The sequence below is a fragment of the Oncorhynchus kisutch genome, linkage group LG13 (genome assembly GCF_002021735.2).
Source record: "Oncorhynchus kisutch isolate 150728-3 linkage group LG13, Okis_V2, whole genome shotgun sequence".
NCBI classification, from domain to species: domain Eukaryota; kingdom Metazoa; phylum Chordata; class Actinopteri; order Salmoniformes; family Salmonidae; genus Oncorhynchus; species Oncorhynchus kisutch.
The window spans coordinates 4,627,602-4,699,690 of NC_034186.2; the positions used below are offsets into that span (position 1 = coordinate 4,627,602).

General features: G+C 43.3%; 4 protein-coding genes across 6 annotated transcripts in view; 2 read left to right on the forward strand and 2 right to left on the reverse strand.

The window, feature by feature from the left end:
• zgc:103559 overlaps positions 1–848 on the forward strand; it is a 38,820-nt gene extending 37,972 nt beyond the window's left edge. The window contains exons 10-11 of the mRNA XM_031838200.1: positions 104–136; positions 345–848. Coding sequence (XP_031694060.1) covers positions 104–136; positions 345–533 — 222 coding nt within the window. The 3' untranslated portion in view covers positions 534–848. The remainder of the gene's footprint in view (positions 1–103; positions 137–344) is intronic.
• Positions 849–25,410: 24,562 nt separating this feature from the next.
• dtymk (deoxythymidylate kinase (thymidylate kinase)) lies at positions 25,411–37,120 on the forward strand. The gene is made up of 5 exons (XM_020499600.2): positions 25,411–25,652; positions 25,893–26,001; positions 32,021–32,111; positions 36,036–36,233; positions 36,796–37,120. The coding sequence occupies exons 1-5, from the start codon at positions 25,523–25,525 to the stop codon at positions 36,949–36,951; spliced, it is 684 nt and encodes a 227-aa protein (XP_020355189.1). The 5' UTR covers positions 25,411–25,522; the 3' UTR covers positions 36,952–37,120.
• atg4b (autophagy related 4B, cysteine peptidase) lies at positions 37,099–47,682 on the reverse strand. 2 transcript variants are annotated; one of them, XM_031838202.1, is made up of 13 exons: positions 47,308–47,682; positions 45,939–46,040; positions 44,240–44,311; positions 43,483–43,581; positions 43,154–43,255; positions 42,799–42,871; positions 42,487–42,566; positions 39,895–40,097; positions 39,603–39,681; positions 38,837–38,982; positions 38,522–38,578; positions 38,144–38,240; positions 37,099–37,796 (listed from the first exon to the last, which is right to left on the reverse strand). In XM_031838202.1, exons 1-13 carry the CDS (start codon positions 47,315–47,317, stop codon positions 37,723–37,725), a joined length of 1,194 nt encoding a protein of 397 aa, XP_031694062.1. In that variant the 5' UTR covers positions 47,318–47,682; the 3' UTR covers positions 37,099–37,722. The 2 variants fall into 2 exon arrangements, with proteins under 2 accessions (XP_031694062.1, XP_031694061.1); XM_031838201.1 differs by lacking the exon at positions 47,308–47,682 and having other exon boundaries at positions 45,939–46,074.
• Positions 47,683–62,773: 15,091 nt separating this feature from the next.
• Positions 62,774–72,089, reverse strand: part of boka (BCL2 family apoptosis regulator BOK a) — a 13,401-nt gene continuing 4,085 nt past the window's right edge. For both annotated transcript variants that reach the window (XM_020499597.2, XM_020499598.2), the window contains 2 exons: positions 69,761–69,924; positions 62,774–64,241 (listed from right to left, as the gene is read on the reverse strand). In XM_020499597.2, coding sequence (XP_020355186.1) covers positions 64,116–64,241; positions 69,761–69,924 — 290 coding nt within the window. In that variant the 3' untranslated portion in view covers positions 62,774–64,115. The remainder of the gene's footprint in view (positions 64,242–69,760; positions 69,925–72,089) is intronic.

A 72,089-nucleotide genomic window follows, 5' to 3' on the forward strand; every position in this document is an offset into this window, starting at 1 on the left:
CACTAAGACGAAGAACACACAGTCTTTCATTGTATCACTACTGTTCATTTGTTGGTTTTGTGCTCAGCTGTTATTTTATATTTCCATTGATGCCTTTCCACAGGTGAAAGACGCAAGTATACATCACAAAAATAAGGTGAGATAACATAAACCATGGGTACAATACCCTACACAATATTAAACTATGAACGATAACATAAACCATGGGTACAATACCCTACACAATATAAAACTATGTGTAGTATCAGTCCAGACTGTACATATAAAGCCTTCACAATCTACTGAAGGCAATGATCCTGGTTGACGATACACCCCCACCCCCCACCCCCCGTCTCTCTCTCCAGCTAACTCCCTACCTGGGCCTGACGTTGCTTGGGGAGGTGAGTGTCACCATCGTCCGAGGCAGAGTGGTGTACAAGCAGGGTTCCTTCTCTCCTACGCCCCTGGGGAAGCATCTCCTCCTCCCCCAGGGGACGACCCAGGTCTCCCTGTGTGATGGAGAGAAGACCGAGGGGACCCAGGCCTCACGGTGATGGAGAGAAGACCGAGGGGACCCAGGCCTCACGGTGATGGAGAGAAGACCGAGTGGACCCAGGCCTCACGGTGATGGAGAGAAGACCGAGGGGACCCAGGCCTCACGGTGATGGAGAGAAGACAGAGGGGACCCAGGCCTCACGGTGACTCCCTGGAAAACAGTGGCAAGACATGTTACCGAGGGGACAATCCTGGCTAAATAAATACAATACAATTAAATAAATGGACCATGGGGGGGGGGGGGGGGGGGGACAGTTCAGATGCTTGACTGTTGTTTTAAGATGTTTTAATAAACAAAGTAATCTCTTTCAAAAGGAGATTTGTGTCTACATTACATTACTCCCTCCACCTAAATCGAGTAGATTCCACAGTACAACAGTTAAGGAACTAGAGGAGAGTGGTGGTGGTGGGGGGGGGGGGTTAATCTCCTGTGCCTGGCCCCTGCCTCTCCGTGTCACTGAGTAATCTCTGACCAAACAGACACTGTCAGAAATCTAGGAAGCATATCAGCTCATAAACACCCTGAATCAAGGACGACAGGACAGAATCCCAGGATCACACAAACACATGTTTTACTAGGATATCAAGATCATCATTTTTACCATTAGGTTTTAGGACTGAATGGAAAAGTCAGTATCTGCTGAATATGACCTACAGTATAAGATATGACCTACAGTATAAGATATGGCCTACAGTATAAGATATGACCTACAGTATAAGATATGACCTACAGTATAAGATATGGCCTACAGTATAAGATATGACCTACAGTATAAGATATGGCCTACAGTATAAGATATGGCCTACAGTGTAAGATATGGCCTACAGTATAAGATATGGCCTACAGTATAAGATATGGCCTACAGTATAAGATATGACCTACAGTATTAGATATGGCCTACAGTATAAGATATGGCCTACAGTATTAGATATGGCCTACAGTATAAGATATGGCCTACAGTATAAGATATGACCTACAGTATAAGATATGACCTACAGTATTAGATATGGCCTACAGTATAAGATATGACCTACAGTATAAGATATGACCTACAGTCAGTCAGTACAGTCAGGGGAGGGGGTTCTCACTGCAGTACAGTCAGGGGAGGGGGTTCTCACTGCAGTACAGTCAGGGGAGGGGGTTCTCACTGCAGTACAGCCAGGGGAGGGGGTTCTCACTGCAGTAGAGTCAGGGGAGGGGGTTCTCACTGCAGTACAGCTAGGGGAGGGGGTTCTCACTGCAGTAGAGTCGGGGGGGGGGGGTTCTCACTGCAGTCGAGTCAGGGGAGGGGAGGGGGTTCTCACTGCAGTAGAGTAAGGGGAGGGGGGGGGGTTCTCACTGCAGTACAACCAGGGGAGGGGGTTCTCACTGCAGTCAATGGGATCTGGGGATAAAAGGCAGCGGAGATGACAGAGAGGATAGGCACTTGATTAGCATGTGGGGAGGGGGATTAATAGTAATAGTTCTGACCAGGGCCCTGTTCCCTATGTAGAGTAATATTTCATACCAGGGCCCTGTTCCCTATGTAGAGTAATAGTTCTGACCAGGGCCCTGTTCCCTATGTAGAGTAATAGTTCTGACCAGGGCCCTGTTCCCTATGTAGAGTAATAGTTCTGACCAGGGCCCTGTCCCCTATGTAGAGTAATAGCTCTGACCAGGGCCCTGTTCCCTATGTAGAGTAATAGTTCTGACCAGGGCCCTGTCCCCTATGTAGAGTAATAGCTCTGACCAGGGCCAATCTCTTTCTGTGCATCAAGACTGGTATTTTTGTTCTGTCGTGTCACTGTTTCTCCCCCGGCCCTTGGCCAAAGACAAGCCTGTGCTGTTCTTCCCACGGAGAATCCTCCACTGTAGTAGTTCATCCGCTAGATGGTAGTGGAGACATACAGTGCCTTGCGAAAGTATTCGGCCCGCTTGAAATTTGCGACCTTTTGCCACATTTCAGGCTTCAAACATAAAGATATAAAACTGTATTTTTTTGTGAAGAATCAACAACAAGTGGGACACAATCATGAAGTGGAATGACATTTATTGGATATTTCAAACTTTTTTAACAAATCAAAAACTGAAAAATTGGGCGTACAAAATTATTCAGCCCCTTTACTTTCAGTGCAGCAAACTCTCTCCAGAAGTTCAGTGAGGATCTCTGAATGATCCTTTCGCAAGGCACTGTATTACACAAATTAGAGCCCCTTAATCCACCTCTGCAGCTTCCATTTCAATGTAAATGGTTATAAAGCACAAGACCTTATACAGCGGAAAGCTACAGCATATTACATAAAGTAGTGCCTCTATTTTCTTTCTACAAAACTGTCTGTCTCTCGTTGACTGTGTGGCTTCAATGGGAGGGTGTGGTGGTGAAATGGCAAGAGAATGTAGTTCCATTGAATGGAATGTGGTTCCTTAGGTTCATCGCGTAAGGCGTCGTAAATCTACTGTCAGTGTTAAATCTCAGAAGCTCCTCTCAGTTCACACAGACACAATAGAGTTCTGAGAACCCTTCATTCTGTTGCATAAAACAACCATTTGATGCATTTACCGTATTATAACATCATCTTGTAATTTCGCCACCATAAAATCAAAATCAAATCAAATGTATTTATAAAGCCCTTCTTGCACTTTTGATATCTCAAAGTCCTGTACAGAAACCCAGTCTAAAACCCCAAACAGCAAGTAATGCAGGTGTAGAAGCACGGTGGCTAGGAAAAACTCCCTAGAAAGGCCAATACCTAGGAAGAAACCTAGAGAGGAACCAGGCTATGTGGGGTGGCTAGGAAAAACTCCCTAGAAAGGCCAATACCTAGGAAGAAACCTAGAGAGGAACCAGGCTATGTGGGGTGGCTAGGAAAAACTCCCTAGAAAGGCCAATACCTAGGAAGAAACCTAGAGAGGAACCAGGCTATGTGGGGTGGCTAGGAAAAACTCCCTAGAAAGGCCAATACCTAGGAAGAAACCTAGAGAGGAACCAGGCTATGTGGGGTGGCTAGGAAAAACTCCCTAGAAAGGCCAATACCTAGGAAGAAACCTAGAGAGGAACCAGGCTATGTGGGGTGGCTAGGAAAAACTCCCTAGAAAGGCCAATACCTAGGAAGAAACCTAGAGAGGAACCAGGCTATGTGGGGTGGCTAGGAAAAACTCCCTAGAAAGGCCAATACCTAGGAAGAAACCTAGAGAGGAACCAGGCTATGTGGGGTGGCTAGGAAAAACTCCCTAGAAAGGCCAATACCTAGGAAGTTTGCTTTTTATAGCCGACCATTCAGAGTATCTTTACCGCTCCTGCCAGGTAGTCCTACAGGCCTATTGGTATCATTAAGGACAGTTACCTGTACAGGTCTATTGGTATCATTAAGGACAGTTACCTGTGCAGGCCTATTGGTATCATTAAGGACAGTTACCTGTACAGGCCTATTGGTATCATTAAGGACAGTTACCTGTACAGGCCTATTGGCATCATTAAGGACAGTTACCTGTACAGACCTATTGGTATCATTAAGGACAGTTACCTGTACAGGCCTATTGGTATCATTAAGGACAGTTACCTGTACAGGCCTATTGGTATCATTAAGGACAGTTACCTGTACAGGCCTATTGGTATCATTAAGGACAGTTACCTGTACAGGCCTATTGGTATCATTAAGGACAGTTACCTGTACAGGCCTATTGGTATCATTAAGGACAGTTACCTGTACAGGCCTATTGGTATCATTAAGGACAGTTACCTGTACAGGTCTATTGGTATCATTAAGGACAGTTACCTGTGCAGGCCTATTGGTATCATTAAGGACAGTTACCTGTGCAGGCCTATTGGTATCATTAAGGACAGTTACCTGTGCAGGCCTATTGGTATCATTAAGGACAGTTACCTGTGCAGGCCTATTGGTATCATTAAGGACAGTTACCTGTACAGGTCTATTGGTATCATTAAGGACAGTTACCTGTACAGGCCTATTGGTATCATTAAGGACAGTTACCTGTGCAGGCCTATTGGTATCATTAAGGACAGTTACCTGTACAGGCCTATTGGTATCATTAAGGACAGTTACCTGTGCAGGCCTATTGGTATCATTAAGGACAGTTACCTGTACAGGTCTATTGGTATCATTAAGGACAGTTACCTGTACAGACCTATTGGTATCATTAAGGACAGTTACCTGTACAGACCTATTGGTATCATTAAGGACAGTTACCTGTACAGGCCTATTGGTATCATTAAGGACAGTTACCTGTGCAGGCCTATTGGTATCATTAAGGACAGTTACCTGTACAGACCTATTGGTATCATTAAGGACAGTTACCTGTACAGGCCTATTGGTATCATTAAGGACAGTTACCTGTACAGGTCTATTGGTATCATTAAGGACAGTTACCTGTGCAGGCCTATTGGTATCATTAAGGACAGTTACCTGTACAGACCTATTGGTATCATTAAGGACAGTTACCTGTACAGGCCTATTGGTATCATTAAGGACAGTTACCTGTACAGGTCTATTGGTATCATTAAGGACAGTTACCTGTACAGACCTATTGGCATCATTAAGGACAGTTACCTGTACAGACCTATTGGCATCATTAAGGACAGTTACCTGTACAGGCCTATTGGTATCATTAAGGACAGTTACCTGTACAGACCTATTGGTATCATTAAGGACAGTTACCTGTACAGGTCTATTGGTATCATTAAGGACAGTTACCTGTACAGACCTATTGGTATCATTAAGGACAGTTACCTGTACAGACCTATTGGTATCATTAAGGACAGTTACCTGTACAGACCTATTGGTATCATTAAGGACAGTTACCTGTACAGACCTATTGGTATCATTAAGGACAGTTACCTGTGCAGGCCTATTGGTATCATTAAGGACAGTTACCTGTACAGACCTATTGGTATCATTAAGGACAGTTACCTGTACAGACCTATTGGTATCATTAAGGACAGTTACCTGTACAGACCTATTGGTATCATTAAGGACAGTTACCTGTACAGACCTATTGGTATCATTAAGGACAGTTACCTGTACAGACCTATTGGTATCATTAAGGACAGTTACCTGTGCAGGCCTATTGGTATCATTAAGGACAGTTACCTGTACAGACCTATTGGTATCATTAAGGACAGTTACCTGTACAGGTCTATTGGTATCATTAAGGACAGTTACCTGTGCAGGCCTATTGGTATCATTAAGGACAGTTACCTGTACAGGTCTATTGGTATCATTAAGGACAGTTACCTGTGCAGGTCTATTGGTATCATTAAGGACAGTTACCTGTACAGGCCTATTGGTATCATTAAGGACAGTTACCTGTACAGGTCTATTGGCATCATTAAGGACAGTTACCTGTACAGACCTATTGGCATCATTAAGGACAGTTACCTGTACAGACCTATTGGCATCATTAAGGACAGTTACCTGTACAGACCTATTGGCATCATTAAGGACAGTTACCTGTGCAGGTCTATTGGTATCATTAAGGACAGTTACCTGTACAGACCTATTGGCATCATTAAGGACAGTTACCTGTACAGACCTATTGGCATCATTAAGGACAGTTACCTGTGCAGGCCTATTGGTATCATTAAGGACAGTTACCTGTACAGGTCTATTGGCATCATTAAGGACAGTTACCTGTACAGACCTATTGGCATCATTAAGGACAGTTACCTGTACAGACCTATTGGTATCATTAAGGACAGTTACCTGTACAGGTCTATTGGCATCATTAAGGACAGTTACCTGTACAGACCTATTGGCATCATTAAGGACAGTTACCTGTACAGGTCTATTGGCATCATTAAGGACAGTTACCTGTACAGACCTATTGGCATCATTAAGGACAGTTACCTGTACAGACCTATTGGCATCATTAAGGACAGTTACCTGTACAGGTCTATTGGCATCATTAAGGACAGTTACCTGTACAGGTCTATTGGTATCATTAAGGACAGTTACCTGTACAGGTCTATTGGTATCATTAAGGACAGTTACCTGTGCAGGCCTATTGGTATCATTAAGGACAGTTACCTGTACAGGCCTATTGGTATCATTAAGGACAGTTACCTGTACAGGCCTATTGGCATCATTAAGGACAGTTACCTGTACAGACCTATTGGTATCATTAAGGACAGTTACCTGTACAGGCCTATTGGTATCATTAAGGACAGTTACCTGTACAGGCCTATTGGTATCATTAAGGACAGTTACCTGTACAGGTCTATTGGTATCATTAAGGACAGTTACCTGTGCAGGCCTATTGGTATCATTAAGGACAGTTACCTGTGCAGGCCTATTGGTATCATTAAGGACAGTTACCTGTGCAGGCCTATTGGTATCATTAAGGACAGTTACCTGTGCAGGCCTATTGGTATCATTAAGGACAGTTACCTGTACAGGTCTATTGGTATCATTAAGGACAGTTACCTGTACAGGCCTATTGGTATCATTAAGGACAGTTACCTGTGCAGGCCTATTGGTATCATTAAGGACAGTTACCTGTACAGGCCTATTGGTATCATTAAGGACAGTTACCTGTGCAGGCCTATTGGTATCATTAAGGACAGTTACCTGTACAGGTCTATTGGTATCATTAAGGACAGTTACCTGTACAGACCTATTGGTATCATTAAGGACAGTTACCTGTACAGACCTATTGGTATCATTAAGGACAGTTACCTGTACAGGCCTATTGGTATCATTAAGGACAGTTACCTGTGCAGGCCTATTGGTATCATTAAGGACAGTTACCTGTACAGACCTATTGGTATCATTAAGGACAGTTACCTGTACAGACCTATTGGTATCATTAAGGACAGTTACCTGTACAGGCCTATTGGTATCATTAAGGACAGTTACCTGTGCAGGCCTATTGGTATCATTAAGGACAGTTACCTGTACAGGTCTATTGGTATCATTAAGGACAGTTACCTGTACAGGTCTATTGGTATCATTAAGGACAGTTACCTGTACAGGTCTATTGGTATCATTAAGGACAGTTACCTGTACAGGTCTATTGGTATCATTAAGGACAGTTACCTGTGCAGGCCTATTGGTATCATTAAGGACAGTTACCTGTACAGGTCTATTGGTATCATTAAGGACAGTTACCTGTGCAGGCCTATTGGTATCATTAAGGACAGTTACCTGTACAGGTCTATTGGTATCATTAAGGACAGTTACCTGTACAGGTCTATTGGTATCATTAAGGACAGTTACCTGTACAGACCTATTGGTATCATTAAGGACAGTTACCTGTACAGGTCTATTGGTATCATTAAGGACAGTTACCTGTACAGGTCTATTGGTATCATTAAGGACAGTTACCTGTACAGGTCTATTGGTATCATTAAGGACAGTTACCTGTACAGGTCTATTGGTATCATTAAGGACAGTTACCTGTGCAGGCCTATTGGTATCATTAAGGACAGTTACCTGTACAGACCTATTGGTATCATTAAGGACAGTTACCTGTACAGGCCTATTGGTATCATTAAGGACAGTTACCTGTACAGACCTATTGGTATCATTAAGGACAGTTACCTGTACAGGTCTATTGGTATGATTAAGGACAGTTACCTGTACAGACCTATTGGCATCATTAAGGACAGTTACCTGTACAGGCCTATTGGTATCATTAAGGACAGTTACCTGTACAGACCTATTGGTATCATTAAGGACAGTTACCTGTACAGGCCTATTGGTATCATTAAGGACAGTTACCTGTACAGACCTATTGGTATCATTAAGGACAGTTACCTGTACAGGCCTATTGGTATCATTAAGGACAGTTACCTGTACAGACCTATTGGTATCATTAAGGACAGTTACCTGTACAGACCTATTGGTATCATTAAGGACAGTTACCTGTACAGACCTATTGGTATCATTAAGGACAGTTACCTGTACAGACCTATTGGTATCATTAAGGACAGTTACCTGTACAGGTCTATTGGTATGATTAAGGACAGTTACCTGTACAGACCTATTGGCATCATTAAGGACAGTTACCTGTACAGGCCTATTGGTATCATTAAGGACAGTTACCTGTACAGACCTATTGGTATCATTAAGGACAGTTACCTGTACAGGCCTATTGGTATCATTAAGGACAGTTACCTGTACAGACCTATTGGTATCATTAAGGACAGTTACCTGTACAGGCCTATTGGTATCATTAAGGACAGTTACCTGTACAGGTCTATTGGTATCATTAAGGACAGTTACCTGTACAGACCTATTGGCATCATTAAGGACAGTTACCTGTACAGACCTATTGGCATCATTAAGGACAGTTACCTGTACAGGCCTATTGGTATCATTAAGGACAGTTACCTGTACAGACCTATTGGTATCATTAAGGACAGTTACCTGTACAGGTCTATTGGTATCATTAAGGACAGTTACCTGTACAGACCTATTGGTATCATTAAGGACAGTTACCTGTACAGACCTATTGGTATCATTAAGGACAGTTACCTGTACAGACCTATTGGTATCATTAAGGACAGTTACCTGTACAGACCTATTGGTATCATTAAGGACAGTTACCTGTACAGACCTATTGGTATCATTAAGGACAGTTACCTGTGCAGGCCTATTGGTATCATTAAGGACAGTTACCTGTACAGACCTATTGGTATCATTAAGGACAGTTACCTGTACAGACCTATTGGTATCATTAAGGACAGTTACCTGTACAGACCTATTGGTATCATTAAGGACAGTTACCTGTGCAGGCCTATTGGTATCATTAAGGACAGTTACCTGTACAGGTCTATTGGTATCATTAAGGACAGTTACCTGTACAGACCTATTGGCATCATTAAGGACAGTTACCTGTACAGGCCTATTGGTATCATTAAGGACAGTTACCTGTACAGACCTATTGGTATCATTAAGGACAGTTACCTGTACAGGTCTATTGGTATCATTAAGGACAGTTACCTGTACAGACCTATTGGTATCATTAAGGACAGTTACCTGTACAGACCTATTGGTATCATTAAGGACAGTTACCTGTACAGACCTATTGGTATCATTAAGGACAGTTACCTGTACAGACCTATTGGTATCATTAAGGACAGTTACCTGTGCAGGCCTATTGGTATCATTAAGGACAGTTACCTGTACAGACCTATTGGTATCATTAAGGACAGTTACCTGTACAGACCTATTGGTATCATTAAGGACAGTTACCTGTACAGACCTATTGGTATCATTAAGGACAGTTACCTGTACAGACCTATTGGTATCATTAAGGACAGTTACCTGTACAGACCTATTGGTATCATTAAGGACAGTTACCTGTGCAGGCCTATTGGTATCATTAAGGACAGTTACCTGTACAGACCTATTGGTATCATTAAGGACAGTTACCTGTACAGGTCTATTGGTATCATTAAGGACAGTTACCTGTGCAGGCCTATTGGTATCATTAAGGACAGTTACCTGTACAGGTCTATTGGTATCATTAAGGACAGTTACCTGTGCAGGTCTATTGGTATCATTAAGGACAGTTACCTGTACAGGCCTATTGGTATCATTAAGGACAGTTACCTGTACAGGTCTATTGGCATCATTAAGGACAGTTACCTGTACAGACCTATTGGCATCATTAAGGACAGTTACCTGTACAGACCTATTGGCATCATTAAGGACAGTTACCTGTACAGACCTATTGGCATCATTAAGGACAGTTACCTGTGCAGGTCTATTGGTATCATTAAGGACAGTTACCTGTACAGACCTATTGGCATCATTAAGGACAGTTACCTGTGCAGGCCTATTGGTATCATTAAGGACAGTTACCTGTACAGGTCTATTGGCATCATTAAGGACAGTTACCTGTACAGACCTATTGGCATCATTAAGGACAGTTACCTGTACAGACCTATTGGTATCATTAAGGACAGTTACCTGTACAGGTCTATTGGCATCATTAAGGACAGTTACCTGTACAGACCTATTGGCATCATTAAGGACAGTTACCTGTACAGGTCTATTGGCATCATTAAGGACAGTTACCTGTACAGACCTATTGGCATCATTAAGGACAGTTACCTGTACAGACCTATTGGCATCATTAAGGACAGTTACCTGTACAGGTCTATTGGCATCATTAAGGACAGTTACCTGTACAGGTCTATTGGTATCATTAAGGACAGTTACCTGTACAGGTCTATTGGTATCATTAAGGACAGTTACCTGTGCAGGCCTATTGGTATCATTAAGGACAGTTACCTGTACAGGCCTATTGGTATCATTAAGGACAGTTACCTGTACAGGCCTATTGGCATCATTAAGGACAGTTACCTGTACAGACCTATTGGTATCATTAAGGACAGTTACCTGTACAGGCCTATTGGTATCATTAAGGACAGTTACCTGTACAGGCCTATTGGTATCATTAAGGACAGTTACCTGTACAGGTCTATTGGTATCATTAAGGACAGTTACCTGTGCAGGCCTATTGGTATCATTAAGGACAGTTACCTGTGCAGGCCTATTGGTATCATTAAGGACAGTTACCTGTGCAGGCCTATTGGTATCATTAAGGACAGTTACCTGTGCAGGCCTATTGGTATCATTAAGGACAGTTACCTGTACAGGTCTATTGGTATCATTAAGGACAGTTACCTGTACAGGCCTATTGGTATCATTAAGGACAGTTACCTGTGCAGGCCTATTGGTATCATTAAGGACAGTTACCTGTACAGGCCTATTGGTATCATTAAGGACAGTTACCTGTGCAGGCCTATTGGTATCATTAAGGACAGTTACCTGTACAGGTCTATTGGTATCATTAAGGACAGTTACCTGTACAGACCTATTGGTATCATTAAGGACAGTTACCTGTACAGACCTATTGGTATCATTAAGGACAGTTACCTGTACAGGCCTATTGGTATCATTAAGGACAGTTACCTGTGCAGGCCTATTGGTATCATTAAGGACAGTTACCTGTACAGACCTATTGGTATCATTAAGGACAGTTACCTGTACAGACCTATTGGTATCATTAAGGACAGTTACCTGTACAGGCCTATTGGTATCATTAAGGACAGTTACCTGTGCAGGCCTATTGGTATCATTAAGGACAGTTACCTGTACAGGTCTATTGGTATCATTAAGGACAGTTACCTGTACAGGTCTATTGGTATCATTAAGGACAGTTACCTGTACAGGTCTATTGGTATCATTAAGGACAGTTACCTGTACAGGTCTATTGGTATCATTAAGGACAGTTACCTGTGCAGGCCTATTGGTATCATTAAGGACAGTTACCTGTACAGGTCTATTGGTATCATTAAGGACAGTTACCTGTGCAGGCCTATTGGTATCATTAAGGACAGTTACCTGTACAGGTCTATTGGTATCATTAAGGACAGTTACCTGTACAGGTCTATTGGTATCATTAAGGACAGTTACCTGTACAGACCTATTGGTATCATTAAGGACAGTTACCTGTACAGGTCTATTGGTATCATTAAGGACAGTTACCTGTACAGGTCTATTGGTATCATTAAGGACAGTTACCTGTACAGGTCTATTGGTATCATTAAGGACAGTTACCTGTACAGGTCTATTGGTATCATTAAGGACAGTTACCTGTGCAGGCCTATTGGTATCATTAAGGACAGTTACCTGTACAGACCTATTGGTATCATTAAGGACAGTTACCTGTACAGGCCTATTGGTATCATTAAGGACAGTTACCTGTACAGACCTATTGGTATCATTAAGGACAGTTACCTGTACAGACCTATTGGTATCATTAAGGACAGTTACCTGTACAGGTCTATTGGTATGATTAAGGACAGTTACCTGTACAGACCTATTGGCATCATTAAGGACAGTTACCTGTACAGGCCTATTGGTATCATTAAGGACAGTTACCTGTACAGACCTATTGGTATCATTAAGGACAGTTACCTGTACAGGCCTATTGGTATCATTAAGGACAGTTACCTGTACAGACCTATTGGTATCATTAAGGACAGTTACCTGTACAGGCCTATTGGTATCATTAAGGACAGTTACCTGTACAGACCTATTGGTATCATTAAGGACAGTTACCTGTACAGACCTATTGGTATCATTAAGGACAGTTACCTGTACAGACCTATTGGTATCATTAAGGACAGTTACCTGTACAGACCTATTGGTATCATTAAGGACAGTTACCTGTACAGGTCTATTGGTATGATTAAGGACAGTTACCTGTACAGACCTATTGGCATCATTAAGGACAGTTACCTGTACAGGCCTATTGGTATCATTAAGGACAGTTACCTGTACAGACCTATTGGTATCATTAAGGACAGTTACCTGTACAGGCCTATTGGTATCATTAAGGACAGTTACCTGTACAGACCTATTGGTATCATTAAGGACAGTTACCTGTACAGGCCTATTGGTATCATTAAGGACAGTTACCTGTACAGGTCTATTGGTATCATTAAGGACAGTTACCTGTACAGACCTATTGGCATCATTAAGGACAGTTACCTGTACAGACCTATTGGCATCATTAAGGACAGTTACCTGTACAGGCCTATTGGTATCATTAAGGACAGTTACCTGTACAGACCTATTGGTATCATTAAGGACAGTTACCTGTACAGGTCTATTGGTATCATTAAGGACAGTTACCTGTACAGACCTATTGGTATCATTAAGGACAGTTACCTGTACAGACCTATTGGTATCATTAAGGACAGTTACCTGTACAGACCTATTGGTATCATTAAGGACAGTTACCTGTACAGACCTATTGGTATCATTAAGGACAGTTACCTGTACAGACCTATTGGTATCATTAAGGACAGTTACCTGTACAGACCTATTGGTATCATTAAGGACAGTTACCTGTGCAGGCCTATTGGTATCATTAAGGACAGTTACCTGTACAGACCTATTGGTATCATTAAGGACAGTTACCTGTACAGACCTATTGGTATCATTAAGGACAGTTACCTGTACAGACCTATTGGTATCATTAAGGACAGTTACCTGTGCAGGCCTATTGGTATCATTAAGGACAGTTACCTGTACAGGTCTATTGGTATCATTAAGGACAGTTACCTGTACAGGTCTATTGGTATCATTAAGGACAGTTACCTGTACAGGTCTATTGGTATCATTAAGGACAGTTACCTGTACAGGTCTATTGGTATCATTAAGGACAGTTACCTGTGCAGGCCTATTGGTATCATTAAGGACAGTTACCTGTACAGGTCTATTGTATCATTAAGGACAGTTACCTGTGCAGGCCTATTGGTATCATTAAGGACAGTTACCTGTACAGGTCTATTGGTATCATTAAGGACAGTTACCTGTACAGGTCTATTGGTATCATTAAGGACAGTTACCTGTACAGACCTATTGGTATCATTAAGGACAGTTACCTGTACAGGTCTATTGGTATCATTAAGGACAGTTACCTGTACAGGTCTATTGGTATCATTAAGGACAGTTACCTGTACAGGTCTATTGGTATCATTAAGGACAGTTGCCTGTACAGGTCTATTGGTATCATTAAGGACAGTTACCTGTGCAGGCCTATTGGTATCATTAAGGACAGTTACCTGTACAGACCTATTGGTATCATTAAGGACAGTTACCTGTACAGGCCTATTGGTATCATTAAGGACAGTTACCTGTACAGACCTATTGGTATCATTAAGGACAGTTACCTGTACAGACCTATTGGTATCATTAAGGACAGTTACCTGTACAGACCTATTGGTATCATTAAGGACAGTTACCTGTACAGACCTATTGGTATCATTAAGGACAGTTACCTGTACAGGTCTATTGGTATGATTAAGGACAGTTACCTGTACAGACCTATTGGCATCATTAAGGACAGTTACCTGTACAGGCCTATTGGTATCATTAAGGACAGTTACCTGTACAGACCTATTGGTATCATTAAGGACAGTTACCTGTACAGGCCTATTGGTATCATTAAGGACAGTTACCTGTACAGACCTATTGGTATCATTAAGGACAGTTACCTGTACAGGCCTATTGGTATCATTAAGGACAGTTACCTGTACAGGTCTATTGGTATCATTAAGGACAGTTACCTGTACAGACCTATTGGCATCATTAAGGACAGTTACCTGTACAGACCTATTGGCATCATTAAGGACAGTTACCTGTACAGGCCTATTGGTATCATTAAGGACAGTTACCTGTACAGACCTATTGGTATCATTAAGGACAGTTACCTGTACAGGTCTATTGGTATCATTAAGGACAGTTACCTGTACAGACCTATTGGTATCATTAAGGACAGTTACCTGTACAGACCTATTGGTATCATTAAGGACAGTTACCTGTACAGACCTATTGGTATCATTAAGGACAGTTACCTGTACAGACCTATTGGTATCATTAAGGACAGTTACCTGTACAGACCTATTGGTATCATTAAGGACAGTTACCTGTACAGACCTATTGGTATCATTAAGGACAGTTACCTGTGCAGGCCTATTGGTATCATTAAGGACAGTTACCTGTACAGACCTATTGGTATCATTAAGGACAGTTACCTGTACAGACCTATTGGTATCATTAAGGACAGTTACCTGTACAGACCTATTGGTATCATTAAGGACAGTTACCTGTACAGACCTATTGGTATCATTAAGGACAGTTACCTGTACAGACCTATTGGTATCATTAAGGACAGTTACCTGTACAGACCTATTGGTATCATTAAGGACAGTTACCTGTGCAGGCCTATTGGTATCATTAAGGACAGTTACCTGTACAGGTCTATTGGTATCATTAAGGACAGTTACCTGTACAGGTCTATTGGTATCATTAAGGACAGTTACCTGTGCAGGCCTATTGGTATCATTAAGGACAGTTACCTGTACAGGTCTATTGGTATCATTAAGGACAGTTACCTGTGCAGGTCTATTGGTATCATTAAGGACAGTTACCTGTACAGGCCTATTGGTATCATTAAGGACAGTTACCTGTACAGGTCTATTGGCATCATTAAGGACAGTTACCTGTACAGACCTATTGGCATCATTAAGGACAGTTACCTGTACAGACCTATTGGCATCATTAAGGACAGTTACCTGTACAGACCTATTGGCATCATTAAGGACAGTTACCTGTGCAGGTCTATTGGTATCATTAAGGACAGTTACCTGTACAGACCTATTGGCATCATTAAGGACAGTTACCTGTGCAGGCCTATTGGTATCATTAAGGACAGTTACCTGTACAGGTCTATTGGCATCATTAAGGACAGTTACCTGTACAGACCTATTGGCATCATTAAGGACAGTTACCTGTACAGACCTATTGGTATCATTAAGGACAGTTACCTGTACAGGTCTATTGGCATCATTAAGGACAGTTACCTGTACAGACCTATTGGCATCATTAAGGACAGTTACCTGTACAGGTCTATTGGCATCATTAAGGACAGTTACCTGTACAGACCTATTGGCATCATTAAGGACAGTTACCTGTACAGACCTATTGGCATCATTAAGGACAGTTACCTGTACAGGTCTATTGGCATCATTAAGGACAGTTACCTGTACAGGTCTATTGGTATCATTAAGGACAGTTACCTGTACAGGTCTATTGGCATCATTAAGGACAGTTACCTGTACAGGTCTATTGGTATTATTAAGGACAGTTACCTGTACAGGTCTATTGGCATCATTAAGGACAGTTACCTGTACAGGTCTATTGGCATCATTAAGGACAGTTACCTGTACAGGTCTATTGGCATCATTAAGGACAGTTACCTGTACAGGTCTATTGGTATCATTAAGGACAGTTACCTGTACAGGTCTATTGGTATCATTAAGGACAGTTACCTGTACAGGTCTATTGGCATCATTAAGGACAGTTACCTGTACAGGTCTATTGGTATCATTAAGGACAGTTACCTGTACAGGTCTATTGGCATCATTAAGGACAGTTACCTGTACAGGTCTATTGGTATCATTAAGGACAGTTACCTGTACAGGTCTATTGGCATCATTAAGGACAGTTACCTGTACAGGTCTATTGGTATCATTAAGGACAGTTACCTGTACAGGTCTATTGGCATCATTAAGGACAGTTACCTGTACAGGTCTATTGGTATCATTAAGGACAGTTACCTGTACAGGTCTATTGGCATCATTAAGGACAGTTACCTGTACAGGTCTATTGGCATCATTAAGGACAGTTACCTGTACAGACCTATTGGTATCATTAAGGACAGTTACCTGTACAGACCTATTGGTATCATTAAGGACAGTTACCTGTACAGGCCTATTGGTATCATTAAGGACAGTTACCTGTGCAGGCCTATTGGTATCATTAAGGACAGTTACCTGTACAGACCTATTGGTATCATTAAGGACAGTTACCTGTACAGACCTATTGGTATCATTAAGGACAGTTACCTGTACAGGCCTATTGGTATCATTAAGGACAGTTACCTGTGCAGGCCTATTGGTATCATTAAGGACAGTTACCTGTACAGGTCTATTGGTATCATTAAGGACAGTTACCTGTACAGGTCTATTGGTATCATTAAGGACAGTTACCTGTACAGGTCTATTGGTATCATTAAGGACAGTTACCTGTACAGGTCTATTGGTATCATTAAGGACAGTTACCTGTGCAGGCCTATTGGTATCATTAAGGACAGTTACCTGTACAGGTCTATTGGTATCATTAAGGACAGTTACCTGTGCAGGCCTATTGGTATCATTAAGGACAGTTACCTGTACAGGTCTATTGGTATCATTAAGGACAGTTACCTGTACAGGTCTATTGGTATCATTAAGGACAGTTACCTGTACAGACCTATTGGTATCATTAAGGACAGTTACCTGTACAGGTCTATTGGTATCATTAAGGACAGTTACCTGTACAGGTCTATTGGTATCATTAAGGACAGTTACCTGTACAGGTCTATTGGTATCATTAAGGACAGTTACCTGTACAGGTCTATTGGTATCATTAAGGACAGTTACCTGTGCAGGCCTATTGGTATCATTAAGGACAGTTACCTGTACAGACCTATTGGTATCATTAAGGACAGTTACCTGTACAGGCCTATTGGTATCATTAAGGACAGTTACCTGTACAGACCTATTGGTATCATTAAGGACAGTTACCTGTACAGACCTATTGGTATCATTAAGGACAGTTACCTGTACAGACCTATTGGTATCATTAAGGACAGTTACCTGTACAGACCTATTGGTATCATTAAGGACAGTTACCTGTACAGGTCTATTGGTATCATTAAGGACAGTTACCTGTACAGACCTATTGGCATCATTAAGGACAGTTACCTGTACAGGCCTATTGGTATCATTAAGGACAGTTACCTGTACAGACCTATTGGTATCATTAAGGACAGTTACCTGTACAGGCCTATTGGTATCATTAAGGACAGTTACCTGTACAGACCTATTGGTATCATTAAGGACAGTTACCTGTACAGGCCTATTGGTATCATTAAGGACAGTTACCTGTACAGGTCTATTGGTATCATTAAGGACAGTTACCTGTACAGACCTATTGGCATCATTAAGGACAGTTACCTGTACAGACCTATTGGCATCATTAAGGACAGTTACCTGTACAGGCCTATTGGTATCATTAAGGACAGTTACCTGTACAGACCTATTGGTATCATTAAGGACAGTTACCTGTACAGGTCTATTGGTATCATTAAGGACAGTTACCTGTACAGACCTATTGGTATCATTAAGGACAGTTACCTGTACAGACCTATTGGTATCATTAAGGACAGTTACCTGTACAGACCTATTGGTATCATTAAGGACAGTTACCTGTACAGACCTATTGGTATCATTAAGGACAGTTACCTGTGCAGGCCTATTGGTATCATTAAGGACAGTTACCTGTACAGACCTATTGGTATCATTAAGGACAGTTACCTGTACAGACCTATTGGTATCATTAAGGACAGTTACCTGTACAGACCTATTGGTATCATTAAGGACAGTTACCTGTACAGACCTATTGGTATCATTAAGGACAGTTACCTGTACAGACCTATTGGTATCATTAAGGACAGTTACCTGTACAGACCTATTGGTATCATTAAGGACAGTTACCTGTGCAGGCCTATTGGTATCATTAAGGACAGTTACCTGTACAGACCTATTGGTATCATTAAGGACAGTTACCTGTACAGGTCTATTGGTATCATTAAGGACAGTTACCTGTGCAGGCCTATTGGTATCATTAAGGACAGTTACCTGTACAGGTCTATTGGTATCATTAAGGACAGTTACCTGTGCAGGTCTATTGGTATCATTAAGGACAGTTACCTGTACAGGCCTATTGGTATCATTAAGGACAGTTACCTGTACAGGTCTATTGGCATCATTAAGGACAGTTACCTGTACAGACCTATTGGCATCATTAAGGACAGTTACCTGTACAGACCTATTGGCATCATTAAGGACAGTTACCTGTACAGACCTATTGGCATCATTAAGGACAGTTACCTGTGCAGGTCTATTGGTATCATTAAGGACAGTTACCTGTACAGACCTATTGGCATCATTAAGGACAGTTACCTGTGCAGGCCTATTGGTATCATTAAGGACAGTTACCTGTACAGGTCTATTGGCATCATTAAGGACAGTTACCTGTACAGACCTATTGGCATCATTAAGGACAGTTACCTGTACAGACCTATTGGTATCATTAAGGACAGTTACCTGTACAGACCTATTGGCATCATTAAGGACAGTTACCTGTACAGACCTATTGGCATCATTAAGGACAGTTACCTGTACAGACCTATTGGCATCATTAAGGACAGTTACCTGTACAGACCTATTGGCATCATTAAGGACAGTTACCTGTACAGGTCTATTGGCATCATTAAGGACAGTTACCTGTACAGGTCTATTGGTATCATTAAGGACAGTTACCTGTACAGGTCTATTGGCATCATTAAGGACAGTTACCTGTACAGGTCTATTGGTATTATTAAGGACAGTTACCTGTACAGGTCTATTGGCATCATTAAGGACAGTTACCTGTACAGGTCTATTGGCATCATTAAGGACAGTTACCTGTACAGGTCTATTGGCATCATTAAGGACAGTTACCTGTACAGGTCTATTGGTATCATTAAGGACAGTTACCTGTACAGGTCTATTGGTATCATTAAGGACAGTTACCTGTACAGGTCTATTGGCATCATTAAGGACAGTTACCTGTACAGGTCTATTGGTATCATTAAGGACAGTTACCTGTACAGGTCTATTGGCATCATTAAGGACAGTTACCTGTACAGGTCTATTGGCATCATTAAGGACAGTTACCTGTACAGGTCTATTGGCATCATTAAGGACAGTTACCTGTACAGGTCTATTGGTATCATTAAGGACAGTTACCTGTACAGGTCTATTGGCATCATTAAGGACAGTTACCTGTACAGGTCTATTGGCATCATTAAGGACAGTTACCTGTACAGGTCTATTGGTATCATTAAGGACAGTTACCTGTACAGGTCTATTGGCATCATTAAGGACAGTTACCTGTACAGGTCTATTGGTATCATTAAGGACAGTTACCTGTACAGGTCTATTGGCATCATTAAGGACAGTTACCTGTACAGACCTATTGGCATCATTAAGGACAGTTACCTGTACAGGTCTATTGGCATCATTAAGGACAGTTACCTGTACAGACCTATTGGCATCATTAAGGACAGTTACCTGTTTTTTTTATTTAACCTTTATTTAACGATTTTCAATGACAGCCTAGGAACAGTGGGTTAACTGCTTGTTCAGGGGCAGAACAACAGATTTATACCTTGTCAGCTCGGGGGTTTGAACTTGAAACCTTTCGGTTACTAGTCCAACGCTCTAACCACTAGGCTACCCTGCCGCCCCTGTATAGGCTGGAATGATGATGGAATGATACCAATAGACCTGTACAGGTAACTGTCCTTCATGATGCCAATAGGCCAAGTATACCTTGCTTTGTGCAACTGGCTCACTGACCTGTCATGTGACTCTCTCCCCAGGTGCTGCGTGTGGGACTGATGGGGTGTCACGGCAACAAAGCCAATGTTGACATGGTGCTGGAGGCCTTGACAGATGCTCTCAAAACACTGCCATAAGAGCAAGGCCAAAGTCTGTATCAACATTGTAAACCTCCTCTGACAGGCTAAAACATGTACTGTCATCAGAGTAAGGCCAAAGTCTGTATCAACATTGTAAACCTCCTCTGACAGGCTAAAACATGTACTGTCATCAGAGTATAAGGTATAACATGGCTGTCTCGAAGTCCGTTTAAGTTGTCCACACTGACTTGTGGGGTGGATGGAGAAAATTCATTCACTTCATCCATGCTACTGTTCTTTGATTTAGTCTCTCTCCCTTCTCATATAAAGTTAGGATTCATGAGATACCCTGTAAGAGCTTTTGTGCACAATCCCCTTCAGTGTCATAAATGTTGAGTATTTGGTTATGTTTCAAGTGTGTGCAGAAGGGAAGAATATCGTTTTCCAGATGAAGGGAAATACTGCAACTGTGGAGGTGAACACGCACCTGAATTCTTGGAGTGCCCTGATAGGGTGAAGGAGAATGAGGTGGCAAGGGTAAGGAGTGCCCTGATAGGGTGAAGGAGAATGAGGTGTCAAGGGTAAGGAGTGCCCAGCGTGTCTCCTATCTGGAGGCGGTGAGAAAATTGGAAGGAACGAGTGTCGGGAAGAAACAATGGTATTAGATCCACCACGACCAGGGAAGGTTTCAAAGCAAATTGTATTGGTCACATACACATGGTAAGCAGGTGTTAATGCAAGTGTAGCAGGTGTTAATGCAAGTGTGCTTCTAGTTCTAGTTCTAGTTCCGACCATGCAGTAATATCTAACAAGTAATCTAACATATTCACAACAACTACCTAATACACACAAATGTAAAGAGAAGAATATGTACATGTAAATATATGAATGAGCGATGGCCGTGCGGCATAGGCAAGATGCAGTAGATGGTATGGAATACAGTATATTCATATGAGTAATGTAGGCAGTGTTGCCAACTCATTTTCAGGGGAAGTTGCTAGAGGCAGGTCGATTTGTGGAATAAAGTTGCAAGATTACGTTGTGACGTCATCGCGTAAAATTGCGTCATTACGTAGAATACACAATAACGTTACTCAAACATCTCGGCAAAAAAAAATACGATTTGGGGGCCTCCCGGGTGGCGCAGTCTGTACCACCAGAGACCCTAGGTTCGCGCCCATTGGCTCTGTCGCAGCCGGCCGCGACCGGGAGGTCGGTGGCGCGACGCACAATTGGCCTAGCGAAAAAAAGAGGGTAAAAAATATATATATATATGATTTGTTATTTTATATTTGTTTGTTTATCACATCTTTATTTTTAAAACTAATATAAACACAACACATTTTATATGATCAGATAATTTTATTTTTTTAAACACAACACATTGAACATTTTATTTATTTTATTTTTAACTAATAAACTTACACATTCTGAACAATTATAGTTTTAAGCAGTGTATTGGTAGTTAGTTAACATGCTACCCAACTGATCAACAATTATAGGTTCAAGCCAATAACAAGGTATATATGCTATCTTATTGAACAAATATCTTCAAATAATGATGTGTGCGCTAGGCATCTCTCTCCAGGTTGTTGTGCTTTAAAAAATTTTTTTTTTTAAAAATCAATACATAAAGCACATGAGGGAACACAAGCATACATAGATTACAAACAATGGACAATCGCGCTAGGGGCGGGGCTAGGGGAGGGGCTGGGGGCGGGGCCAGGGGGGTACAATATCACATTACAATTACACAAGGACCTTAAGGGACATGCATATACTTACAATTCTAACAGCTTTTTTGTTAGTAGAGCATTTAACCGTCTTAAAATACAGTTCAATTTCTTTTTGTAGGGTACGAAAATGTTGTTTTCTGTTTGTAAATTTACATTTGTGTATATGAAATTTGGCCAAAAGAATAATGAAATGAATTACATAAAAATTATTCCGCTTATTTCTATTGTATGTAAAGAATCCAAACAGTACATCTCTCCACAATAGTGTAACATCTTCATAAATGTGTTCAATTATCAACCTACTGATGTCTTGCCACAGTTTTCTTACATGCATACAATGCCAAAAAAGATGCACAACTGTTTCTGGGTGGTCATTACAAAAGGAGCAATTTGAGTTGATGTTTTCCTTAAACTTCTTCATATAGTGGTTGGCAGGATAATATTTATGAATAATTTTAAAGGAAACTTCCTTAATTTTGTTAACAAGTAGGTATGTGTGTGGCAACATCCAAACTTTTTTCCAACAGACATTATCAATAAATCCATTCCAATAAGGCATGACATAAGGTATAGATACAACATCCTTCCAGGTTGTTGTGCTGCTTGGCTGGCTAGCTGCTCAATCCTTTCCTCCAGATATGAAGGCCTAGAGAACAAGGGACTCAAACTGTGAAAGACAAGGTCAGTTTCAAGGGCCTTACTATTTACTGTAGGTCTATTGATTTATCACAAAGCACATTCAATCATTTCAACCTTGAACTACACATACACTGAGTTTATATGACACAGACTGACCAGGTGAAGCTATGATTCCTTATTGATGTCACCTGTTAAATCCACTCCAGACAGGTTATAGGATCATTTTTAAACCTTGAGACATGGATTGTGTATGTGTGCCATTCAGAGGGTGAATAGGCAAGACAAAAGACTGAAGTGAACGAGGTATGGGAGTAGGTTTCAGGCACACTGGTTTGTATCAAGAACTGCAACGCTGCTGGGTTTATCACACTCAACAGCTTCCTGTGTGTATCAAGAATGGTCCACCACCCAGAGGACATGCCAGAGACCATGCCCCAACCATATAGCTCAGTGTTCAATATAACCATTTAGCTCAGTGTTCAATATAACCATTTAGCTAAGTGTTCAGTAGAGCCATACAGCTCAGTGTTCAATATAACCATTTAGCTCAGTGTTCAATATAACCATTTAGCTCAGTGTTCAGTAGAGCCATACAGCTCAGTGTTCAATATAACCATTTAGCTCAGTGTTCAATTGAGCCATACAGCTCAGTAACCATATAACTCAGTGTTCAGTAGAACCATATAACACAGTATTCAGTATAACCATATTACACACAAATACACACAAATGTAAAGGGATGAATAGAAGATGTACATATAAATATATGGATGAGCGATGGCCGTGCGGCATAGGCAAGATGCAGTTGATTGCATAGAGTACAGTATATACATATGAGATGAGTAATGTAGGGTATGTAAACATTATATAAAATGGCTTTATTTATTTATTTAAAGTGACTAGTGATACCTTTATTAAGTCAATGTATTTAGTGGCCAGAGATTTGAGTCTGTTTGTTGGCAGCAACCTCTCCATGTTAGTGATGGCTGTTTAACAGTCCACTACCCACAGGACATCCCAGATGGCCTTGAGATAGAAGCTGTTTTTCAGTCTCTCGGTCCCAGCTTTGATGCACCTGTACTGGCCTTGCCTTCTGGATGGTAATGGGGTGAACAGACATTCTAAACTCAGCAACAACAAAAAAACATCTTCTCACTGTCAACTGCTTTTATTTTCAGCAAACTTAACATGTGTAAATATTTGTATGAACATAACAAGATTCAACAACTGAGACATAAATTGAACAAGTTCCACAGACATGTGACTAACAGAAATGGAATAATGTGTCCCTGAACAAAGGGGGGGGGGGGGGTCAAAATCAAAAGTAACAGTCAGTATCTGGTGTGGCCACCAGCTGCATTAAGTACTGCAGTGCATCTCCTCCTCATGGACTGCACCAGATTTGCCAGTTCTTGCTGTGAGATGTTACCCCACTCTTCCTCCAAGGCACCTGCAAGTTCCCGGACAGATTGCCTGCAATGACAACAAGCTCAGTCCGATGATGCTGTGACACACCGCCCCAGACCATGACGGACCCTCCACCTCCAAATCGATCCCGCTCCAGAGTACAGGCTTCGGTATAATGCTCATTCCTTCAACGATAAATGTGAATCCGACCATCACCCCTGGTGAGACAGAACTGCGACTCGTCAGAGATGAGCACTTTTTGCCAGTCCTGTCTGGTCCAGCGACGGTGGGTTTGTGCCCATAGGCAACATTTTTGCCAGTGATGTCTGGTGAGGACTTGCCTTACAAAAGGCCGACAAGCCCTCCGTCCAGCCTCTCTCAGCCTATTGCGGACAGTCTGAGCACTGATGGAGGGATTGTGCGTTCCTGGTGTAACTCGGGCAATTGTTGTTACCTGTCCCGTAGGTGTGATGTTTGGATGTACCAATCCTGTGCAGGTGTTGTTACACGTGGTCTGCCACTGCGAGGACGATCAGCTGTCCGTCCTATCTCCCTGTAGCCCTGTCTGAGGCGTCTCACAGTACCGACATTGCAGTTTATTGCCCTGGCCACATCTGCGGCCCTCACGCCTCCTTGCAGCATGCCTAAGGCACGTTCACGCAGATCAGCAGAGAACCTGGGCATCTTTCTTTTGGTGTTTTTCAGAGTCAGTCCAAGGCCTCTTTAGTGTCCTAAGTTTTCATAACTGTGACCTTAGTTAACTACCTTCTGTAAGCTGTTAGTGTCTTAATGACCGTTCCACAGGTGCTTGTTCATTAATTGTTTATGGTTCATTGAACATGCATGGAAAACAGTGTTTAAACCCTTTACAATCAAGATCTGTGCAGTTATTTGGATTTTTACGAATTATATTTGAAAGACAGGGTCCTGAAAAAGAGACGTTTCTGTTTACTTACTTTACAGAGTAGCATTAAAAAGTTTGCGTTTTGACCACGTGCTTTAAGACCCTAACGGCGTTCCATAGTCTACGCGGGTGAGCTTCTCAATTCCTGTTTCTGGTCAACGCGCCTGTAATTTTATGTTTTGTGAGTTCCGTTATTCATAATCGCTATTCATAATGACTTGCCGAAGAGGGGCTCTCATTGTGCTCGAAGGAGTGGACAAGGCAGGAAAAACAACACAATGTAACAAGCTTGTCCAAGCACTGCAGGATAGCGGGCGGCAAACTGAAATGATGAAATTTCCGGGTAAATTAACTTTATTATCCGTGGCTGCTAATTCATCAAAATGAAATGTATTTTTCTCATAATTGTGTTGTTTGAATCCGCTTTGATTGCAAATTTACCTAGACGAAAATATATGGGATTATACAAACTAATTTTGCCTTGCCCGGTTCCCCCGGCTGGGTGGAGTTTGGTCCACATGGCGATGCAAAATTCATTCGTCTTCGACTACATTCTCTTTCTGTATTACTCTTGTTTGTTCAGAAAGAACTACAAAGATCGGCCAGCTGATCAACTCCTATCTGGAGAACAAAAGCAACCTGGAGGACCATACAGTGCACCTGCTGTTCTCTGCCAACCGATGGGAACTCGTGTAATACTCTAATATACAGAGGCATTGATCATTAAATAAGATACATGCTTGCATATTTGAGCCTGCCAAAAGTTTGGACACACCTACTCATTCAAGGGCTTTTCTTTATTTTTTACTATTTTCTACATTGTAGAATAATAGTGAAGACATCAAAACTATGAAATAACGCATATGGAATCATCTAGTAACCAAAATAATGATAAAACAGATCAAAACATATTTTGGATTTGTCAAAGTAGCCACCCTTTGCCTTGATGACAGCTTTACACACTCTTGGCATTCTCTCAACCAGCTTCACCTGGAATGCTTTTCCAACAGTCTTCAAAGAGTTCCCACATATGCTGAGCACTTGTTGGCTGCTTTTCCTTCACTCTGCGGTCCAACTCATCCCAAACCATCTCAATTGGTTTGAGGTTGGGTGATTGTGGAGGCCAGATCAGCACTCCATCACTCTCCTTCTTGGTCAAATAGCCCTTACACAGCCTGGTGGTAGGTTGGGTCATTGTCCGGTTGAAAAACAAATGAATGAGTAGGCGTGTCCCAACTTTTGACTGGTATAGTGCATTTGTAAAGTATTCAAACCCCTTGACTATTTCAACATTTTGTTACAGCCTTATTCTAAAATTAATTAAATTGTTAATTTTCCTCATCAATATACACACAATACCCCATAATGACATCACAATACCCCATAATGACATCACAATACCCCATAATGACAAAGCAAAAGCAGCTTTTTTAGAATTTGTATTTAAAAAACTGAAATAAGGAAAGGGGGATACCAATTGTACAACTGAATGCCTTCGACTGAAATGGGTCTTCCACATATCAAATCTGCTAAAGTTAAATCTAGACTTGGTTTCCTCTATTGTAATCACTCTTCTTTCACCCCAGCTGCCAAACTAACCCTGATTCAGATGACCATCCTACCCATGCTAGATTACGGAGACATTACTAGATTGGCAGGTAAGGGTGCTCTCGAGCAGCTCGATGTCCTTTACCATTCGGCCATTAGATTTGCCACCAATGCTCCTTATAGGACACATCACTGCACTCTATACTCCTCTGTAAACTGGTCATCTCTGTGTACCCGTTACAAGACCCACTGGTCGATGCTTATTTAGAAAACCCTCTTAGGCCTCACTACCCCTGAGATATCTACTGCAGCCCTCATCCCCCACATACAACACCCGTTCTGCCAGTCACATTCTGTTAAAGGTCCCCAAAGCACACACATCCCGGGATCGCTCCTCTTTTCAGTTCGCTGCAGCTAGTGAGTGGAACGAGCTGCAACAAACACTCAAACTGGACAGTTTTATCTCAATCTCTTCATTCAAGGACTCAATCATGGACACTCTTACTGACAGTTGTGGCTGCTTTGCGTGATGTATTGTTGTCTTTACCTTCTTGCCCTTTGTGTTGTTGTCAGTGCCCAATAATGTTTGTACCATGTTTTGTGTTGCTACCATGTTGTGTTGCTACCATGCTGTGCTGCTACCATGTTTTGTTGCTAACATGCTGTGTTGTCATGTGCTGCTGCCATGTTGTGTTGCTGCCATGTTTTTGTCATGCTGTGCTGCTACCATGTTGTGTTGCTAGCATGCTGTGTTGTTACCATGTTGTGTTGCTAGCATGCTGTGTTATGTGTAGCTGCCTTATGTTGTTGTCTTAGGTCTCTCTTTATGTAGTGTTGTTACCATGTTGTGTTGTTACCATGCTGTGCTGCTACCATGTGTTGCTAGCATGCTGTGTTATGTGTAGCTGCCTTATGTTGTTGTCTTAGGTCTCTCTTTATGTAGTGTTGTTACCATGTTGTGTTGTTACCATGTTGTGTTGTTACCATGTTGTGTTGTTACCATGCTGTGCTGCTACCATGTTGTGTTGCTAGCATGCTGTGTTGTCATGTGTAGCTGCCTTATGTTGTCTTAGGTCTCTCTTTATGTAGTGTTGTGTTGTTACCATGTTGTGTTGTTACCATGCTGTGCTGCTACCATGTTGTGTTGCTAGCATGCTGTGTTGTCATGTGTAGCTGCCTTATGTTGTTGTCTTAGGTCTCTCTTTGTGTAGTGTTGTGTTGTCTCGTCGTGATGTGTGTTTTGTCCTGTATTTATATATATATTTGTTATTTTTAATCCCAGTCCCCGCAGGAGGCCTTTTGGTAGGCCGTCATTGTAAATAAGAATTTGTTCTTAACTGACTTGCCTAGTTAAATAAAAAATTATCCTCATTTAACCCAACCCCTCTGAATCAGAGAGGTGCGGAGGGGGCTGCCTTAAATCGGCATCTACGGCGCCCGGGGAACAGTGGGTTAACTGCCTTGTTCAGGGGCAGATTTTTACATAATCTGCTCTGGGATTCGATCCAGTCCAACCAACACTCTAACCACTAGGCTACCTGCATGACATTTACATAAGTATTTACTCAGTACTTTGTTGAAGCACCTTTGGCAGCGATTGCAACCTTGATTCTTCTTGGGTATGGCCCTACAAGCTTGGCACATGTGTATTTGGGGAGTTTCTCCCATTCTTTTCTGCAGATCCCCTCAAGCTCTGTCAGGTTGTTGTCCTGTTGGAAGGTGAACCTTCACCCCAGTCTGAGGTCCTGAGCGCTCTGGGGCAGGTTTTCATCAAGGAGCTCTCTGTACTTTGCTCTGTTTTTAGGTGCCTTTTGGCAAACTCCAAGCGGGCTGTCGTGCCTTTTACTGAGGAGTGGCTTCTGTCTGGCCACTCTACCATAATGGCCTGATTGGTGGAGTGCTGCAGAGATGCTTGTCCTTCTGGAAGGTTCTCTTTCAGACTGACCAGCTCTTTCTTGCTCAACTCTCTGACCAAGGCCCTTCTCCCCCGATTGTTCAATTTAGGAAGAGTCTTGGTGGTTCCAAACTTCTTCCATCTAAGAATGATGGAGGCCACTGTGTTCTTGGGGATCACAATGCTGCAGAAATCTTTGCTACCCTTCCCCAGATCTGTGCCTCGACACAATCCTGTCTTGGAGCTCTACGGACAATTCCTTTGACCCCATGGCTTGGTTTTTGCTCTGACATGCACTGTCAACTGTGGGACCTTATATAGACAGGTGTGTGCCTTCCAAGTCATGTCCAATCAATTTAATTTACCACAGAAGTTGTAGGAACATTTCAAGGATGATCGATGGAAACAGGATGCACCTGATTTCAATTTCAAGTCCCTTTCAAGGGTCTGAATACTAATATAAAATATGTCTTATTTATTGTACCTTTATTTAACTAGGCAAGTCAGTTAAGAACAAATTCTTATTTTCAATGACGGCCTAGGAACAGTGGGTTAACTACTTAATAAATTAGCTAAATTTTCTAAACCTGTTTTTGCTTTGTCATTATGGGGGTATTGTGTGTAGATTTATAAAAAAAAATTGAATCCATTTTTAAAATAAGGCTGTAACGTAACAAAATGTTGAAAATGTCAAAGGGTCTGATTACTTTCCGAAGGTATATTCTGCCATTGAGCTAAGAAAGAATTTTGCCATTTTAATTCCAATTTCCTGCATTCTGCTATGGCTAATGCTGTGTTCTTTTCAGTCAACATAGTACTAATAATGTACTCTTTAATTCATTGTTTTTTGGAATGTTCAAGTCTTTCTGAGTGGTTAGTATACAATTGGCGACACATTTTCATGCAAAATAAAAAATCTGCATCAAGAAAATATGCACCTTTTCCCATCAGTTGTTTCCACCAAACGGACTTGTATTTTATCTTGGTAATTTTTTGTTTATAAGAGGTTATATTATTTAAAAAAAATATATATATATACAGTGCCTACAGAAATGATTCAAACCCCTTGACTTTTTCCCACATGATGTTGTGTTATGGCCTGAATTTGAAATGGATTAACACTTTTTATGAATTTTAATTAAAAATGAAATGTATTTAATCCCTTTTATGGCAAGCCTAAATCATTTCAGGAGTAAAAATTGTTGCATGGACTCTTGTGTGCAAAGATACAGGCGTCCTGACTAATTCAGTTTACCGCTCAGGGATTTCACCATGAAATCAGAGTTTAATGGCTGTGATGGGAGAAAACTGAAGATGGCTCAACATTGTAGTTAATCCACAATACTAACCTAATTGACAGTGAAAAGAAGGAAGCCTGTACAGAATAAAAAATAGTCCAAAACATGCATCCTGTTTGCAACAGGGTGCTCAAGTAATACTGCAAAGCCTGTGAGTCCTGAATACAAAGTGTTATGTTTGGGGCAAATCCAATACAACACATTACTGAGTACCGCTCTCCATATTTTCAAGCATAGTGGTGGCTGCATCATGTTATGGGTGTGCTTGTAATCATTAAGGACTGGGGAGTTTTTCAGGATAAAAAAAAAATCTATGGAATGGAGCTAAACACAGGCAAAACCCTAGAGAAAAAAACTGTTTCAATCTGCTTTCTACTAGACACTGGGAGATTAATTCACTTTTTAGCAAGACAATAACTGAAAACACAAGGCCAAAATCTACACCGGAGTTGCTCATCAAGAAGACCGTGAATGTTCCTGAGTGGCTGAGTTAGTTTGGACTTAAATCTATTTTTGAAAATCTATGGCAATGGCAATACTTAAATGGCTGTCTAGCAATGATCAACAACCAAATTGAGCTTGAAGAATTTTTAATATAATAATGGGCCAATATTTTACATCCATGGTGTGCAAAGGTCTTAGATTTACCCAGAAAGACTCACAGCTGTAATCGCAGCCAAAGGTGATTCTAAACATATTAACTCGGGTGTGAATAATTATGTAAATGAGAGATTTAATTTTCAATAAATTAGCAACAAAAATATGTTAAAACGTGTTTTCACCTTGTCATAGGGTATTGTGGGTAGGGGGGTGAGAATGATTGTTTTCACCTTGTCATAGGGTATTGTGGGTAGGGGGGTGAGAATGATTGTTTTCACCTTGTCATAGGGTATTGTGGGTAGGGGGATGAGAATGATTGTTTTCACCTTGTCATAGGGTATTGTGGGTAGGGGGGTGAGAATGATTGTTTTCACCTTGTCATAGGGTATTGTGGGTAGGGGGGTGAGAATGATTGTTTTCACCTTGTCATAGGGTATTGTGGGTAGGGGGGTGAGAATGATTGTTTTCACCTTGTCATAGGGTATTGTGGGTAGGGGGGTGAGAATGATTGTTTTCACCTTGTCATAGGGTATTGTGGGTAGGGGGGTGAGAATGATTGTTTTCACCTTGTCATAGGGTATTGTGGGTAGGGGGGTGAGAATGATTGTTTTCACCTTGTCATAGGGTATTGTGGGTAGGGGGGTGAGAATGATTCTTTTCACCTTGTCATAGGGTATTGTGGGTAGGGGGGTGAGAATGATTGTTTTCACCTTGTCATAGGGTATTGTGGGTAGGGGGGTGAGAATTATTGTTTTCACCTTGTCATAGGGTATTGTGGGTAGGGGGGTGAGAATGATTCTTTTCACCTTGTCATAGGGTATTGTGGGTAGGGGGGTGAGAATGATTCTTTTCACCTTGTCATAGGGTATTGTGGGTAGGGGGGTGAGAATGATTGTTTTCACCTTGTCATAGGGTATTGTGGGTAGGGGGGTGAGAATGATTGTTTTCACCTTGTCATAGGGTATTGTGGGTAGGGGGGTGAGAATGATTGTTTTTTTTATCCATTTTGAATTCTGGCTGTAACAACAATGTGAAATAAGACAAGGGGTATTTATACATAAGGTACTGTATAGGTTCATTATCTTTTCTACATAATTTATATTTAGTTTGTCATTTAAGTTTACAATGGAAGAGTTTTTTACATCCTGAAAAAACATTCAAATATATATTTATCTTTAAAACAAAACAATGTACAGCTTGGATTTAGGAGAACTGGGGGAAAAATGCATAGATGGCCTGCCCAAGGGTTAAAATGGCAACAACATTTAGATGGTGTGTTATTAGATGTGGTTGAGCTGCCATACTGTCTTAAGGAGTAGGACATGATGTGTTATTAGCTGTGGTTGTATGTCTGGGTCCTTTTCCCTCCAGGCCTCTGATGAAGGAGAAGTTGGAGCAGGGCATCAATCTGGTGGTGGATAGATACGCCTTCTCTGGAGTGGCCTTCACCAGCGCCAAGCCTGTGAGTTCATTAAGACATTACACACACACCTCTCACCAGAGCCAAGCCTGTGAGTTCATTAAGACATTACACATACCTCTCACCAGCTCCAAGCCTGTGAGTTCATTAAGACATTACATACACACCTCTCACCAGAGCCAAGCCTGTGAGTTCATTAAGACATTACACACACAGCTCTCACCAGAGCCAAGCCTGTGAGTTCATTAAGACATTACACACACCAGAGCCAAGCCTGTGAGTTCATTAAGACATTACACACACCAGCGCCAAGCCTGTGAGTTCATTAAGACATTACACACACCAGAGCCAAGCCTGTGAGTTCATTAAGACATTACACACACCAGAGCCAAGCCTGTGAGTTCATTAAGACATTACACACACCTCTCACCAGAGCCAAGCCTGTGAGTTCATTAAGACATTACACACACCTCTCACCAGAGCCAAGCCTGTGAGTTCATTAAGACATTACACACACCTCTCACCAGAGCCAAGCCTGTGAGTTCATTAAGACATTACACACACCTCTCACCAGAGCCAAGCCTGTGAGTTCATTAAGACATTACACACACCTCTCACCAGAGCCAAGCCTGTGAGTTCATTAAGACATTACACACACCTCTCACCAGAGCCAAGCCTGTGAGTTCATTAAGACATTACACACACCTCTCACCAGAGCCAAGCCTGTGAGTTCATTAGGACAATACACACAGCTCTCACCAGGGCCAAGCCTGTGAGTTCATTAGGACAATACACACAGCTCTCACCAGTGCCAAGACTGTTCTGTATGTACTGTCTGTGGTTACCCCAATCGCATTCTGCTCTGCCTGAAGTACCCCCTCTTGCAGTGTTGTCGTACTCCAGTCCACACATTGAGTGTGTCGGTCTTGTCTCAGTCTGGAATACATTTGTACTCTGTCTTGACTTGGTCTCGGACAGTGAGGACTCAACGTTTCTTCCCAAGACCAGCGGCGTAAATCAAACTCATTATCAGCTTCCAATCAGTCGGCACATAGAAGCGCTTCACCAGGCCAAATATATGCACTCCTTTCTTGAAATATATCTTATCGCCTATTAAAACCTGGGGTTTCTACTTTCTTTTACTTTCATTGATAAGTAGCCTCAAACTTTGGCTGAATTTGTTTGACTCGCTGTTGGGGAAGATGGGGGAAATTGTAGCAGTCGTTATCTATTATAGACATGTTTGTGCAGTGGCAAACCTATTGAACCTAGGCCTGCAGTGGAGAACCTATTGGACCTAGGCATGCAGTGGAGAACCTATTGGACCTAGGCCTTCAGTGGAGAACCTATTGGACCTAGGCCTTCAGTGGAGAACCTATTGGACCTAGGCCTGCAGTGGTGAACCTATTGGACCTAGGTCTGCAGTGGTGAACCTATTGGACCTAGGCCTTCAGTGGTGAACCTATTGGACCTAGGCCTGCAGTGGTGAACCTACTGGACCTAGGCCTTCAGTGGTGAACCTATTGAACCTAGGCCCGCAGTGTGTGAACCTATTGAACCTAGGCCTGCAGTGGTGAACCTATTGGACCTAGGCCTGCAGTGGAGAACCTATTGGACCTAGGCCTGCAGTGGAGAACCTATTGGACCTAGGCCTGCAGTGGAGAACCTATTGAACCTAGGCCTGCAGTGGAGAACCTATTGGACCTAGGCCTGCAGTGGGGAACCTATTGGACCTAGGCCTGCAGTGGTGAACCTATTGAACCTAGGCCTGCAGTGAAGAACCTATTGAACCTAGGCCTGCAGTGGTGAACCTATTGGACCTAGGCCTGCAGTGGTGAACCTATTGGACCTAGGCCTTCAGTGGTGAACCTATTGGACCTAGGCCTTCAGTGGTGAACCTATTGGACCTAGGCCTGCAGTGGAGAACCTATTGGACCTAGGCCTGCAGTGGAGAACCTATTGGACCTAGGCCTGCAGTGGAGAACCTATTGGACCTAGGCCTGCAGTGGAGAACCTATTGGACCTAGGCCTGCAGTGGAGAACCTATTGGACCTAGGCCGGCAGTGGTGAACCTATTGGACCTAGGCCTGCAGTGGAGAACCTATTGGACCTAGGCCTGCAGTGGAGAACCTATTGGACCTAGGCCTGCAGTGGAGAACCTATTGGACAAGAGGAATACCTATGTGAGAATGCTGTTCATCGACTACAGCTCGGCATTCAACACCATAGTACCCTCCAAGCTCGTCATCAAGCTCGAGGCCCTGGGTCTTGACCCCACCCTGTGCAACTGGGTACTGGACTTCCTGACGGGCCGCCCCCAGGTGGTGAGGGTAGGCAACAACATCTCCACCCCGCTGATCCTCAACACTGGGGCCCCACAAGGGTGTGTTCTGAGCCCTCTCCTGTACTCCCTGTTCACCCACGACTGCGTGGCCACGCACGCCTCCAACTCAATCATCAAGTTTGCGGACGACACAACAGTGGTAGGCTTGATTACCAACAACGACGAGACGGCCTACAGGGAGGAGGTGAGGGCCCTCGGAGTGTGGTGTCAGGAAAATAACCTCACACTCAACGTCAACAAAACTAAGGAGATGATTGTGGACTTCAGGAAACAGCAGAGGGAACACCCCCCTATCCACATCGATGGAACAGTAGTGGAGAGGGTAGTACGTTTTTTAAGTTCCTCGGCATACACATCACAGACAAACTGAATTGGTCCACTCACACAGACAGCATCGTGAAGAAGGCGCAGCAGCGCCTCTTCAACCTCAGGAGGCTGAAGAAATTCGGCTTGTCACCAAAAGCACTCACAAACTTCTACAGATGCACAATCGAGAGCATCCTGGCGCGCTGTATCACCGCCAGGTACGGCAACTGCTCCGCCCACAACCGTAAGACTCTCCAGAGGGTAGTGAGGTCTGCACAACGCATCACCGGGGGCAAACTACCTGCCCTCCAGGACACCTACACCACCCGATGTTACAGGAAGGCCATAAAGATCATCAAGGACAACAACCACCCGAGCCACTGCCTGTTCACCCCGCTATCATCCAGAAGGCGAGGTCAGTACAGGTGCATCAAAGCTGGGACCGAGAGACTGAAAAACAGCTTCTATCTCAAGGCCATCAGACTGTTAAACAGCCACCACTAACATTGAGTGGCTGCTGCCAACACACTGACTCAACTCCAGCCACTTTAATAATGGGAATTGATGGGAAATTATGTAAAATATATCACTAGCCACTTTAAACAATGCTACCTAATATAATGTTTATATACCCTACGTTATTCATCTCATATGTATACGTATATACTGTACTCTATACCATCTACTGCATCTTGCCTATGCTGCTCTGTACCATCACTCATTCATATATCTTTATGTACATATTCTTTATCCCCTTACACTTGTGTGTATAAGGTAGTAGTTTTGGAATTGTTAGATTACTTGTTGGTTATTACTGCATTGTCGGAACTAGAAGCACAAGCATTTCGCTACACTCCCATTAACATCTGCTAACCATGTGTATGTGACAAATACAATTTGATTTGGGTTAGTTTGCTATTTGCGATGCTCAATCCAGTCATCATTCACTGTTTGGATGAATAAAGGCTTTAACAAAAAAACTTTCACAATTAAATGTTGACTTTAATGTTAGCTTACCTGACAAAACTATTTAATGCTGAGCTGCGTCAATGGGGAGGACATTTTGTTTTGCTCCATTGAATTAAAGGGCAACTACACTCTCCAAAAATATAACATTTTTTATTCATCCCAGACCTGAAAAATAGTCTCCTGACAGTTTAACGATTGTTGTGGACTTAGAACATTTGTCTTTTTTTGTCAGAATCTGAAAAAAATCTATAGGAAAACAGGATGCCTTCACCAGGCCCCACTGCATAGAGCCGATGGAAAGACAGTCCATTGACTCTGACGCAAGTTCATGTTTGTCTGCCGAGCAGGGTTTCAGTCTGGACTGGTGTATGAATCCTGACATGGGGCTGCCCAAGCCAGACCTTGTGATGTTCCTGCAGCTCAGCCCGACTGAGGCCGCCCAGCGGGGTCAGTTTGGGACAGAGAGATATGAGACCACCGTCTTCCAGAAGGCCGTTCAGCAGAAGTTTGAACTTCTGATGAAGGACCCCTCTGTCAAGTGGCAGGTAAGAAGCTGTGTCCTGATTCTCCACACTTCCTATGTTTGTACTTTCACACTCCCCATTTTTTTTATGTTTATCTTTTTTAACTAGGCAAGTCAGTTAAGAACAAATTATTATTTTCAATGACGGCCTAGGAACAGTGGGTTAACTGCCTTGTTCAGGGGCAGAACGACAGATTTGTACCTTGTCAGCTCAGGGGTTTGAACTTGCAACCTTCCGGTTACTAGTCCCAACGCTCTAACCACTAGGCTACCCTGCCGCCTCTACACTCTAACCACTAGGCTACCCTGCCGCCTCTACACTCTAACCACTAGGCTACCCTGCCGCCTCTACACTCTAACCACTAGGCTACCCTGCCGCCTCTACACTCTAACCACTAGGCTACCCTGCCGCCTCTACACTCTAACCACTAGGCTACCCTGCCACCCCTATTAATGGGAGTGGGCAAGTGCACACTGGTAGAAGTGGTAGAATGTGGAGATTTGGCCATTGGTTTGTCCAAACATGATGTTACATTGTGGTCTTCAATGGGAAATTCACCCAAGATATTGTTGTCATCTCCTAGGTGATTGATGCAGCCAGGAACATTGAAGATGTGCACGCTGACATTAAGAACCACAGTGTTGATGCCATCAATGCAGCCGAGAATGAGCCAATCGGAGAGCTGTGGAAGGAGCCTGGACGAGGAGACCCAATTTATCCTCTGTTAGATTCCTCCTAACAGTGCCTAGTACACAAGGAGAAGTCAGAGGGGGTAAAAGACTTGAATATATGAAACTGCGAACTGTATGTTACGATATTTAAGTGGGTATAGTCAACTCTTTCAAATCATTATTTCACAACAACAACAAACACAAACAAGTAAATAAAATAAATGTCCAAGCTGTAAATGTATTTATTATTTTGTCCTTATTAACATTTCAAATGGTCTGTTCATCATTCATCTTCGTGAATTGAGGAAAATCAATGAGCCAGTGTTTTGCACAGAGAGAATTAACGTGACAACGATACTCTGAATGAACAAGATAATCTATTTGGATCTGCGAATTTCACTCAACCAAATGGTGTTCATCCGTTAATACAGAGACTTCAGATATCAGTGACCTAAAGCAATAAGTATAGTAGTAAACCGTTATGGATTAAACACTAGTCAACTGTGTTATGGAAACTCAGCTTTTTATGGGGAGGGGGCGGGGTCAAGGCACCATATCACTAGAAATATTTCCTTTTTAAGTGTTAAGACTTAATGGAGACATGTGAAGATGTCCTGAAAGCTCCCACTACCCTTGTATCACCACCTCCTAGCAAGGAGTCTCCTCATTGGACACAGGGCAGTCAGTGGCTGTTCAGAAGACAACTGTATTGACACATCACTACGCCATCGTTGCCAGGCTGGCTAGTGATGTTGTTATCTCCTGTCCCCTATGGCTTCCCTTCTGATACAGAGCAGAATCGTTGGGGTTCTGCCGGGACATATGACTGTATTCGATCATCACAGGGACAGAATTTCAAACTCTTCATCCTCAGAATCAAAGAACCGCTCCAACCTATCAGAGTCTGAGAAATCTAGGAGGGGGAGAAATAATGGATTGATCAACAGTATCACGTCTGTAAAGAGAAATGAATCACCTCAGACAACACATTAAATCACTTCATTGTCCTATCCAGATTTAGGCGAGGATTTGATCAAAGGCGTGGTGTAGAGGAGCACACAGCGCTTGGCATTTAAAGGTCATTCACACTTGACCTGACGTCTGCAGGGATAATTGCCTTTAAAAGGCGCTTGTTGACAACGCACCTCTGACTGAATCCCAGCCTCAATCTGTAAAGAGAACTAAATCACAATATCCCTTCCTCAACACCCCCCCCCCGTACAGGTCAAGAGAATATAGGTCAAGTGTTTTGATGTTTACCAGGGTTGAGGTTGAGTACATCTACAGAACAGGCGAAGTGAGATGGTTGACAGTCTATCAGTTCAAACATGGGCAGGCCTGCTCTAGTGTGGGACAACTGAAGACAGACAGGGCAGAGAAATAATGATTAGTTCACCCTGGGAGAATTGCGAGGAGTCAATGCTCGCAGGACCTGACACACTGAACCACAACAAAACCACTGCCCCGATGAAGTAACAGTTATTTAACCAGGTTGACCCATTTCAGGTTAAAAATAACATTGTTTTTTTTTCAGCGGGGACAACTGACACCCCTAACGGTTCTGAAAAGAGGTTTAGTGCTGAGGTGATTTGAAAACCTCCTATAGTTGTATCCCTTTGATGAAACATCGTACAGTACCTTTCGGAAGCGCAAACACCAGTCATCAAAGTCGTCCTCCGTTCTGCAGAAGAAACCCTGGGGTCAGAAAAAAAAGGACAAACATCTGATTTACTGTGTCAACAAAATAAAACACTAATGTCTAGAACTGAAATCACGCCTAACCACAACGTAGAGAGGCAACGTTTAGTCAATTCACTTCAAATAGTTGTCAGCAAAACAATATTTAGCTAAATGCTATCTTTAAGATATACCTGCTGCTTGGGAAAAGTGTAAGCAAGCTTAAGTATTGCTCTACCTTTTACCTCATAGCCCTAAAGTCTCTGGTTCTCTTACCACTGCGATGGAGGGGTCTATTTCACAGATGTGCATGCGGCACGGCGGGTGCTGACAGTGGTAAGTGTCGTCTGGGACCTGGCTGTCCTCACAGGGCTCTACCGCAGGCTGGGTGGTGTGGGGGTCCAGGTAGATCAGCTCTTCTCCTGGGGGGCCAGATGCAGGACAACAAGCTCCACTTAGCAGAACGAGACCATTCAACAGAGCCATTGAAGCTCGACTTTTAGCTCCTAGTGAGCAGAGGGTCGCAATAGTGCAAAGCATGAAGTATCTATTTTAACTGGAGGAGACCATAGACTGGATATAAATAACTAGAGACCATAGACTGGATATAAATAACTAGAGACCATAGACTGGATATAAATAACTAGAGACCATAGACTGGATATAAATAACTAGAGACCATAGACTGGATATAAATAACTAGAGGAGACCACAGACTGGATATAAATAACTAGAGACCATAGACTGGATATAAATAACTAGAGGAGACCACAGACTGGATATAAATAACTAGAGACCATAGACTGGATATAAATAACTAGAGGAGACCACAGACTGGATATAAATAACTAGAGACCATAGACTGGATATAAATAACTAGAGGAGACTACAGACTGGATATAAATAACTAGAGGAGACTATAGACTGGATATAAATAACTAGAGACCATAGACTGGATATAAATAACTAGAGACCATAGACTGGATAGTGTACAGGACATACCAACATAGCCTATGAAGTAATATTAGTGTACAGGACATACCAACATAGCCTATGAAGTAATGGGCACTGTTGGGTTTCCCTCCGATGACACCCAGGGACTGGGGCAGCTGGAAGCACTGCTGTGAACAAGAGACACAGAAAGAGGGGACAGAATTTGACCTGGCTGTATACACGTAAAAAATATCATTACACTTTAGTTTCATTGGTGAATATTAGCCTGGACCCAGATACGTTTGTGTTATATAGCCAACTGTCATGGCACGACAACAACCGAAGGAGTTGGTAAGACAACGCAAACAGATCTGGGACCAAGCTCTTTCTCTCTGGCCCACCTTCAGGGTCTCGATGTAGGCCTCGTTGATATCGCTTAGGCCCAGCCTGAGAGGAATGAGGAGGAGCAGGGGATTCCAGAGAGCTGTCTCCTCCTCAGCCAGGGCGCAGGCCCCCTCCAGGCAGCCGTTACGCTCTGACATACCCCCCTGGAGATCCACACACGCTGCTCCACCATAGTCCAGCCAGGGCATACACAACCGCTCTGAGGAGAACAGCAACGTTACAAACAGTGCCTTCGGGAAAGTATTCAGACCCCTTGACTTTTTCCACATTTTGTTACATTACAGCCTTATTATAAGATGGATTACATATATGTTTTTCCCCTCATCAATCTACACACAATACCCCAATGAAAAAGCAAAAACAGTTTTTTCTTCTTCCCCCAGGCTAATTTATTTAAAATAAACTGAAAAATCACATTTACATAAGTATTCAGACCCTTTACTCAGTAGTTTGTTGAAGCACCTTTGGCAGCGATTACAGCCTTGAGTTTTCTTGGGTATGGCGCTACAAGCTTGTTACACATGTATTTGGGGAGTTTCTCCCATTCTTCTCTGCAGATCCTCTCAAGCTCTGTCAGGTTGGATGGTGAGTATCTCTACACAGCTATTTTCAGGTCTCCAGAGATGTTAGATCGGGGTCCGGGCTATGGCTGGGCCACTCAAGGACATTCATAGACTTGTCCCGAAGCCACTCCTGCATTGTCTTGGCTGTGTGCTTAGGGTCGTTGTCCTGCTGGAACTTGAACCTTCGCCCCAGTCTGAGGTTCTGAGCGCTTTATAGTAGGTTTTCATCAAGGATCTTTCTGTACTTTGCTCCATTCACCTTTGCCTCGATCCTGACTAGTCTCCCAGTCCCTGTCGCTGAAAAACATCCTCATAGCATGATGCCTCCACCATGTTTCACCAAAGTGATGGTGCCAAGTTTCCTCCAGACATGACGCTTGGCATTCAGGCCAAAGAGTTCAATCTTGGTTTCATCAAACCAGAGAATCTTGTTTCTCATGGTCAGAGTCCTTTAGGTGCCTTTTTGCACAAACTCCAAGCGGGTTGTCATGTGCCTTTTACTGAGGAGTGGCTTCCGTCTGGCCACTCTACAATGAAGGCCTGATTGGTGGAGTGCTGCAGAGATGGGAGAACCTCGAACAAGGACAACCATCTCCACAGAGGAACTCAGGAGCTCTGTCAGAGTGACCATCGGGGTTGTTGGTCACTGTTTGTTTTATATACACTTTATCATTATGGGATATTGTGTGTTGATTGATGAGGGAAATAAAAAAATATATTCGATCAATTTTAGAATAAGGCTGTAATGTAAAACAAAACGAGGAATACTTTCCGAAGAGATCCTTGTACACGTCTATACATACACAACCACTCTGGGGAACAGGACAGGTCAGCTTGAATTACAGTCTAGCTCACTCATCTCAATAGCCTGTTCCCATCTACTATTATGGCAGAGATTGGTCCATAAAAGCCCTTGGCTTGGGTATTCTGGACTACACGCAATACAGAACTGGATGAATGCTAACATGAGTAGGACTAACAGTTGTTGGCCCCTCTTTATCCATGTATGAGTGGGACTAACAGTTGATGGCCCCCTCCTCTTTATCCATGTATGAGTGGGACTAACAGTTGATGGCCCCTCCTCCTCTTTAACCATGTATGAGTAGGACTAACAGTTGATGGCCCCCTCCTCTTTATCCATGTATGAGTAGGACTAACAGTTGATGACCCCCTCCTCTTTATCCATGTATGAGTGGGACTAACAGTTGATGGCCCCTCCTCCTCTTTAACCATGTATGAGTGGGACTAACAGTTGATGGCCCCTCCTCCTCTTTAACCATGTATGAGTGGGACTAACAGTTGATGGCCCCTCCTCCTCTTTAACCATGTATGAGTAGGACTAACAGTTGATGGCCCCCTCCTCTTTATCCATGTATGAGTAGGACTAACAGTTGATGGCCCCCTCCTCTTTATCCATGTATGAGTGGGACTAACAGTTGATGGCCCCTCCTCCTCTTTAACCATGTATGAGTGGGACTAACAGTTGATGGCCCCTCCTCCTCTTTAACCATGTATGAGTAGGACTAACAGTTTATGGCCCCCTCCTCTTTATCCATGTATGAGTAGGACTAACAGTTGATGGCCCCCTCCTCTTTATCCATGTATGAGTAGGACTAACAGTTGATGGCCCCCTCCTCTTTATCCATGTATGAGTAGGACTAACAGTTGATGGCCCCCTCCTCTTTATCCATGTATGAGTGGGACTAACAGTTGATGGCCCCTCCTCTTTATCCATGTATGAGTAGGACTAACAGTTGATGGCCCCCTCCTCTTTATCCATGTATGAGTGGGACTAACAGTTGATGGCCCCTCCTCTTTAACCATGTATGAGTGGGACTAACAGTTGATGGCCCCTCCTCTTTAACCATGTATGAGTAGGGCTAACAGTTGATGGCCCCCTCCTCTTTCACCATGTATGAGTAGGACTAACAGTTGATGGCCCCTCCTCTTTAACCATGTATGAGTATGACTAAAAGGCCCCTCCTGTGTTAATCCTGTTGTACCATGACTGTGTTCACTACTCACTGATCTCTTCGATCACCACAGTGTTGTCCATAGCGACGTGTACAGCCAGGCGACTCCACGAGTCAAACACAGCTAGTTTCCTGAGGGGCAAGACCGGCGATATTCAACACAGTGTAACAGTCATCATCTGTATCACACACTGTGCAGCCATAGCCTGAGTGTCAGTCTGTTTGTGCTAATGCCAATGTCTGGCTTGACAATGACAGCAATGGATATTGGCAAGAGCACACACAGAGATCTGGGACCAGGCTAGGTGCAGTCATCATCTGTACCACAGAGTCGGTCATTATCTAGACTGGAGACTGTACTTACTTCAGTACCTGTGCCACTGTGTTCGGTCCGTACCACTGGCCTATAGACTTCCCCTCCCCGACTCCCATCTGGGCTGCAGTACACAGATAACTGATGTTAGTGCCATCCTAATAATGATGTCATCTGGGCTGCAGTACACAGATGTTTTATCCTAATCAAGACGTCATCATAGGCTGCAGTACACAGATGTAATTATCCTAATAAAGATAGATGTTGTTATGCCACTGATGTCATCATAGTAAATATAGTGTAATGCTATTGGTGTCAGAAATACTACCCATTCCTTTCTGAATATATAAGGTATGACTGTCTCAAGACGTGCATCGCCGTATAAGATTTACAAGTCAGTATTCACCGATTTGATGTAAAGAATAGTAGCCGTCTTTCTTGTCAAGGAAGGCGTTGAGGATACCGATGTAGTCTTCTCTCTGAGACTGGCTCCTCACCCATCTCCAGTCTGCTTAACAAACACACCATTATCAATGGCTGGTTGAAACCTCTTTGTACAGAACACATAGTACAAGTGCAATAAGAGATTTATATCACAACAGCGGCGGAGATTATTTGGTGAAGTACATTTGATAACTTGAATAACAGAAGTTAAATGTTGAAGGGTACACACAATAAAACGATGCTTCAGGGAACAGATTACGGCACAGGATTTAGAAAAGCGGTCATTCATACCTCGGCCTAGATGCCTGCGGACCAGGGCCTCGCCTAGGATCATCTGTCCACATCGCAGCATGCAGCCCCAGCCTGTGTCGGACGTAGGCCCTGTCCCTCCTGGAACACATTGAAACAATCTGCACCTCATAGGCTAATCTTATTGGCGTATACAATCAAAGTGCTATGGTACTGTAGGCGTATCAGTAATGTCCTAGGGTTTATTCTGTGGCCTGCTACAGTAGGTATGGTACTGTAGGTGTATCAGTAATGTCCTAGGGTTTACTCTGTGGCCTGCTACAGTAGGTATGGTACTGTAGGTGTATCAGTAATGTCCTAGGGTTTATTCTGTGGCCTGCTACAGTAGGTATGGTACTGTAGGTGTATCAGTAATGTCCTAGGGTTTATTCTGTGGCCTGCTACAGTAGGTATGGTACTGTAGGCGTATCAGTAATGTCCTAGGGTTTATTCTGTGGCCTGCTACAGTAGGTTTAGGCTACTCACCAATCTGCACCTCATAGTGCTATGGTACTGTAGGCGTATCAGTAATGTCCTAGGGTTTATTCTCTGGCCTGCTACAGTAGGTATGGTAGGTATGGCCTGCTACAGTAGGTATGGTAGGTGTGGCCTGCTACAGTAGGTATGGTAGGTGTGGCCTGCTACAGTAGGTTTAGGCTACTCACCAATCTGCACCTCATAGTGCTATGGTACTGTAGGCGTATCAGTAATGTCCTAGGGTTTATTCTCTGGCCTGCTACAGTAGGTTTAGGCTACTCACCAATGGGCGGGAAGTTTTTTCTGTAGGTGAACCATAGTCGTGAAGTGACATGTGAAAGAATGTCATCCTTTTCTGGATAAGCAAAGACAATGAGTTAGCTAAGAAGCATGCCTTCTGCTGCAGTCTACTGTCACCATTACAGATTACAGTAGGTCTTTATATACAGTCTGCTGCTTACAGTAGGTCTTTATATACAGTCTGCTGCTTTACAGTAGGTCTTTATATACAGTCTGCTGCTTACAGTAGGTCTTTATATACAGTCTGCTTACTGTAGGTCTTTATATACAGTCTGCTGCTTACAGTAGGTCATTATATACAGTCTGCTTACAGTAGGTCTTTATATACAGTCTGCTGCTTACAGTAGGTCTTTATATACAGTCTGCTGCTTACAGTAGGTCTTTATATACAGTCTGCTTACAGTAGGTCTTTATATACAGTCTGCTGCTTACAGTAGGTCTTTATATACAGCCTGCTTACAGTAGGCCTTTATATACAGTCTCCTGCTTACAGTAGGCCTTTATATACAGTCTGCTGCTTACAGTAGGTCTTTATATACAGTCTGCTTACAGTAGGTCTTTATATACAGTCTGCTTACAGTAGGTCTTTATATACAGTCTGCTGCTTACAGTAGGTCTTTATATACAGTCTGCTGCTTACAGTAGGTCTTTATATACAGTCTGCTTACAGTAGGTCTTTATATACAGTCTGCTGCTTACAGTAGGTCTTTATATACAGTCTGCTGCTTACAGTAGGTCTTTATATACAGTCTGCTTACTGTAGGTCTTTATATACAGTCTGCTGCTTACAGTAGGTCATTATATACAGTCTGCTTACAGTAGGTCTTTATATACAGTCTGCTGCTTACAGTAGGTCTTTATATACAGTCTGCTGCTTACAGTAGGTCTTTATATACAGTCTGCTTACAGTAGGTCTTTATATACAGTCTGCTGCTTACAGTAGGTCTTTATATACAGCCTGCTTACAGTAGGCCTTTATATACAGTCTCCTGCTTACAGTAGGCCTTTATATACAGTCTGCTGCTTACAGTAGGTCTTTATATACAGTCTGCTTACAGTAGGTCTTTATATACAGTCTGCTTACAGTAGGTCTTTATATACAGTCTGCTTACAGTAGGTCTTTATATACAGTCTGCTGCTTACAGTAGGTCTTTATATACAGTCTGCTTACAGTAGGCCTTTATATACAGTCTGCTTACAGTAGGCCTTTATATACAGTCTGCTTACAGTAGGTCTTTATATACAGTCTGCTGCTTACAGTAGGTCTTTATATACAGTCTGCTTACAGTAGGCCTTTATATACAGTCTGCTTACAGTAGGTCTTTATATACAGTCTGCTTACAGTAGGCCTTTATATACAGTCTCCTGCTTACAGTAGGTCTTTATATACAGTCTGCTGCTTACAGTAGGTCATTATATACAGTCTGCTGCATACAGTAGGTCTTTATATACAGTCTACTGTCACCATCGTCGACATCTCTAACACACATATACTGGGGCAGTCTACTATCACCATCGTCGACATCTCTAACACACATATACTGAGGCAGTCTACTGTCACCATCGTCGACATCTCTAACACACATATACTGAGGCAGTCTACTGTCACCATCGTCGACATCTCTAACACACATATACTGGGGCAACAGTACACCCGTTTTATGATCCCATGTCTTCAGTACCTGTGAGTGCATTGAATTCTTTCCCCAAGATCCACACTGGCTCTGAGGTCTCTGGAAAATCGTCAAACTCTCCAAAGCCAAGTGTGTCGTATGTGAGAGTAGCTGAAATATAAAAGTGCATCTGATTCAGAACACCTTGTTTACATGGCTCTCACACACACACTTGAACAAGGAATCATTAATGAACACATTCCTAATATTGAGTTGCACCACTCCCTTTTGCCCTCAGAACAGCCTCAATTCGTCTTGGCGTGGACTCTACAAGGTGTCGAAAGCGTTCCACAGGGATGCTGGCCCATATTGACTCCAACGCTTCCCACAGTTGTGTCAAGTTGGCTGGATGTCCTTTGGGTGGTGGACCATTCTTGATACACACAGGAAACTGTTGAGCGTGAAAAACCCAGCAGCGTTGCAGTTCTTGACACAAACCGGTGAACCTGGCACGTACTAACATACCCCTTTCGAAGGCTCTTAAATCTTTTGTCTTGCCCGTTCACCCTCTGAATGTCACACATACACAATCTCAATTGTTTCAAGGGTTAAAAATCCTTCCTTAACATGTCTCCTGCCCTTCATGTACACTGATTGAAGTGGATTTAACAAGTTACATCAATAAGGGATCATAGCTTTCGCCTGTCAGGCTATGTCATAGAATGAGCATGTTGTACACTCAGTGTATATTTATTTCAGTAACAGGACTAGTAGATAGCTAGCTTCCAAGCACTGCAAAACATACTCAATGCAGATTGACAGTTGAGCTTGCTGGCTAGCTAGCCAAAGATGGGATTGCGACAGAGAATGACATTGCAAATACAGATTTGGCTTGCTAGCTACGTGACCATCCTTTCAGCAGTTGTTGGTAGGTAGCTAGTTAGTTTGCTAGTGACACTGGACAATAACGTTATGTTACATGGGTATAGACGACAAAAGATGATTTGTCTTGGGAGGCAGGGACCCAATTATGCTAACGTTAAACTGATGTCAAGGACAGAACATAGCAGCAGCTAAACATGGGGTTTATTTCACCTTAGTTTCGTCGTTTTCAGTCAAAAATATAATGATTGCTAGGTTAGCTAGCTAGTTCACCAGCAAAATGGTGAATATAATAATATATATATAATATATATAATAATCTACCAAACTGACATCTGCTGATTTTAGCCTGTCTGTCTGTTAGCTAGTAACAGTATCTGCCTAACAGACAAGCTAAGACTATTTTGATTCACATTCAAAATAGAAGTAAACCTCAACTGATGTACAAATTGGAATACATTATGGAATAGCTAAATATGCCGTGCCTTTGTTCAGAGTGACTCTAAAACACAAAAGTGTTAAATCATTGTTTCCTTAATTAAGAAATCTTTCCTACCTGCATCCATCCTGACAGTTCTTCACCCTATCTTGTTGTTGTTGTTGGCCCGTCCAGCAGTGTGAAATATCATACGGCCAATGAGAATTCAATACTGCCGAAATCGCCTTGCAGTATCGAATAGGATTTCCTGTTTTGGGCGGGGCAACTATTTCGTCCAATAAGAAGCCGCCGGACTCATTTTAAGCGGAACATTTTCGCAGATCTGTTGGTGTTGATTAGGGTGCAAGGAAAGCAATTTCAACGCGCTTTCTTTGCCACTTATAGTATGAAGATCAGCGAAACTTGGCAAACTGACCGCCTTGCCAGCCAAGAACAACTAAAGTAAACAGGAAAGTCAGAGAAGAAAGGAATTTGTCCAACGTGTCCGTCCCGTGATCACTTGTTTATAGTCATGGCTAGTTGGTATATAGATTATGTCACACTGACGTCAAAAATGTATTTTTGTTATTGTATTTTAGCTAACTCTAACCATATTCCTAACCTTAATCTAATTTCTCATAACCTGCTGCGTAAATTCTCCTAACCTGCTACGAAAAGACAATTCTGTCAAATATTGACATAAACTGTATCCCTTCTAGACAAAATCATTGTTTACCTCGTTCCCTTCAGTTTTCAACTCACCTGTAATGGTTGTATTATTATTTTATTATTATTATTTATTATTAATATTTATTGATTTGTGTTGAGCCAATAAATAACGACTCATTATTATTTGAATATCAGTCAGTTCTTCACAATTTACCCATGATCCATCACGGTTTTGATGCTCTCGAACACGGTCGTCACTAGTTAACACAGCCACAAAGTCCTAAACCCCACCTATTTCTGAAATGTATCTTCTTAAAATGTGATTTTAAACCTAACCTTAACCCTAACCACACTGCTAATCTTATTTATAATTTTAACCTTGAATTAAGACCAAAGTTATATTTTTTGAATTTTTTGTTTTCATGATTTAAATGTTTAGCCAATTGTGTTCAAAGATTCCTCCTATAACATTGAAGAGTACCACATCAGTCATCGGCCAGAATTCATGGATCTACAGGCAACATCTGCACTGAGCTAAAGGCTAGAGCTGCCGTTTTCAAGGAGTGGGACACTAATCCGGAAGCTTATAAGAAATCCTGTTAAACCGACGAGCCATCAAACAGTCAAAAAGTCAATACAGGACTAAGATCGAATCCTACTATGCCAGCTCTGATGCTTGTCGGCTGTGACAGGGCTTGCAAACTATCACGAATTACAAAGGTTAACCCATCCGCATGCTGCCCAGTGACGCAAGCCTACCAGAGGAGCTCAAATTATTCTAACACTGAACCACGCATGAGAGCACCAGCTGTTCCGGACGACTGTGTGATCTCGCTTTCCATAGTTGATGTGAGTGAGACCTTTAAACAGGTCAACATTCACAAGTCCGCAGGGCCAGATGGATTACTAGGACGTGTACTCAGAGCATGCGCTGACAAGAGTCTTCACCATTTCTTAAATTGTAAATAGGGAGGTGCCGGGGGAAAAAAAGTGAACTAGGGGTCTCTGAGGCACTGGAATGAAAAAAAAAATCAAATTTAGAATAAAGCAGTGCATGCATATCATCACATTTGCAAAGTAGCATGGAGCAGTAGAGAAGACAGAAACAGTTGTACTTGGGTCTGGGAAGAATTTCATGCACTTTTCAGACTTTAGTAGTATTTTTTAATACCACACAAATGATGGAAAAGACAGGTGACTTTGACACTGACAAACTGAGAAACTGAGATCAATAAATGGACAAAATGGCCGATACTCTCATGCCAAAAGCGTATCTCTCTTGTATTACTTCGTAAAACAATGTTCGCTCCATAGGCCTATTTGGAAGTTGATAAAATATTTTGGTAGCCTAAAGTCTTTGTAATTGTTTCACTTTTAAGCAGGAGTATTTGAAATATTGCAAGAGGCTTGTTCTGGCTGCATGTGGTTTACTGACAGATTTGCTGTGCATTCTCAAGCTACATTATATGCCTTGTGATTGGTCGACAGTAACACAATCCACAGCAGTGGTGTTTCTAGCTTGTATGGCTCCGTGGGCGAACCCCCCCATTCAGCCCCCCCCCCCCAACCCACCACAAAAAAAAAGCACCATTCTGCATTAACTGTCATTTTTATTTCAACATTTGGAACACAAATAAATAATCCTAACATTTAAAACTATATAAATATAAAAAATATATACAAAAATAAGACTAATTTATATAAAAAAGAAGTAACAAAGACAAATAGAAACAAATTTGTGTTGATTTGGCACTCGAGCATCAATACATTACCCATCCCCCAACACTGTCAACCAAGAGTCAAGACTACATTACCCATCCCCCAACACTGTCAACCAAGAGTCAAGACTACATTACCCATCCCCCAACACTGTCAACCAAGAGTCAAGACTACATTACCCATCCCCCAACACTGTCAACCAAGAGTCAAGACTACATTACCCATCCCCCCCAACACTATCAACCAAGAGTCGAGACTACATTACCCATCCCCCAACACTGTTAACCAAGAGTCAAGACTACATTACCCATCCCCCAACACTGTCAACCAAGAGTCAAGACTACATTACCCATCCCCCAACACTGTCAACCAAGAGTCAAGACTACATTACCCATCCCCCAACACTGTCAACCAAGAGTCAAGACTACATTACCCATCCCCCAACACTGTCAACCAAGAGTCAAGACTACATTACCCATCCCCCCAACACTGTCAACCAAGAGTCAAGACTACATTACCCATCCCCCAACACTGTCAACCAAGAGTCAAGACTACATTACCCATCCCCCAACACTGTCAACCAAGAGTCGAGACTACATTACCCATCCCCCAACACTGTCAACCAAGAGTCGAGACTACATTACCCATCCCCCAACACTGTCAACCAAGAGTCGAGACTACATTACCCATCCCCCAACACTGTCAACCAAGAGTCAAGACTACATTACCCATCCCCCAACACTGTCAACCAAGAGTCAAGACTACATTACCCATCCCCCAACACTGTCAACCAAGAGTCGAGACTACATTACCCATCCCCCAACACTGTCAACCAAGAGTCAAGACTACATTACCCATCCCCCAACACTGTCAACCAAGAGTCAAGACTACATTACCCATCCCCCAACACTGTCAACCAAGAGTCAAGACTACATTACCCATCCCCCAACACTGTCAACCAAGAGTCAAGACTACATTACCCATCCCCCAACACTGTCAACCAACAGTCAAGACTACATTACCCATCCCCCAACACTGTCAACCAACAGTCAAGACTACATTACCCATCCCCCAACACTGTCAACCAAGAGTCAAGACTACATTACCCATCCCCCAACACTGTCAACCAAGAGTCAAGACTACATTACCCATCCCCCAACACTGTCAACCAAGAGTCGAGACTAAACCAATTCTCCTTGGTCTCCTCCACTCAGAAGTAGGCAGAGATGTCAACGATGGTGACAGTAGAGGAGAGAGTTGCAGGCTCATGTCTAGCAGAGAGGAGAGAGTTACAGGCTCATGTCTAGCAGAGAGGAGAGAGTTACAGGCTCATGTCTAGCAGACAGGAGAGAGTTACAGGCTCATGTCTAGCAGAGAGGGGAGAGTTACAGGCTCATGTCTAGCAGAGAGGAGAGAGTTACAGGCTCATGTCTAGCAGAGAGGAGAGAGTTACAGGCTCATGTCCAGCAGCGAGGAGAGAGATAATAGGAAGTGAATCTCATTTTAGTTCTGAGAGAGAGATACAGGCGCGCCACAGCAATGTGTTGGTCTCAAACATAGGATATAACGTTGTGTAAACTATATGCCAGGACCAGCCCAACACAAACTCTTTCTTAGAATTATGTTGTTATTGTTTTTTTAGGGGGCAGGAGAATTAATGAGGAGGCAACTCGAATGACCTCAGATCGCTTCTGTTCAAATATCCTGCCTGTTTGGCCCTGTCCGGGTGATCATCGGATGGGGCCACAATGTCTCCTGACCCCTCCTGTCTCAGCCTCCAGTATTTATGCATCGGGGGGCTAGGGTCAGTCTGTTATATCTGGAGTATTTCTCCTGTCTTATCCGGTGTCCGGTGTGAATGGAAGTGTGCTCGCTCTAATCCTCTCTTTTTTTCTCTCTCTCTCTCAGTGGACCTGAGCCCTAGGACCATGCCTCAGGACTACCTGGCATGATGACTCCTTGCTGTCCCCAGTCCACCTGGTCGTGCTGCTGCTCCAGTTTCAACTGTTCTGCCTGCGGCTATGGAACCCTGACCTGTTCACCGGACGTGCTACCTGTCCCAGACCTGCTGTTTTCAACTCTCTAGAGACAGCAGGAGCGGTAGAGATACTCTCAATGATCGGCTATGGAACCCTGACCTGTTCACCTGACGTGCTACCTGTCCCATCCCTGCTGTTTTCAACTCTCTAGAGACAGCAGGAGCGGTAGAGATACTCTCAATGATCGGCTATGAAAAGCCAACTGACGTTTGCTCCTGAGGTGCTGACTTGCTGCACCCTTGACAACTACTGTGATTATTATTATTCGACCATGCTGGTCATTTATGAACATTTGAACATCTTGGCCATGTTCTGTTATAATCTCCACCCGGCACAGCCAGAAGAGGACTGGCCACCCCTCATAGCCTGGTTCCTCTCTAGGTATCTTCCTAGGTTTTGGCCTTTCTAGGGAGTTTTTCCTAGCCACCGTCCTTCTGCACCTGCATTGCTTGCTGTTTGGGGTTTTAGGCTGGGTTTCTGTACAGCACTGAGATATCAGCTGATGTAAGAAGGGCTATATAAATACATTTGATTTGAATTTGATTTGACTCTAGCCTTTTGGAGGGCTCTAAGCGCGATTTGGTCTCAATTTACTGTTGAGAGTTAGAATAATAGAATACACAAGGTGCAAGTTCGAAATTCGGTTGTGCATCAGCAATTTTTCTCATGTTATGTCAGTCACTGACAGTCACTCTATTAGCCATGTCAGCAAAAAAAATGGATTGGTAAATTAGTCTAGCCAGCTATCTAAACTAGTAGTTATCATGGCCAAATACCAATCAGGAATAATGGTCTGGGGCTGTTTTTCATGGTTCGGGCTAGGCCCCTTAGTTCCAGTGACAAATCCCCAGTGCACAAAGCGAGGTACATACAGAAATGGTTTGTCGAGATCGGTGTTGAAGAACTTGACTGGCATGCACAGAGTCCTGACCTCAACCCCATCGAACATCTTTGGGATGAATTGGAACACCGACTGCGAGCCAGGCCTGATCGCCCAACCTCACGAAGGCTCGTGGTTGAATGGAAGCAAGTCCCCTGCAGCAATGTTCCAACATCTAGTAGAAACCCTTCCCAGAAGAGTGGGGGCTGTTATAGCAGCAAAGGGGGGGGGGGACAACTCCATATTAATGCCCATGATTTAGAATGAGATGTTCGACAAGCAGGTGTCCACATACAATTATCATGTAGTGCATCTACCTCAATTGACTCGTACCCCTGCACATCGACTCAGTACTGGTACCTCGTGTATATAGTCATGTTATTACCTCGTACCCCTGCACATCGACTCAGTACTGGTACCCCGTGTATATAGCCATGTTATTACCTCGTACCCCTGCACATCGACTCAGTACTGGTACCCCGTGTATATAGCCATGTTATTACCTCGTACCCCTGCACATTGACTCAGTACGGCTACTCCCCGTTTATAGTCATGTTATTACCTCGTACCCCTGCACATCGACTCAGTACTGGTACCCTGTGTATATAGTCATGTTATTACCTCGTACCCCTGCACATCGACTCAGTACTGGTACCCCGTGTATATAGCCATGTTATTACCTCGTACCCCTGCACATTGACTCAGTACGGCTACTCCCCGTTTATAGTCATGTTATTACCTCGTACCCCTGCACATCGACTCAGTACTGGTACCCTGTGTATATAGTCATGTTATTACCTCGTACCCCTGCACATCAACTCAGTACTGGTACCCCGTGTATATAGCCATGTTATTACCTCGTACCCCTGCACATCGACTCAGTACTGGTACCCCGTGTATATAGCCATGTTATTACCTCGTACCCCTGCACATTGACTCAGTACGGCTACTCCCCGTATATAGTCATGTTATTACCTCGTACCCCTGCACATCGACTCAGTACTGGTACCCTGTGTATATAGCCATGTTATTACCTCGTACCCCTGCACATCGACTAGGTACTGCTACTCCCCGCATATAGCCATGTTATTACCTCGTACCCCTGCACATCGACTCAGTACTGCTACCCCCTGTATATAGCCATGTTATTACCTCGTACCCCTGCACATTGACTCAGTACTGCTACTCCCTGTATATAGCCATGTTATTACCCCGTACCCCTGCACATTGACTCAGTACTGCTACTCCCTGTATATAGCCATGTTATTACCTCAAACCCCTGCACATCGACTGGGTACTGCTACTCCCTGTATATAGCCATGTTATTACCTCGTACCCCTGCACATTGACTCAGTACTGCTACTCCCTGTATATAGCCATGTTATTACCTCGTACCCCTGCACATTGATTCAGTACTGCTACTCCCTGTATATAGCCATGTTATTACCTCGTACCCCTGCACATTGACTCAGTACTGCTATTCCCTGTATATAGCCATGTTATTACCTCGTACCCCTGCACATTGACTCAGTACTGCTACTCCCTGTATATAGCCATGTTATTACCTCATACCCCTGCACATTGACTCAGTACGGCTACTCCCCGTATATAGCCATGTTATTACCTCGTACCCCTGCACATTGACTCAGTACGGCTACTCCCCGTATATAGCCATGTTATTACCCCGTACCCCTGCACATTGACTCAGTACGGCTACTCCCCGTATATAGCCATGTTATTACCTCGTACCCCTGCACATTGACTCAGTACTGCTACTCCCTGTATATAGCCATGTTATTACCTCGTACCCCTGCACATTGACTCAGTACTGCTACTCCCTGTATATAGCCATGTTATTACCTCGTACCCCTGCACATTGACTCAGTACTGCTACTCCCTGTATATAGCCATGTTATTACCTCGTACCCCTGCACATTGACTCAGTACTGCTACTCCCTGTATATAGCCATGTTATTACCTCAAACCCCTGCACATCGACTGGGTACTGCTACTCCCTGTATATAGCCATGTTATTACCTCGTACCCCTGCACATTGACTCAGTACTGCTACTCCCTGTATATAGCCATGTTATTACCTCGTACCCCTGCACATTGACTCAGTACTGCTACTCCCTGTATATAGCCATGTTATTACCTCGTACCCCTGCACATTGACTCAGTACTGCTATTCCCTGTATATAGCCATGTTATTACCTCGTACCCCTGCACATTGACTCAGTACTGCTACTCCCTGTATATAGCCATGTTATTACCTCGTACCCCTGCACATTGACTCAGTACGGCTACTCCCCGTATATAGCCATGTTATTACCTCGTACCCCTGCACATTGACTCAGTACTGCTACTCCCCGTATATAGCCATGTTATTACCTCGTACCCCTGCACATTGACTCAGTATGGCTACTCCCCGTATATAGCCATGTTATTACCTCGTACCCCTGCACATTGACTCAGTACTGCTACTCCCTGTATATAGCCATGTTATTACCTCGTACCCCTGCACATTGACTCAGTACTGCTATTCCCCGTATATAGCCATGTTATTACCTCGTACCCCTGCACATTGACTCAGTACTGCTACTCCCCGTATATAGCCATGTTATTACCTCGTACCCCTGCACATTGACTCAGTACTGCTACTCCCCGTATATAGCCATGTTATTACCTCGTACCCCTGCACATTGACTCAGTACTGGTACCCTGTGCATATAGCCATGTTATTACCTCGTACCCCTGCACATTGACTCAGTACTGCTACTCCCTGTATATAGCCATGTTATTACCTCGTACCCCTGCACATTGACTCAGTACGGCTACTCCCCGTATATAGCCATGTTATTACCTCGTACCCCTGCACATTGACTCAGTACGGCTACTCCCTGTATATAGCCATGTTATTACCTCGTACCCCTGCACATTGACTCAGTACTGGTACCCTGTGTATATAGCCATGTTATTACCTCGTACCCCTGCACATTGACTCAGTACTGCTACTCCCTGTATATAGCCATGTTATTACCTCGTACCCCTGCACATTGACTCAGTACGGCTACTCCCCGTATATAGCCATGTTATTACCTCGTACCCCTGCACATTGACTCAGTACTGCTACTCCCTGTATATAGCCATGTTATTACCTCGTACCCCTGCACATTGACTCAGTACTGCTACTCCCTGTATATAGCCATGTTATTACCTCGTACCCCTGCACATTGACTCAGTACTGCTACTCCCTGTATATAGCCATGTTATTACCTCGTACCCCTGCCCATTGACTCAGTACTGCTACTCCCTGTATATAGCCATGTTATTACCTCGTACCCCTGCACATTGACTCAGTACGGCTACTCCCCGTATATAGCCATGTTATTACCTCGTACCCCTGCACATTGACTCAGTACGGCTACTCCCCGTATATAGCCATGTTATTACCTCGTACCCCTGCACATTGACTCAGTACTGCTACTCCCTGTATATAGCCATGTTATTACCTCGTACCCCTGCACATTGACTCAGTACTGCTACTCCCCGTATATAGCCATGTTATTACCTCGTACCCCTGCACATTGACTCAGTACTGCTACTCCCCGTATATAGCCATGTTATTACCTCGTACCCCTGCACATTGACTCAGTACTGCTACTCCCCGTATATAGCCATGTTATTACCTCGTACCCCTGCACATTGACTCAGTACGGCTACTCCCCGTATATAGCCATGTTATTACCTCGTACCCCTGCACATTGACTCAGTACGGCTACTCCCTGTATATAGCCATGTTATTACCTCGTACCCCTGCACATTGACTCAGTACTGCTACTCCCCGTATATAGCCATGTTATTACCTCGTACCCCTGCACATTGACTCAGTACTGCTACTCCCTGTATATAGCCATGTTATTACCTCAAACCCCTGCACATCGACTGGGTACTGCTACTCCCTGTATATAGCCATGTTATTACCTCGTACCCCTGCACATTGACTCAGTACTGGTACCCTGTGTATATAGCCATGTTATTACCTCGTACCCCTGCACATTGACTCAGTACTGCTACTCCCCGTATATAGTCATGTTATTACCTCGTACCCCTGCACATTGACTCAGTACGGCTACTCCCTGTATATAGCCATGTTATTACCTCGTACCCCTGCACATTGACTCAGTACTGGTACCCGGTGTATATAGCCATGTTATTACCTCGTACCCCTGCACATTGACTCAGTACTGCTACTCCCTGTATATAGCCATGTTATTACCTCGTACCCCTGCACATTGACTCAGTACTGCTACTCCCCGTATATAGCCATGTTATTACCTCGTACCCCTGCACATTGACTCAGTACTGCTACTCCCTGTATATAGCCATGTTATTACCTCGTACCCATGCACATCGACTCAGTACTGGTACCCTGTGTATATAGTCATGTTATTACCTCGTACCCCTGCACATCAACTCAGTACTGGTACCCCGTGTATATAGCCATGTTATTACCTCGTACCCCTGCACATCGACTCAGTACTGGTACCCCGTGTATATAGCCATGTTATTACCTCGTACCCCTGCACATTGACTCAGTACTGCTACTCCCTGTATATAGCCATGTTATTACCTCGTACCCCTGCACATTGACTCAGTACTGCTACTCCCTGTATATAGCCATGTTATTACCTCGTACCCCTGCACATTGACTCAGTACTGCTACTCCCTGTATATAGCCATGTTATTACCTCGTACCCCTGCACATTGACTCAGTACGGCTACTCCCTGTATATAGCCATGTTATTACCTCGTACCCCTGCACATTGACTCAGTACTGCTACTCCCCGTATATAGCCATGTTATTACCTCGTACCCCTGCACATTGACTCAGTACTGCTACTCCCTGTATATAGCCATGTTATTACCTCAAACCCCTGCACATCGACTGGGTACTGCTACTCCCTGTATATAGCCATGTTATTACCTCGTACCCCTGCACATTGACTCAGTACTGGTACCCTGTGTATATAGCCATGTTATTACCTCGTACCCCTGCACATTGACTCAGTACTGCTACTCCCCGTATATAGTCATGTTATTACCTCGTACCCCTGCACATTGACTCAGTACGGCTACTCCCTGTATATAGCCATGTTATTACCTCGTACCCCTGCACATTGACTCAGTACTGGTACCCGGTGTATATAGCCATGTTATTACCTCGTACCCCTGCACATTGACTCAGTACTGCTACTCCCTGTATATAGCCATGTTATTACCTCGTACCCCTGCACATTGACTCAGTACTGCTACTCCCCGTATATAGCCATGTTATTACCTCGTACCCCTGCACATTGACTCAGTACTGCTACTCCCTGTATATAGCCATGTTATTACCTCGTACCCATGCACATCGACTCAGTACTGGTACCCTGTGTATATAGTCATGTTATTACCTCGTACCCCTGCACATCAACTCAGTACTGGTACCCCGTGTATATAGCCATGTTATTACCTCGTACCCCTGCACATCGACTCAGTACTGGTACCCCGTGTATATAGCCATGTTATTACCTCGTACCCCTGCACATTGACTCAGTACTGCTACTCCCTGTATATAGCCATGTTATTACCTCGTACCCCTGCACATTGACTCAGTACTGCTACTCCCTGTATATAGCCATGTTATTACCTCGTACCCCTGCACATTGACTCAGTACTGGTACCCGGTGTATATAGCCATGTTATTACCTCGTACCCCTGCACATTGACTCAGTACTGCTACTCCCTGTATATAGCCATGTTATTACCTCGTACCCCTGCACATTGACTCAGTACTGCTACTCCCCGTATATAGCCATGTTATTACCTCGTACCCCTGCACATTGACTCAGTACTGCTACTCCCTGTATATAGCCATGTTATTACCTCGTACCCATGCACATCGACTCAGTACTGGTACCCTGTGTATATAGTCATGTTATTACCTCGTACCCCTGCACATCAACTCAGTACTGGTACCCCGTGTATATAGCCATGTTATTACCTCGTACCCCTGCACATCGACTCAGTACTGGTACCCCGTGTATATAGCCATGTTATTACCTCGTACCCCTGCACATTGACTCAGTACGGCTACTCCCCGTATATAGTCATGTTATTACCTCGTACCCCTGCACATCGACTCAGTACTGGTACCCTGTGTATATAGCCATGTTATTACCTCGTACCCCTGCACATCGACTAGGTACTGCTACTCCCCGCATATAGCCATGTTATTACCTCGTACCCCTGCACATCGACTCAGTACTGCTACCCCCTGTATATAGCCATGTTATTACCTCGTACCCCTGCACATTGACTCAGTACTGCTACTCCCTGTATATAGCCATGTTATTACCCCGTACCCCTGCACATTGACTCAGTACTGCTACTCCCTGTATATAGCCATGTTATTACCTCAAACCCCTGCACATCGACTGGGTACTGCTACTCCCTGTATATAGCCATGTTATTACCTCGTACCCCTGCACATTGACTCAGTACTGCTACTCCCTGTATATAGCCATGTTATTACCTCGTACCCCTGCACATTGATTCAGTACTGCTACTCCCTGTATATAGCCATGTTATTACCTCGTACCCCTGCACATTGACTCAGTACTGCTATTCCCTGTATATAGCCATGTTATTACCTCGTACCCCTGCACATTGACTCAGTACTGCTACTCCCTGTATATAGCCATGTTATTACCTCGTACCCCTGCACATTGACTCAGTACGGCTACTCCCCGTATATAGCCATGTTATTACCTCGTACCCCTGCACATTGACTCAGTACTGCTACTCCCCGTATATAGCCATGTTATTACCTCGTACCCCTGCACATTGACTCAGTATGGCTACTCCCCGTATATAGCCATGTTATTACCTCGTACCCCTGCACATTGACTCAGTACTGCTACTCCCTGTATATAGCCATGTTATTACCTCGTACCCCTGCACATTGACTCAGTACTGCTATTCCCTGTATATAGCCATGTTATTACCTCGTACCCCTGCACATTGACTCAGTACTGCTACTCCCCGTATATAGCCATGTTATTACCTCGTACCCCTGCACATTGACTCAGTACTGCTACTCCCCGTATATAGCCATGTTATTACCTCGTACCCCTGCACATTGACTCAGTACTGGTACCCTGTGCATATAGCCATGTTATTACCTCGTACCCCTGCACATTGACTCAGTACTGCTACTCCCTGTATATAGCCATGTTATTACCTCGTACCCCTGCACATTGACTCAGTACGGCTACTCCCCGTATATAGCCATGTTATTACCTCGTACCCCTGCACATTGACTCAGTACGGCTACTCCCTGTATATAGCCATGTTATTACCTCGTACCCCTGCACATTGACTCAGTACTGGTACCCTGTGTATATAGCCATGTTATTACCTCGTACCCCTGCACATTGACTCAGTACTGCTACTCCCTGTATATAGCCATGTTATTACCTCGTACCCCTGCACATTGACTCAGTACGGCTACTCCCCGTATATAGCCATGTTATTACCTCGTACCCCTGCACATTGACTCAGTACTGCTACTCCCTGTATATAGCCATGTTATTACCTCGTACCCCTGCACATTGACTCAGTACTGCTACTCCCTGTATATAGCCATGTTATTACCTCGTACCCCTGCACATTGACTCAGTACTGCTACTCCCTGTATATAGCCATGTTATTACCTCGTACCCCTGCACATTGACTCAGTACTGCTACTCCCTGTATATAGCCATGTTATTACCTCGTACCCCTGCCCATTGACTCAGTACTGCTACTCCCTGTATATAGCCATGTTATTACCTCGTACCCCTGCACATTGACTCAGTACGGCTACTCCCTGTATATAGCCATGTTATTACCTCGTACCCCTGCACATTGACTCAGTACGGCTACTCCCCGTATATAGCCATGTTATTACCTCGTACCCCTGCACATTGACTCAGTACGGCTACTCCCCGTATATAGCCATGTTATTACCTCGTACCCCTGCACATTGACTCAGTACGGCTACTCCCCGTATATAGCCATGTTATTACCTCGTACCCCTGCACATTGACTCAGTACTGCTACTCCCCGTATATAGCCATGTTATTACCTCGTACCCCTGCACATTGACTCAGTACTGCTACTCCCCGTATATAGCCATGTTATTACCTCGTACCCCTGCACATTGACTCAGTACTGCTACTCCCCGTATATAGCCATGTTATTACCTCGTACCCCTGCACATTGACTCAGTACGGCTACTCCCCGTATATAGCCATGTTATTACCTCGTACCCCTGCACATTGACTCAGTACGGCTACTCCCTGTATATAGCCATGTTATTACCTCGTACCCCTGCACATTGACTCAGTACTGCTACTCCCCGTATATAGCCATGTTATTACCTCGTACCCCTGCACATTGACTCAGTACTGCTACTCCCTGTATATAGCCATGTTATTACCTCAAACCCCTGCACATCGACTGGGTACTGCTACTCCCTGTATATAGCCATGTTATTACCTCGTACCCCTGCACATTGACTCAGTACTGGTACCCTGTGTATATAGCCATGTTATTACCTCGTACCCCTGCACATTGACTCAGTACTGCTACTCCCCGTATATAGTCATGTTATTACCTCGTACCCCTGCACATTGACTCAGTACGGCTACTCCCTGTATATAGCCATGTTATTACCTCGTACCCCTGCACATTGACTCAGTACTGGTACCCGGTGTATATAGCCATGTTATTACCTCGTACCCCTGCACATTGACTCAGTACTGCTACTCCCTGTATATAGCCATGTTATTACCTCGTACCCCTGCACATTGACTCAGTACTGCTACTCCCCGTATATAGCCATGTTATTACCTCGTACCCCTGCACATTGACTCAGTACTGCTACTCCCTGTATATAGCCATGTTATTACCTCGTACCCCTGCACATTGACTCAGTACTGGTACCCTGTGTATATAGCCATGTTATTACCTCGTACCCCTGCACATTGACTCAGTACTGCTACTCCCTGTATATAGCCATGTTATTACCTCGTACCCCTGCACATTGACTCAGTACTGCTACTCCCCGTATATAGCCATGTTATTACCTCGTACCCCTGCACATTGACTCAGTACTGCTACTCCCTGTATATAGCCATGTTATTACCTCGTACCCCTGCACATTGACTCAGTACGGCTACTCCCTGTATATAGCCATGTTATTACCTCGTACCCCTGCACATTGACTCAGTACTGCTACTCCCTGTATATAGCCATGTTATTACCTCGTACCCCTGCACATTGACTCAGTACTGCTACTCCCTGTATATAGCCATGTTATTACCTCGTACCCCTGCACATTGACTCAGTACTGCTACTCCCTGTATATAGCCATGTTATTACCTCGTACCCCTGCACATTGACTCAGTACTGCTACTCCCTGTATATAGCCATGTTATTACCTCGTACCCCTGCACATTGACTCAGTACTGCTACTCCCTGTATATTGGCATGTTCTCGTTACTCATTGTGTATTTATTCATCCTATTATGTGCTTATTTAGTTTATCATCTGTATTACTACCATATTTGATTTTACTTTACTTTGTCCTGCATTGTTGGAGCTCAAGAATTTCACTGTACCCTGTAAATACATCTGCAACCTTGTACATGTGACAATTTAAAACTCATCAAATTATTTTATTTTTCAAAACATTCTCTCTCTGCATTGTTGGTAAGTAAACATTTCACGGTTCGTCTACACATGGTTGTTTACGACACAAGTGACTCAGTCAGTAGAGCGTGACGCTTGCAACATCGAGGCTTGTTGGTTCGGTTCCAGCTGGAGCCACCCAAACATAAAATGTATTCATGAGTGAATAAGTCGCTTTGGATAAAAGTGCATATTATATTTGAACACAGCTATTTAGGTCTAGTGGGAAGATTAAAAAGCCTCTTCATTACCTTAACTTTCAACCGTACAAATATTTAGCGTATCCTACAGTGATCAGAATAAAAGGTTCTCTAATATTGAAATAGACAAACCTTGTGTTATACTTGTATTGGACAGTAGGTGGCAGTAAATCATTATAAATAAGTTGGCTATTCAAGACCGCATATGGCAGACTTGGGCTATTTGGTCTGACCATTCACTTGTTAGTAGGCTAAGCTAAGTTGGTATACCTTTTCAATTTATAATGCTGACGTTAATAAATAAGAAAACAAAAATGTTGAAATGTAAAACCTTTTATTTCTGAAGACACTCAGTGCTGCATGCCAAATACAGTGTTTGTAAGCTACTGTGTAGTTATTCACAGAATACAAATACATTTGTAGAAAACAGACAAAATGTCTGAATGGGATTCAAGTTTCAGGTGATAAGAGTGATCCATAATTACACAATATTTTACAAAAAGTCACACACACACACACACACACTTATTCACCCAGATTCACCCAGATTGTGTAAATTCACACACTCATCAACTACGTGGATTATGCAGACAAAACCTTAGAATCTAAACGATATTTCCATCCAAATTTCACAAAATGTTCCTTTTCAAATCGTCATGAAAAAAGGGGTTCTGGTCATTCTTATTTTCAGCCACCAGGGAGAGTATGACCCCTGGATGAAAATACTGGTTTATTTACAGGCACACTGTCTGGGCCCATATCCCCTTTGCTCGAACAGGTGTAGAACAGAAACCTTCCATAGCTTTGAATAGAATATTTGCCATTGAGTAATGCAAGCATAAAGCTCCTGGGTGGCACAGCATCACAGACACCCTTGTTCGAATCCAGGCTGTATCACAACCGGCCGTGATTGGAAGTCCTATAGGGCGGCGCACAATTGGCCCAATGTTGTCCAGGGTAGGCAGTCATTGTAAACAAGAAAATGTCCTTAAGCTGACTTGCCTAGTTAAATACATTTTAATTTAAAGCAAGGAATGTGACTCTCGGATGTAACTGAAGAAAAACAAATACAGAAATAGAATGAGTAGAAAGGACATTCGCATTCAAGTCAATGGTTGATGGGTGGCATTCTATTCTATAGATCTATATGACTAGACTACTACCTCACAATCCAGCTGGAGGATATGTACAGCACGTCACAAAATATTGCCGTCAAGCTAAATAATAAACACCCTAAAGTGTGTTCGAAGCGGACAAGGCTAATTCACATTGATGCTCCAGGCCAGTGCGTTTGTGAAGTCCCAAGGTGCTCGCCTGTGGCAGTGTTGGAGCAAACTTCTGCAGGTGTAAACATCAACAACAACATTCTAGACGCTAAAGCAGTGATGGCTGCAGCGCAGACAGAGGGACAGAGGGCGAGAGGAAGGAGAGGGAGGCTGGCTGGCCCCCCCGAGTACCAGTCTGTTTGTGCAACTCCTTGTCACTCATTGTCATGACAAACATGGTTTGGCTTGACAATGACATCACTGGAGTTGTCAAGAGCACAAAATGATCTGGGACTGGGCTTGCTTGTCCTGTACTCCACTGATGGATAGGGGGTGGCTGTGTTCGTATAGGGCAGACTGCTCGTCGTGTGTCTGTGACCTTCCTCCTCCGTTGTCACTTGTCCCGGAGCAGGTAAAACACCATGGCCTTCAGGTAATGTCCACAGGCGCAGGCAGCAGACATCAACCAATGGGAGCGGAAGCTGGGGTCTGTGTTCACCACGCACTTTGTGATATCAGCCTGTGAGGGAAGAGAGAGGGAGATGACAGCAACTCAGATACTAGCCAGCATTATTGAAATATACACTACATAACCTAAATTGTGTGGACACCTGCTCATCTAACATCTCATTCCAAAATCAGGGGCATCAATATGGAGTTGGTCCCCCCCTTTGCTGCTATAACAGCCTCCACTCTTCTGGGAAGGCTTTCCACTAGATGTTGGAACATTGCTGCAGGGACTTGCTTCCATTCAGCCACAAGAGCATTAATGAGGTCGGCCACTGATGTGGGGTAATTTAGGCCTGGCTCACAGTCGGCGTGCCAATTCATCCCAAAGGTGTTCGATGGGGTTGAGGTCAGGGCTCTGTGCAGGCCAGTCAAGTTCTTCCACACCAATCGCGACAAACCATTTCTGTATGGACCTTGCTTTGTGCACGGGGGATTTGTCATGATGAAACAGGAAAGGACCTTCCCCAAAATATTACCACAACGTTGGGAGCACAGAATCATCTAGAATGTCATTGTACGCTGTAGCATAAAATATTTCCCTTCACTGGAACCAAGGGGCCTAGCACAAAAGACAAAAAACAGCCCTACACTATTATTTCTCCTCCACCAAACTTTACAGTTAGCACTATGCATTAGGGCAGGTAGCTGTCTCCTGGCATCTGCCAAAACCTAGATTAGTCCGTCGGACTGCCAGATGGTGAAGCGTGATTCGTCGCTCCATAGAACGCGTTTCCACGGAGCCGGAGTCCAATTACAGCGAACTTTACAACACTCCAGCAGATGCATGGCCTTGTGCATGGTGATCTTAGGCTTGTGTGCGGCTGCTCGGCCATGGAAACCCATTTCACGAAGCTCCCAACAAACAGTTAATTTGCTGACGTTGCTTCCAGAGGCAGTTTGGAACTCAGTAGTGAGTGTTGCAGAGGACAGACGATTTTTTACACGATTCGCTTCAGCACTTGGCTGTCCCGTTCTGGGAGCTTGTGTGGCCTACCAGTTAGCAGATGAGCGGTTGTTTCTTCAAAAATATTTATTTCACCTTTACTAAACCAGGTAGGCTAGTTGAGAACAAGTTCTCATTTGTAACTGCGATCTGGCCAAGATAAAGCAAAGCGACATACAACAGTTTAACATGGAAAAAACAAACATACAATCAATAATACCACCATGGGGTTGAGGTCAGGGCTCTGTGCAGGCCAGCCAAGTTCTTCCACACCAATCGCGACAAACCATTTCTGTAGGGACCTTGCTTTGTGCACGGGGGATTTGTCATGATGAAACAGTAAGTCTATATACAGCATGTGCCTATGAGGTAGGATAAGAGAGGTAAAGGCAATAAATAGGCTGTGGTGGTGAAGTAATTACAATATGGCAATTAAACACTGGAATGGTAGATGTGCAGAGGACGAATGTGCAAGTTGAGATACTGGGGTGCAAAGGAGCAAGATAAATAAATAAATACAGTATGGGGATGAGGTAGATTGGATGGGTTATTTACAGATGAGCTATGTACAGGTGCAGTGATCTGTGAGCTGCTCTGACAGCTGATGCTTAAAGCGAGACTCCTAGACTTTTCCACTGTACAATAGCAGTACTTACAGTTGACCGGGTGCAGCTCTAGCAGACCAGAAATTTGACAGATTGACTTGTTGGAAAGGTGTCATCCTATGACGTTGAAAGTCACTGAGCTCTTCAGTAAGGCCATTCTACTGCCAATGATATGGAGACTGCATGGCTGTGTGCTCGATTTTATACACCCATCAGCAAAGGGTGGGGCTGACATAGCCATATCCTTTATTTAACTAGGCAAGGCAGTTAAGAACAAATTATTATTTTCAATGACGGTCTAGGAACAGTGGGTTAACTGCCTGTTCAGGGGCAGAACGACAGATTTGTACCTTGTCAGCTCGGGGGTTTGTACCTTCCGGTTACTAGTCCAACGCTCTAACCACTAGGCTACCCTGCCGCCCCACAAACTGCTGTATATATAGTGTAATTTAATATATAGTGTACAAGGGCTAAGTCTCAATTCTTGCATCCGTTCTCCACCTGTCCCATCATGGATTTAACAATGGTTGGCACTAAATGGTTGGCAATAAATACTGTTAAATCCACGAGGGGACTAGTTAGTGTGAGAGAAGGGTGGACAATTAGGACACAGACCTTTGAGCAGAGGCTGGGCACTGATGTCACAAGGCAAAGTTTCAAAAGGCAGTGAGGGATTCCCTACACACACAGATTTCCTTTAAACAGGGTGGGACCCTTTATGAGTTAGTCAATAACCAATGAATGTCTGATAAATAACATGCGTTAACAGGACTAGATTACATTACCAAACGTGTTTTGAGAGATGTTGGTCTCATCTAAAATTTTTTTTTTAAAGTCAGGTTAAAAACGTTAATAAAAACTAAATGAAGAAAACGTATACACGATCACATAAAAAAAAAATTGATGAAATGCAGCGAGTTAACTAAGCAACGTCTCAGCCAAACTCACTGTAATCTTAACGACACATATTTCAACATACCACTTGAAACAAATTGGTCAAAGGTTTAGAACAGCAAACAGCACAATAAGATGAGTCATCAAGACAGGTTGCATCCACCTTGTTTCCAAGTAATTTCAACAACAACAACAACTTGATCTGATGACGTTGAATCCACGTTGTTTCCAAGTCATTTCAACAAAAACTTGATTTGATGATGTTGAATCCACGTTGTTTCCAAGTCATTTCAACAACTTGATTTGATGATGTTGAATCCACGTTGTTTCCAAGTCATTTCAACAACTTGATCTGATGACGTTGAATCCACGTTGTTTCCAAGTCATTTCAACAACAACTTGATCTGATGACGTTGAATCCACGTTGTTTCCAAGTCATTTCAACAACAACAACTTGATCTGATGATGTTGAATCCACGTTGTTTCCAAGTCATTTCAACAACAACAACTTGATCTGATGATGTTGAATCCACGTTGTTTCCAAGTCATTGACGCAAGGTAATTTCACATTTTGTTTTTCACCTAACTTTTGACCTAAATCCAATGGTGAAATGTTTTGTTGATTTCACGTTAGATGAAATGTAAATGAAAACTAGACGTTAAAAGTCATGTCGGTGGCCACTGGGAGGCTACATCCACACAGTTCTACTAGCTAATAGTGCAGCCATTTCCTTCAATGTTTTGGTTTATATCAGCATCAAACTCCAGTCCAATACATCATTTTATGATCTTTAATTATCTGGCGTGGTCAACTTCCAAACGGGCCATTCCAAGGTTGAGTCCAAATAGCACCCTATGGGTCCTGGTCGAAAGTAGTGCACTATGTAGGGGAATCGGGGTCGATTTGGGAACACAGGCCTGCTTTAGAGGGATTCTTGGTTGACTTTGCCAACAGAGCAGAGTTCACAGATTTAGGCCGAGGCTCTTTGCCAGGCCTCCTCTCAGCTTTGAATACCAGTTGAGCACCACGCTTTGCTCTCGAAGGATTTATCAGATGATCTCTAAATCTATATGAGACATTTTTGAGAGTTTCTTAAAGTAGTGGCTGAATTCAACTCAACATCGAGACAATTGGCTTTTAGAAATAGCCGTTACAGACACCTCAAGCTTTGAGGACAAAAGCCTTGAGTCAAAGTCAATGTGCAAAACACCCTTCTACCATGTACAGGACAGGGAGTTGTGTTTTTGCAGTCATGATTGTATTGTGTTCAGGCTCTTGTTTCTCTCAGTTTTATTGAGCTAGTCTCTCAGTAGACACCTGGAGTGACATGTTCAGGACACCCCTGATTAGGTGGGTATGGAAGACCATGACCTACGACCTGCAGGCAGTCTGAATTCAAATATGTACAACATAGGGAAACGCATACAGTCATCACAGTCGTGCAACATGGAGTCTGCACTAATCTCACGTGGACAGACGACGTCAACAGAAATGGTACCAAAGATGATCAATCGATCATCTGACTAAATTACACAAGATGTTAGTGCTGGGTTATCTGAGATGATGTCTGCACAGACATGGGCTAACTGTATGCACACTTCTGTGATTAAATAGCCCATGTCAACACACAGCCAACACACAGCCTTTCCTAAATAAACCTTCGAGGTGCACAGACTCAGTCAATCACTTGAACCACAGGCAGGGCTTTAAAGTACAACCAATTATGTTGGTGTTTTATTCTGTGCGACAAGACAGAGACAAAAAAATCCAATCAAAAATTAAACGCATAACAATATTTCGTCCGAACACTTTTCTACACTGCTCAAATCACTCAGACTGGCAGCACACAGTTCCTGTACGCTGTGCCTGTTCCTCTCAGATACTTCTAAACAATGCTGCTTTCCAAGTTGCTTCTAAGTATGAATCCATGTGTTCTCTCTTTTATAATATTCGTTTGTCTATCTTGCTTTATGCTAAATGAGAGTTAATCTAAGGAAGCTGGCATGTGCCTAAAACTAATCACTAATGCTAATTGCTAGCTAGCTAAATGCCCTTAAGATAAAAATCCACTAGCTAGGGCAAAGCAAATGTTAGCTCTAATACAGGTTGCTACCAGTGGTGGTATATAATCAGCAAGTTGTTTGTGCAACGCATGTTCTCAATCAGATAGCCTAAAATATGCTTCTAAATATAACATCTATGCATCAATTCAAACGCTATTAGGGTCCACTGGGAAACAGGCGAGGGGGCAATACAGGACTAAGATAGCTGGTGTAGTAGAGTCTCTGACACTAGTAGGATGGGGAAGGGCTTGCAAACTATCACGGATTACAAATGAAAACCCAGTCGTGAGCTGTCCAATGACGCAAGTCTATCAGACGAGCTAAATGCCTTCTATGCTCGTTTCAAGGCAAGCAACACTGAACCATGTGTGAGAGCACCAGCTGTTCCGGAGCACTGTGTGATCACGCTCTCCATAGCCGATGTGACACGTACTCAGAGCACATGCTGACCATTCTGGCAAGTGTCTTCACTTACGACGCCTCTTCCCCCTCAGGAGGCTGAAAAGATTTGGCGTGGGTCCTCAGATCCTCAAAAAGTTCTACAGCTGCACCATTGAGAGCATCTTGACTGGCTGCATCACCGCTTGGTATGGCAACTGCTCGGCATCCGACCACAAGACGCTACAGAGGGTAGTGCGTACGGCTCAGTACATCACTGGGGCCAAACTCCCTGCCATCCAGGGCCTTTAGACCAAGCGGTGTCAGAGGAAGGCCCTAAACATTGTCAAAAAAAACTCCAGCCACCCAAGTCCTAGAGTGTTCTCTCCTGCTACCGCATGGCAAGTGGTACCAGAGCTCCAAGTCTGAGAACAAAAGGCCTGAATACCTTAGACCCCGAAAGTCATGAGACTGCTGAGTCTACCCATATACGTACTGTCACATTGCAGTTGTCTGAGGTGTTTTTTATCCTATTCTAGTAATTGTATGTCTATCGGTAAAACTATGGTGCGGTGAGCATAGAAATAGTCAATAAAAATGGAACCTCGAACATTCTATAGATTCTAATGTATTTCTGTTTATTACCCATCCTCCTCTCCTCTTCAACCAGGAGACCAAGCTCTTGCGGACAAACTCCCCCATGCAGTCTACGATGGTGTGGACCATGGCTGGGTGACCATGCCTCACGCAGTCCACCGCCAGGGCACCAGCCACCGCATACAGGGACACCACCTTCCCCCACGTTATACCTGAGGAGAGATGCAGACAAGAGACTCAGACACTAAAACCTCCAGAATCAAACACCCGGGATACCCCTTTCACACACACATTCCAATAATCTTAGCAGTGTTCAATGTACATTTATTTAGCCATTTCATTTCAGCTTATTACAACAACAAAAAAAGATGTCAAATCATTACTTCTGACTGGATAGCAATTACATGAGATCATTGTTTGGGTTTTACATGATCGTGCTGCCTGAAGGGAGGGAGGGTGACTGAGTGAGCCGAGTGGGTTTGAGGAGCTGACTGCATCTCTGCCAGGAACTCCTTTAGTGAAGGGAGACCGAGAGAGAAAGACATAACTAGATGTAGCCTCCAGGCATTCAGCCGACATGCCCATCCGCCAAACAATACATCATAAAGGCAGTCGAAAACTGGTATATTATTCTTTATTAGCTCAGACAGCAGACGTTTAGCAAACTTGAAGCACTTGTTTTTTCAGTCAGGATTTTAACTAGTACGCTACCATTTATGGTAATGTGTTCAGACTATGGAGGACAGTGAATAGCCCTACATTGACGCACACTCATTCCTTTGTAGAAATCAGCTCCTTTCACTTCTAAGGATCATAGGAGGGATTTACCACTACTTTGGAATCCAGATATTTCTAAGGGATTGAAAATGTAAAAGAATCAACTGACAACGTAATGGACTGTGTGTGTGTGTAATGTAATGGACTGTGTGTGTGTGTAATGTAATGTGTGTAATGTAATGTGTGTAATGGACTGTGTGTAATGTGTGTAATGCACTGTGTGTAATGTAATGGACTGTGTGTAATGTAATGTTTTAAGTCCAAGGTCATGGATTCAACAGTCATTCCCTGACAGAATGGGATCATGTTAATTAACACAACTAGACTTTGGTTAGTTTCTTGTGACAGACTAACTATGGACCATCCCCCCCCCAAAAAATTTTTTTAAAGCCATTTAACAGATGCTTTTATTCAATGTGACTTAAGGCGTCAGCACGCTTCAGTTCAGCTGAAGCCTAGCCGAGTTCAAAACAAATGTGCGCTCGCATACTACCTTAATAAAAGACCTTAATTTGAAAAATGAGAAAAGTAGTACTGTTTGTCCATTTTGAGACACCGTAGCCAGTGTACACTTCCTAAAAAGTCAGATTGAATCTAAGATACACTACTACATGGCCAAAAGTATGTGGACATCTTCTCGTCGAACATCTCATTCCAAATAATGAGCATTAATATGGAGTTGGTCCCCCCGTTGCTGCTATAACAGCCTCCAGTCTTCTGGGAAGGCTTTCCACTAGATGTTGGAACATTGCTGCTATAACAGCCTCCAGTCTTCTGGGAAGGCTTTCCACTAGATGTTGGAACATTGCTGCTATAACAGTCTCCAGTCTTCTGGGAAGGCTTTCCACTAGATGTTGGAACATTGCTGCTATAACAGTCTCCAGTCTTCTGGGAAGGCTTTCCACTAGATGTTGGAACATTGCTGCTATAACAGCCTCCACTCTTCTGGGAAGGCTTTCCACTAGATGTTGGAACATTGCTGCTATAACAGTCTCCAGTCTTCTGGGAAGGCTTTCCACTAGATGTTGGAACATTGCTGCTATAACAGTCTCCAGTCTTCTGGGAAGGCTTTCCACTAGATGTTGGAACACTGCTGTGGGGACATGCTTCCATTCAGCCAGAAGCGCATTAGTGAGGTCGGGCACTGATGTTGGGAGATTAGGCCTGGCACGCAGTCGGCATTTCAATTCATCCCAAAGGTGTTCGGTGGGGTTGAGGTAAGGGCTCTGTGCAGGCCCGTCAAGTTCTTCCACACCGATCTTGACAAACCATGTCTGTATGGACCTTGCTTTGTGAAAGTTGGAAGCACAGAATCTTCTAGAATGTCATTGTATGCTGTAGCATTAAGATTTCCCTTCACTGGAACTAAGGAGCCCAAACCATGAAAAAAAAATAGCCCCAGACCATTATTCCTCTTCCAAACGTTACAGTTGACACTATGGTAGTGTTTTCCTGGCATCTGCCAAACCCAGAGTTACAGTCTCTACTCTACAGGCGCACGGTGCCCAGAGTGCTATGCTGTACAGTCCCCTGAAGCGCTAAGAGACAGCCAAGACTGAATGTGTACAAAAATGTCAGAAAATGTCTATTTTTACCTTTC

Excerpts from the sequence above, each read along its gene's own strand:
- dtymk (XM_020499600.2), top strand. The coding sequence starts at position 25,523 with ATGACTTGCCGAAGAGGGGCTCTCATTGTGCTCGAAGGAGTGGACAAG. Across the intron at positions 25,653-25,892 it reads TGAAATGATGAAATTTCCGG|AAAGAACTACAAAGATCGGC; the intron begins GTAAATTAACTT and ends TTGTTTGTTCAG. Across the intron at positions 32,112-36,035 it reads CCTTCACCAGCGCCAAGCCT|GGTTTCAGTCTGGACTGGTG; the intron begins GTGAGTTCATTA and ends TCTGCCGAGCAG.
- atg4b (XM_031838201.1), bottom strand. The coding sequence starts at position 46,059 with ATGCACTTTTATATTTCAGCTACTCTCACATACGACACACTTGGCTTT. Across the intron at positions 40,098-42,486 it reads TGTGGTGATCGAAGAGATCA|AGCGGTTGTGTATGCCCTGG; the intron begins GTGAGTAGTGAA and ends TGTTCTCCTCAG. Across the intron at positions 39,682-39,894 it reads CCTACATCGAGACCCTGAAG|CAGTGCTTCCAGCTGCCCCA; the intron begins GTGGGCCAGAGA and ends TCTTGTTCACAG.